The 72089-nt window shown below is 43.6% G+C and overlaps 2 non-coding genes across 2 annotated transcripts; one reads left to right on the top strand and one right to left on the bottom strand.

The window, feature by feature from the left end:
* The first annotated feature begins 35709 nt into the window (after positions 1 to 35709).
* Positions 35710 to 35783, top strand: Trnat-ugu (transfer RNA threonine (anticodon UGU)). The gene has a single exon. It is a non-coding gene; the product is annotated as a tRNA-Thr (tRNA).
* Positions 35784 to 47076: 11293 nt separating this feature from the next.
* On the bottom strand, positions 47077 to 47151 carry Trnas-cga (transfer RNA serine (anticodon CGA)). Its single transcript has one exon. It is a non-coding gene; the product is annotated as a tRNA-Ser (tRNA).
* Positions 47152 to 72089: the final 24938 nt, after the last annotated feature.

The raw sequence follows: 72089 nt of genomic DNA, 5'->3' as shown, positions 1-72089 counted from the left end.
GTTTTAGAGACATGGTTGCACGAAAAATGGAACATCCAGTACAGTCATTTGCGAAAAGTGATGCCAAGTTTTCACGTCCAGACTTGAAACTGGAACATAGAACCATCAAACCAATCACTGTCTCAATTTCAGTTTTGTCTGTATTTTTATAACTGGAAGACGAAGGATTTTGCCTGGCCGAGGTGGCCTTGCGTTCTAGGCGCTACAGTCTGGCACCGTGCTGCTGCTACGGTCGCAGGTTCTAATCCTGCCTCTGGCATGGATGTGTGTGATGTCCTTAGGTTAGTTAGTTTTAAGTAGTTCTAAGTCTAGGGGACTGATGACTACAGGTGTTAAGTCCCATAGTGCTCAGAGCCATTTGAACCATTTTTCGAAGGATTTTGTAATTCATTCCTTATCACTTGTAGTTTTGAGTTGGTATGTACAACTATCTTGTCCAAAATCCCAGTGTTAAAAAATAAACGCCATATTTCTTCTGGGTCTGGATCGTTACCTAACTTTTTGGCAGACCTAACCACGATGACAATCTAATTTTTATTACATTTTAGTTTGATGTCATCGTACCGCAATTGGGCACTCTGGAACTCCAACTGAAACAGTTCATCTTGCCATGTTAAATTGTGTCAGTTTCGGTGCCGTCAATTTTCCTCATTCTGAAGAGAGTCAACACCACCTTTTTCATTCTCGGACGTGCGAAGAATGTCATTCTATTTCAGAATTACTGTCATGGTCTGAATATGATACCTGATCTTCCTCAGGTACGTGAGAATCGTCTGAATGATCATCATTGTCGCTTTCTTCAAACTGCTCTAAATCAATTGCACTGTTCTTTTGCTTCTTTCAGACACACAATGTATTTCTCCACTAGTAGCCATCGACAAGAAATGAGATATTTGTAAAGTAAGGAGTATAACACAAAAAAGTTTGCTCGCTTAAAGTAATATCCGTCTGTAAGACGGAGTAAAAATATTACCTGTACAAAAATATCGGCCTGCGAGACGATGTGACTCACGCTTTTTGCGCCCAAGTAAAACAATGCTATCGTGGAAATGAAACAATGACGTCCCCACAGTAGCAAGTTCAACCCACGAATGAAGCATAGCTGAAATAGGTACACGTGGTCTAGGGGTAGCGTCTTTGATTCATAATTAAAACGTCTTCAGTCCCGAGTTCGATCCCCGCCACTGCCTAGATTTTGATAAATAATCAGCATTGGCGGCCGAAGACTTCCGGCATAAGAAGTCAGCCTCATCTTGTCAAAGAAGGCGGAGGAGCGGATAGAGGTTCAGGGCACTCTCTTGTCCTAGGGGTGGCAAATTGCTCCTAAAGGCTGAAGAATCAGCAATGATCAACGACATGAGGATGCAGAAGGCCATGGAAACCACTGCATTAAAGACACGTAACGTGTATCCACAGGACATGTGGCCTGTAATTGAGGAAGTGCCATGATGATCTCTCCATTGGCAAAACATTCCGGAATAGTCCCCCATTCGGATCTCCGGGAGGGGACTGCCAAGGGGGAGGTTGCCATGAGTAAAAGATTGAATAATCTACGAAAGGATAACGTTCTACGAGTCGGGGCATGGAATGTCAGAAGCTTGAACGTGGTAGGGAAAGTAGAAAATCTGAAAAGGGAAATGCAAAGGCTCAATCTAGATATAGTAGGGGTCAGTGAAGTGAAGTGGAAGGAAGACAAGGTTTTCTGGTCAGATGAGTATCGGGTAATATCAACAGCAGCAGAAAATGGTATAACAGGTGTAGGATTCGTTATGAATAGGATGGTAGGGCAGAGGGTGTGTTACTGTGAGCAGTTCAGTGACCGGGTTGTTGTAATCAGAATCGACAGCAGACCACCACCGACAACGATAGTTCAGGTATACATGCCGACGTCGCAAGCTGAAGATGAACAGATAGAGAAAGTGTATGAGGATTTGAAAGGGTAATGCAGTATGTAAAGGGGGACGAAAATCTAATAGTCATGGGCGACTGGAATGCAGTTGTAGGGGAAGGAGTAGAAGAAAAGGTTACCTGAGAATATGGGCTTGGGACAAGGAATGAAAGAGGAGAAAGACTAATTGAGTTCTGTAACAAGTTTCAGCTAGTAATAGCGAATACCCTGTTCAAGAATCACAAGAGGAGGTGGTATACTTGGAAAAGGCCGGGAGATACGGGAAGATTTCAATTAGATTACATCATGGTCTAACAGAAATTCCAAAATCAGATACTGGATTGTAAGGCGTACCCAGGAGCAGATATAGACTCAGATCACAATATAGTAGTGATGAAGAGTAGGCTGAAGTTCAAGACATTAGTCAGGAAGAATCAATACGCAAAGAAGTGGGATACGGAAGTACCAAGGAATGACGAGATACGTTTGAAGTTCTCTAACGCTATAGATGCAGCAATAAGGAATAGCGCAGTAGGCAGCACAGTTGAAGAGGAATGGACATCTCTAAAAAGGGCCATCACAGAAGTTGGGAAGGAAAACATAGGTACAAAGAAGGTAGCTGCGAAGAAAACATGGGTAACTGAAGAAATCCTTCAGTTGATTGATGAAAGGAGGAAATACAAACATGTTCCGGAAAAATCTGGAATAGAGAAATACAAGTCGCTGAGGAATGAAATAAACAGGAAGCGCCGGGAAGCTAAGACGAAATGGCTGCAGGAAAAATGTGAAGACATCGAAAAAGATATGATTGTCGGAAGGACAGCCTCAGCATACAGTCAAAACAACCTTTGGTGACATTAACAGAAACGGTGGTAACAATAAGAGTGCAAGTGCGAGAATTATCGCATAATCAGCTTAACAGCTCATGCATCGAAGCTGCTCACAAGAATAATATACAGAAGAATGGAAAAGGAAATGAGAATGCGCTAGTTGACGATTAGTTTGGCTTTAGGAAAAGTAAAGGGACGAGAGAGGCAATTCTGACGTTACGGCTAGTAATGGAAGCAAGGCTAAAGAAAAATCAAGACACTTTCATAGGATTTGTCGACCTGGAAAAATCGTTCGGCAACATAAAATGGTGCAAGCTGTTCGAGATTCTGAAAAAAGTATGGGTAAGCTATAGGGAGAGACGGGACATATACAATATGTACAACAACCAAGAGGGAATAATAAGAGTGGACGATCAAGAACGAAGTGCTCGTATTAAGAAGGGTGTAAGACAAGGCTGTGGCCTTTCGCCCCCTACTCTTCAATCTGTACATCGAGGAAGCAATGATGGAAATAAAAGAAAGGTTCAGGAGTGGAATTAAAATACAGGGTGAAAGGATATCAATGATACGATTCGCTGAGGACATTGCTATCCTGAGTGAAAGTGAAGAAGAATTAAATGATCTGCTGAACGGAATGAACAGTCTAATGAGTACACAGTATTGTTTGAGAGTAAATCGGAGAAAGAGGAAGGTAATGAGAAGTAGTAGAAATGAGAACAGCGAGAAATTTAACATCAGGATTGATAGTCACGAAGTCAATGAAGTTAAGGAATTCTGCTACCTAGGCAGTAAAATAACCAGTGACGGTCGGAGCAAGGAGGACATCAGAAGCAGACTCGCTATGGCAAAAAAGGCATTTCTGGCCAAGAGAAGTCTACTAATATCAAATACCGGCCTTAATTTGAGGAAGAAATTTCTGAGAATGTACGTCTGGAGTACAGCATTGTATGGTAGTGAAACATGGACTGTGGGAAAACCGGAACAGAAGAGAATCGAAGCATTTGAGATGTGGTGCTACAGACGATTGTTGAAAATTAGGTGGACTGATAAGGTAAGGAATGACGATGTTCTACTCAGAATAGAGGAAAGGAATATGTGGAAAACACTGATGAGGAGAAGGGACAGGATGATAGGACATCTGCTAAGATATGAGGGAATGACTTCCATGGTACTAGAGGGAGCTGTAGAGGGCAAAAACTGTAGAAGAAGACAGAGATTGGAATACGTCAAGCAAATAACTGAGGACGTAGGTTGCAAGTGCTACTCTGAGATGAAGAGGTTGGCACAGGAAAGGAATTCGTGGCGGGCCGCATCAAACCACTCAGTAGACTGATGACAAAAAAAAAAGACGGATGTTACTAACAGGGTTAAAGAACTTCCTGTTCGCCTACTCCTTCTACTTCATCGATGAATATCTTCACAAGGATTATAGCTCATAACTGCATTAGAATTGTACAATATGCATGTTTCTGAGAAAAAGAAAAAAAAAGCTTTTGACTCTTTCCACATCCTAGAGACTCCTCTCCAAGGGATCCATGGAAAACGATAAATGTAATGTGATGTAATGTACACAACGGCATTCCCGTCCAAGAGAATTCCACTAGTGTCAGACATAGGTCTTAATTTGAGGAAGAAATTTCTGAGACTGTACGTTTGGAGTACAGCATTGTATGGTAGTGAAACATGGACTGTGGGAAGGCCAGAATAGAAGAGAATCGTAGCGATTGAGATGTGGTGTTACAGACGAATGTTGAAAATCAGAGGGAAAGATAAGGTGAGAAATGAGGAGGTTCTGCACGGAGTAGGAGAGGAAATGAATATGTGAAAACGCTGACAAGGGACGAAGAGGATAATAGGACATCTGTTAAGACATGAGGGAATGACTTACGTGGTACAAGAGGGAGCTGTAGGGGACAAAAACTGTAGAGCATGACAGAGACTGGAATTCATCCAGCAAATAATTGAGGACTTAGGTTGCAAGTGCTTTCCTGAGATGAAGAGATTGGCACAGAAGAAGAATTCGTGGCGGGCTGCATCAAACCAGTCAGAATACTAATGACTCCAAAACTTAGCCGCGCGGGGTAGCAGCGTGGTCTAGGGCGTCTTGTCACGATTCGCGTGGCTCTCCCCATCGGAGGTTCGAGTCCTCCCTCGAGCATGGGTGTATCTGTTGTCCTTAGCGTAAGTTAGATGAAGTAGTGTGTAAACTTAGGGACCGACGACCTCAGCAGTTTGGTTACATAAGACCTTACCATAAATTTTCAACTTTTCCAAAAGTAACGAATATTGACCTACAGTGAGAAGCGAAAATTTCTGGCAGTCCCTGACTCCAACTCAGATCTTTTCCTAAACGATGAGGTTATGTGAGCACGCCTGCAGGCTTGACTCAGACATCCGTTGCCACTGATGTTTCCACTTAGGATTTCCGAACACTGCTGCCAGAGGAAGGCACATCTCTCCAGCTACTTCGTTTTGAAGTGGTGCTGTACCCACATTACATGGTGGAGATCATATGGTAATAGTGTCCAAAACCAGTAGTGGTAACATCATCGACAAAATTTGTGGTCACATTAGACGATTCCGAACTGGCAGAAATTTCATTTATCACAACAAGTTAATTACAGTGCAGATTCAGCATATCTGTACGACTTACCCTTATTTGATTTCATGACATTGTATCTTCACTGTTTTCTTCTGCATTGATCCATTATATTAATTCGAGTGGGTTAATTCATTTTATAAAATACGGTGTTTCTAAAATCAATGGGAAACAATTTGTGACGTTGTATGCTACAGGAAAATAGGTAATTAATAGACGGCATTTAGTGATATAAAAGAAAGGCATACAGTAAAATATTTTTCCTCCTTGCATCCTTCTAGCCTCTAGTTTGGTTGCACGTCGCTAAGAAACAAATTTCAAGTCGCAACTCCCCTGCAAGTCCCGTAGGTTTCCATATTGTTCTGACATTGTCTTACGTCTTACGCTTGCGAATAATAGGCCAGCGAAAGATATTTCGTCTGGTTCTCATCCATCTGTTCAAGGCTATAACGATTTGCGCGGTAACACCATTATTTTTATCCCCACGCCGATTTACGACAGCCGATTGATTTGGACGTGGTGTGGGTAGGGAGAACGGATATTCGATGTTTATGGGGTCACAATTTCTCCCGACGGCAGGATCTGAAACTGTGATAGCTCCCATTTGTGAATGGCTGGCGGGATACCTGTTAACACTGCAAATCACGAGCATGTTCCTAAGGGACTTGGACGAACGGATTAAACCTACATCTCTGCTCCACCACATATCATAAGATTTATTTATTGTATCTTGCTCCTTCCCTGGTCGACGCGCAACGACTAAATAGCTACTTAAAATATTCTGCAGTATTCGTTTCCTGTGAGGACAAATGTGACAATGAATTGCACATTGCACACTTTCGGTCTGTAAATAGGAAAAACAGCGTTAGAGTTACTGATACAATTGGCTAAGGTAATGGATACAATTCTCACTCGGAAGTAGTTTATTCTAGAGGGGAAATAACTTACCTACTCCCCTCCATGAACCGTGAACCTTTGTCACGGTTGGCCGGCCGGAGTGGCCGAGCGGTTCTAGGCGCTTCAGTCTGGAACCCCGCGACCGCTACGGTCGCAGGTTCGAATCCTGCCTCGGGAATGGATGTGTGTGCTGTCCTTAGTTAGGTTTAAGTAGTTCTAAGTTCTAGGGGACTGATGACCTCAGATGATAAATCCCATAGTGCTCAGAGCCATTTGAACCATTTGTCACGTTTGAGAGTTTTGCGTGCCTGAACCATAAAAGGTACGGCAGACGCTGTCAGTTCGGAGTTGTAGGTACTGAGACGCAGATTGATGTAGAAGGTCAGCAAATGGGCAACAGCCTTTCCGGTACTTCCTAGGGTGTCAAACTATGTGATTCTCTGTATCATTTGCCAACGTACGATAACAACATGATATTGCAGTGCATTATTCTGAATTACCAGGCAAAGTTCCTTCGGACAAGCAATAACGTATTTATCCGCTGACAGGGGGCAAGCGATTTTGAAGTAAAATGTCACACCTCTACTAAAATATATGTAATGGTCGTACGATTACAGGTCGTAGACGCATGCTCGACGACATATGAATGTTTGGTTATGGCCGTGAGTCGTGCACGGATACCTAGATGGTATGGCGACCGCTTGTGATAAGCGGTAAATCCATATTCGTGTCTCGGTCCTGTACAAATTTCATTGTCATCATTCTATTCTACAGCTGATGGTTGTCCGTATTCACAGTTGCGAATACATTTAATGTATAACGAACAGCGAAGGACAGTACAGCATTTGCGCCTCCCGAGGACACACTGGTCTACCGAATGACTAAATGATAGTGATGTATTGGGTAAAATTGTCCCCCATTCCGATCTCAGGGCGAGGATAACTTAGCAGTCTATTGTCATCGAGAGGAACCAGTTTTGACGTTCTACAGGTTGGATGGCGTCATGACACGCCTTCTTGGATAAGTGAGTTTGACTATGGTGCGTAATGGGATGATCTACAGATGGTACTTGGTACCGGAACCGTTTGTCAGTACAGAGCAAGACTTTTTTTTTCTGATTGAGTTCGTCATTGTTCCAACCGATAATGTTCCAGGAATATGCAACAGTTATCATCACAGTATCAAAAAATGCCTCTGAGCACTATGGGACTTAACTTCTGAGGTCATCAGTCACGTAGAACTTAGAACTACTTAAACCTAACTAACCTAAGGACATCACACACATCCATGCCCGAGGCAATTACAGCATCAAACAGGGAAAATGGACGAGTGGGTCTACTAATGATGGGTATAATAATGAACTAGAAAGTAGAAGTTTGGGTGAACAGTAATGACAGGACGTTTAATTAATCATCATAGTAAACACGCAAAGCCACTGCCTGCCCCTGTAGTTCAAGTATATATGCTTACTATCTCTGATGATGATGAAGAGATAGAATAAATATACAATAAAACCAAATAAATTATTGAGTACATTAGAGGACACAAAGTTTAACTGCAATGGGAGAAGTCAGTAATAGAAGAAAGAAAAGGAAGACAAGGATAACATTAGGAGAAGAATAGACGTGCAAGCCGCAGGGTAGTATTTTCAACAGGCACAATTCAGTCTTTGCTAACACTTGAATTAAGATTAATAATAAAAGAAATTCGTGTGCTTAGAACTGACCTAGAGACACCAGAAGATTTGATGTAGATTGGGGAAGGAACATACAAAAGGACTGAACAAAGAAAAAAATCCAAACGCGAATACAGTGCAAGAAGAAAAGAAAGTAAATGGTGATGTGATAGATCTATTACTGTGAGTAATATTTGAAAGAGAACTGAAATATCTCAATCTAAACAAGTCACCTGGAGTGTCCAACATACATACGAAATCGTTAACATGCTTAGGACAATCAACCATGATTGTTTGGGAACTGTAAAAGCAAATAATGTTGAAGGAGAGAAAATAAACATTTAATATTGGCTAAGGCATTGTAATTCCATAAGAGTAATATCATGTAGCCGATTTAAATAAGGCGATGGTGGGAGAAATAGATTAGGAAATGAGACACTAAAAGTATTACAAAAGTTTTGGTATCTGAGTACCAAATGACCGATGATGGCTGACGAAGAGAGGATATAAAATGCAGGCTGTCAGTAGCAACAAAAGAGTTTTTGAAAAAGAATGATATATTGACATCGAATTTAAGAGTTGGCAAATCATCTCAGAAGGCATTTGGAGAGCAGAATAGTGAACTTCACTCTTATACGACTAACTGAAGTGAGGTTTTGGTAAAAGTTGCAGATAAGTTTTTGCTGTCTGTATTTTACTCCCGCTACCTTCAGAATCAGAAGTACTTTTAAACTATTTTGTTTAATAAAGCCAGATTACCTCATTTGAAACCGGTTATCGGCATCCCCAGAAGAGGCAGGAGGAAGAAAACTTTAAAGTATTTATGTGACAACCACAGTATTCGTGAATTCGCTCATATTCTTATTTTCATTGACGGGGGCGCCAAAAGCTGCAGACTGTACGTACAATAAACATTTGATTCATCGCAGGTTGCCAAACAATGGCGTGTTTATTTAATTTCGTTGCCGGCCGCGGTGGCCAAGTGGTTCTAGTTGCTTCAGTCCGGAACAGCGCGACTGCTACGGTCACAGGTTCGAATCCTGCCTCGGACATAGATGTGTGTGATGTCCTTAGGTTAATTAGGTTTAAGTAGTTCTAAGTTTTAGGGGAGTGATGACCTCAGTTAAGTCCCATTTGAACCACTTGAACCATTTAATTTTGTTCATCGTCAATCAGATTCTTAACTTCGAAATAATATATTGGCGTTTAAGTATTGGCGCCGTAAGGATGTGCGAATAATGTGGATTATTTTGAGGTGTGTGGCTGGTGGATACTTCTACCAGCAGCGATGCAAGCGTCTAATTTGGCATTCCCTCGCTAGACCGTAAAGTCTAAATTGATTGATATATTAACTCTCCTTTGAAGAGTGTGATACCTCTTCTTTCTTGAAAATGAGGATGTACCGTCCAGCTCAGTGGTAAAGAATGCAAAAAAATACAGTTATTAATAATGTGCGCCGTGTTTACCGAAGATTGCAGATTAGGTGAATCCAGGTATCGTTTTCAGGATGAAACAGTTTAGAAATGAAGGAAACATACATCGTTGTCTGACATATACGCACTAAGTCCACTCAGAATAACGGACGGGAAGAGAGGGATAGTTGAAAAGTGACAAATTTGATGTCGGCATTAGAAAACATTAGATTACAGATATATGTTCATTTTTGTTCATACATTTCTGTCTTTGGCGCGGGCGTCGTTATATTGCAGCTTTGTCCCGCACAGTGTCTCTATCTCACTTAATGACATATACTGTATGGCTAAACCAAAATATCTGTCACATAAACCATTTCTGGGCTGATGTTCGAATGAATTATTTCCTATCACTTTAAATTGTATAGATTCCTCTGGCTCTTAATACTACGTCTGGTGATGCAGGATAAAACAAATGTCATTGTTTCATTTAACCAGGTTCTGATATCCGTCATATGGAAGCAGTCTCCGACTCCAGCCATTATCACCAACTTTCATCTAAAATAAGTAAAAGGAAAGGCATTAATTTTGGCCCTAGGGAATTAAAAAAACAATGTTATAGTTCCACGACAAATGTTGCCAGTTAATGTTAGCTCGGCTCTTTGCAGGCATGCTCCTCGAACAGCAGCCATTCACTGCAACACTTTTGGACACACAATTGAAACCAACTTCCGAAAACTCCCTGCTGCGCCGGTGCTATATCATTGTCTATACAAAACCCGGACCGCCCTTGTCAGCCATCTTCTAAGCCGCCGTTATTCACCCTGCCCTCAAGTGCGGGGACTACTTTTGAAGGAGAAGATTTATTCTTCTGGCGTAATTAAAACAGTAGAAAATAAAGCCTTTTCTTGTTAATTTTTTTACCAATAGCGAGAAGGGACATTGGAAAAAAGAGTCGTTTGCCTCAATTTTCTTTTTCAAAATAGGCTTTATCAAGTCGATTAAATTTCTACAAAGCGACTTTTCAAACAGTTATGAGCTCTTATCGGTGATTTCTAGGAAACGGGTTCTGTAGCTGTAACTGAAAGTTATTCTGTGCGCATTAGGCTCGTCCCGTGTTATATCCTTTACTTTTTTAATTGTGCATCTGGATTTCTGTTGCCGAACTTGCCTTTGGGCGACTGAACATCGTATTAAAATAAGGAGCGGAATCACGTCTACGTCCTCCATGTTTCTTTGCTATGTTTTAATTCTGTTTGTGTCTCAGTTGAAATAAAAACGCAAAAGTGGCAAACACAGAGTCTGGATAAGCAACAGATTATACAAACAACTAGGCAGTGCTTTATGACAGATCAACTGTCTAGTTCGTCTTATACAAGTATTTCGCTGCTAAAATTTATTTGTAGAACCTAGAAGAAACTTTGTTGCCTGACATGTGTGTAGATAAGACACGTTTCTGCAGCGGTGACGAAGGAGATACAAATCACGTCTCATTTAGATATAAAAACTTGTCAAATTCGTTAAACTTTTGTCACTTTGAAGACATTTTGAATTTACAGAGACGTAAAATTTTGCATTGCAGAAACGCTACCCCAGCAGGTAGGTGATCCATCACATAAACAGTCAACTAAAGTATTTAGTTTGAACGAGCATTTGAAAAATTTACTTGTTGGAGCTTTGTAGCAATAGCGAACAATCGTTTTTAGCTAACAACTGGCTATTTTTAATTCTATCTTGCGTGTTTAGAGGCCAAATGTGACGCCAAAACGTAGGTATTACGACGAGAACATGAGAAATTCTTAGAGGCATCTGAGATGTGGAACAGGCAAAGAATGGAACATTTGACATGGACATTTGGAATAAAGAATGAGACTGTCTCGTACAGAAAGGCAGAAGCTGGATTCAAGAGGAGGTAAAGAAATTGGCTAAGACGATTGATGAGAACAGACTGCAGACGATGGAATGGTGACTGGGTAGAGGACCAGAGGCAGAAGATGTCAGGCAGTTGACGACCATACTATAAATGCATGATACGTGGTTATGAAAAGGATGGCAGAAAACACGATGAGCGGAGAATGCTGAAAAGGCAGTGATGAATCTGCCTAAGGCAGAACTTGTCATCAAAATCAACAGTAGAATTCTACATACGTTACATATTTGAGAAGCGTCGGAATTCAGCACGCGAAAGCTGAGTTGTGTTCCGAACTCTAGCAATGTGAAAATAATTTAGTAATTAAATGTTGGCACGAAGCTAATTAACGTCACCTTGCTTGTTTTGCGTTAACATGAACGCTGTGTTTGCGCGAATATCGAGTGATATTAGTTTTAGGGCTCCTGGCAGCAATCAATTTTTCAGTTTTATAGCAGTCATCACACAGGAGATGTTTTCAGAGCAGATAACAGTTTCACTGCAGAGCTGTTTATGTTCTTTGGTAATGAATCAATTATTCAATCTACAGTGTATACTGCAAACGAGCGTTTGCGGAGTATACTTGATAGAACGTTGTACAGAAGGCTGAACAATCATTTTTATCTAACGACTGGCTGTTTATAATTTTATCTTAGGCGTTGAAAGGCCTGTTATCACTTTCAGTTCAGAGGTTACATTAGAGCCCATTTCTTGATATGTTATATCTATTAACACGGAATGTAATAAAATAATACTGTATAGCGCTGCTCGCTAGGATATAGTCAAAGTGTTTAATACAAAGGTGAAAATAAATTCAGATCGTTTGCTGTGACTACGACAAACATTGGAAAATGTAAAGAATGTACCAAAACTATCACAGTGAAATATCATTGCGACATAAAATTTCGGTTTATAGATTACTTCAGATTCCTGGCGAGCTCCATAGATTTGTCTCCTTTTAAAAAGTTGATGAGTTGAAAATAAGAAGGATGTATTCCCCTGAAAGTGAACAGTTTAATGAGGTTATATTTCCATATAAGTATGTAACTGACAAATCCATTTTGTCGGATGAACAGTTACCGTCAATTGAAGTAGTCAAACGTTTAATGACTAATGACACAACTGTGGAAGAATATAAATATCATAGAGCGTGCAAGGTGTGATGCTTATTTGAATGCGAGACATTGGGACATTACAGTGGCTTACATTTGCAAACTATCTTGGTATTGGCCGATGTCTTTGAAAATTTCCTTCCACTCTGTATCAAAACGTGCGAACTGGATCCAGCCCATTATTTGACTTCACTTGATTTAGAAACAGTGTTACAATTTTTCAGCGTGGTGCCAACGTGGTATTTTTGCTGTTCACACAAACAATACTCGTAGTTATGGTGTTGTAAGCAATGGATTCAAATCTGATTATAATGAACTTAACGATGACTCACATATCAAATGCTGCCTGACAAGAAAATGGCAGCCAAAAGGCATGGTCGTATGTGGAGGCAACTATGTGCACGTACAAACTATCGGCGGTTACGTGAATGTGAAACGTCCCCTTAGAACAAATTATACATGACTGTGCTTAAACTGACACACAATATTTTTAGCGCAACGCAATCTGACTTTTAAAAATCCCTACAATGGCCCTGACTAACATTAACCTATACCTTTCACAAATCACTTACCTCACCAAAAATCTTCGTTACTCGAACTACTGCAATACAGCGAGCGCCACTACTGCCAGCTAAATAAAAGATTCAAACTACGGAAGTCACTAACTACTGATAGGGATAGTTAGCAAATGAAAGATTTTAATAGAGAACAAACAATGTATTTACCTTAATAGTCATAATATATATAGCAGTTCATAATATCCAGTAATACAAATTTCAAAACTCCGCCATCTCTCTCCCCACATCCACCACTGCTGGCGGCTCACCTCCAACTGCGCAACGCTACGCGCTGTTCACATCCAGCTGCCGCTGCCCAACACTACAATGGCAGACAACAATGCAAACTAGCCACAGACTGCACACAGCACTGCCAGTGATTTTCATATAGAGCGCTACGTAACGTTGCCAATAAGAAAACATAAACAGCCTACTTACATAAAGAAAACATAAACAGCCTACGTACAAATGTTTAGAATTGCAATGATCCTTGACAGGTAGAACGGCCACCAGAGTGTGTTAGCCTTGTTCGTGTATAGTGTTCACGTTTAGTGTACGTGTTTAGTGTTGTTACCACGCCTGGTAGGTTGTAGAAGGAGCGTGCAAAGCGTCGGATGTTGAGTGATCACTGTGAAGGACACACATACGCGGCGTTATCGTGTGAGGTTTAGATTTTCAAACGGAATGCCTACTTTGAAAGCTTGTTTGTCACCCAATGTGCGCAGTTATCCACATTCCTGTTTTCCGTACATGTTAAGGTATTTCACTGCTGTAGCAGTTGTGGTGGTTCTCTTTAAGTTACCAAAGGGGATCAGCTCTGCCTTTTGTTAATTTATGTAGTACAAATATCTCAGTTTCTGTCGACACTATTTCTTTGAATTCAAGCCACATCTGGTCTACATATCCGTTTTGACGCTCGTTATTAGCTCAGGATTACTTGTTGCAAAGAGGTCTAGTGTGTTTCCACAAAGGTTTAGTACTCGCGTGGCCTCATGAACTAGCTGCTCGAGATAATTTTCAGAACAGGCGTTTAGCACAATTTCGGATGATGTTTTATGCGTACCTCCGCGATTCAACATCTATTTTAGCCAACATGTCGAGGTTAAATTAAAGTCAACACCAATTACAATAGCACGAGTTGCGTACGTGTTTGAAATAAAACTCAAGTTTTCTTTGAACATTTTATCAGTTGTGTCGTCAGTGTTGAGATGCCGGTAAAAGGATCCAGTTTTTATTTAATTCCGGTTGCTAAGAATGACTTCCGCCTCTATTAATTCACAGGAAGGTAAAATTACTTCTAACAGCAACAAACATGCCACCACGACCTGTATTTAGCTTACCCTTCCGGAACACCATTAGGTTCCTTGCAAAAATTTCGGCTGAACTTATCTCCGCCTTTAGCCAGCTTTCAGTGCCTATAACGATTTGAGCATCAGTGCTTTCCATTAGCGCTTGGAGCTCTGGTACTTACCCAGTACAGCAACGACAATTCACAACTCTTATACCGATGGTTCCTCTACCTACATTCTTCCTATGTTCGACCTGCTCCCTTTGTGACTGAATTCCTTATTGCATTTCCCAGAAACTCTGTAAGCGAAAAAACCGCCCATTCCAAGCCACACAGTCCCTGCTACCCGTGTAGCCGCCTCCTGCGTGTAGTGGACTCCGGTGCAAATCGAGGAATCTTCAGCCTACACGGCCACATAACCACCTGAGCTTCTGATTAACACCTTCTACTCGGCTCTGTACCAAAGGTACGCAATCGGTCCTGTCGACTATGCTGCAAATGGTGAACTCTGCTTACATCTCGCAAGCAAGATTGGCTGCATTTACCTCTTCTGTTGGCCGCTTGAAACAGGAGAGAATCTCTACTGATCGAAGTGACACACATCATTGGTACGGACGTGTGCCACCACCTGCAGTTGGTTGCACCCTTTGCTCTTCATGGCACCAGGAAGGACCCTTTCCAACTCTGGAACGACTCCACCCGGTATGCACACGGAGTGAACACTGACTTTCTTCCCTGCCTTGGCAGCCATGTCCCTAGGGGCCCCCATAACGCCCCTAACATTGGAGCCCCCAACTACCAATAATGCAACCCTCTGTGGCGGGCCGGATCTTGCTAGCTGGGAGGTTCCTTCTGAGACAGGACAAGCGACTGCATCTGGCTGAGGGTCCGTCAGCCACAGACAGCAGTTTGAACCTGTTCGCCAGACTAACTGGGGAGGCCTTATGTGTGACCCCTGGGAAGTATTTCGTCGCCTGCCAGACCCCGAGGCGACCTCCTACTCGACTACGGGTGAGTGGTCAACTTCAGTGCGAGCAGTAACTGGGGTTGTCACCGCTGAGGACCGATCGAAGGACTTTCCTACATAAAGATTCTTCAACTACACTCCTGGAAATTGAAATAAGAACACCGTTAATTCACTGTCCCAGGAAGAGGAAACTTTATTGACACATTCCTGGGGTCAGATACATCACATGATCACACTGACAGAACCACAGGCACATAGACACAGGCAACAGAGCATGCACAATGTCGGCACTAGTACAGTGTATATCCACCTTTCGCAGCAATGCAGGCTGCTATTCTCCCATGGAGACGATCGTAGAGATGCTGGATGTAGTCCTGTGGAACGGCTTGCCATGCCATTTCCACCTGGCGCCTCAGTTGGACCAGCGTTCGTGCTGGACGTGCAGACCGCGTGAGACGACGCTTCATCCAGTCCCAAACATACTCAATGGGGGACAGATCCGCAGATCTTGCTGGCCAGGGTAGTTGACTTACACCTTCTAGAGCACGTTGGGTGGCACGGGATACATGCGGACGTGCATTGTCCTGTTGGAACAGCAAGTTCCCTTGCCGGTCTAGGAATGGTAGAACGATGGGTTCGATGACGGTTTGGATATACCGTGCACTATTCAGTGTCCCCTCAACGATCACCAGTGGTGTACGGCCAGTGTAGGAGATCGCTCCCCACACCATGATGCCGGGTGTTGGCCCTGTGTGTCTCGGTCGTATGCAGTCCTGATTGTGGCGCTCACCTGCACGGCGCCAAACACGCATACGACCATCATTGGCACCAAGGCAGAAGCGACTCTCATCGCTGAAGACGACACGTCTCCATTCGTCCCTCCATTCACGCCTGTCGCGACACCACTGGAGGCGGGCTGCACGATGTTGGGGCGTGAGCGGAAGACGGCCTAACGGTGTGCGGGACCGTAGCCCAGCTTCATGGAGACGGTTGCGAATGGTCCTCGCCGATACCCCAGGAGCAACAGTGTCCCTAATTTGCTGGGAAGGCACTGCGTAGGATCCTACGGTGTTGGCGTGCATCCGTGCGTCGCTGCGGTCCGGTCCCAGGTCGACGGGCACGTGCACCTTCCGCCGACCACTGGCGACAACATCGATGTACTGTGGAGACCTCACGCCCCACGTGTTGAGCAATTCGGCGGTACGTCCACCCGGCCTCCCGCATGCCCACTATACGCCCTCGCTCAAAGTCCGTCAACTGCACATACGGTTCACGTCCACGCTGTCGCGGCATGCTACCAGTGTTAAAGACTGCGATGGAGCTCCGTATGCCACGGCAAACTGGCTGACACTGACGGCGGCGGTGCACAAATGCAGCGCAGTTAGCGCCATTCGACGGCCAACACCGCGGTTCCTGGTGTGTCCGCTGTGCCGTGCGTGTGATCATTGCTTGTACAGCCCTCTCGCAGTGTCCGGAGCAAGTATGGTGGGTCTGACACACCGGTGTCAATGTGTTCTTTTTTCCATTTCCAGGAGTGTATTTTGTGTTAATTCTGTGGGTTATAGCCGTTTAAAAATACTTTAGATATTCTTAAGAGACCATATGGATGACGTCATAACCCCGATTTCACAGCATGGAGCTTCGGAGACTGAACTAAGATATCAAACTAAGACTATAGCAGAACGTTTCATCTCTTCCCTATTTTTTCCTATTCATTGTATAAAGGTCCTGGACTATACCTCGATACTGAAAGCGTTCGACCGTTGCCCTGGTTAGCTCTAGCCAGCCGATACCATTGATAAAATGTGATATAGAGATGAAGCGGCATGGAATGTCGTCCCTGTATTTGACATCCAAGCTCAACTCCAGACGTTGGTGGTGTCAGAAAGTGACAGTTCCGTGTACTTCATTTCCCAACACGTATGCCAAGAAATCATATACAAATTTAATCTAGCATTTATCCTACGATACTGTAAATGCATAGTAAGAAAAATTTCATTATTTGGTATCCTTCACCTAGTAACGGCCGCTAGATCCGCACGGACGACCCACATCCCTGATGCCATCCACTGCAGCTTCAAGCTGTGTAATGTGTAACTGAAGCCATTACAGATTGCAGCTGAGAACAAAGTGTCACCAGCCGGCTTGCATCCGCACACAGCCATCACAGTCCATATCCATACTAAAGACCGTGGGAAAGTACACTACACAGACAAACAAAGAATCAACACGCAATATGGAATCCGACTGTTGACGCGGAGGAAAACGCAAGAACTGTGTTTAATAGATTAACACGCATGGGTTCAAATACAGAAGCTCCGAAGCACTCAGGTGAGACTAAATAATTCGCTCTTGATTAATATGTTACATAATCGGTTTACTTTCGGACGCAAACGAAAATGCGAGAACTGTGTCTATTAAATATTAAATTAACAAACCGAAACTCAAGAAACTAAACTACTCTACTAGCTGTAGATGTAGGAAGTATGCAGCAGACCTCAGCAGTTACGGTGGCTAGGACAGTTGCAAAGTCTAAGAGAAAGAAGCAGGTTCTGCTCTTAGGTAGTTCTCATGGTAGAGGTGTAGGCCAGCAGCTGCAGGAAGTGTTGGGGAGTGAGTACCAGGTCACCAGCATTGTGAAGCCTAATGCAGGATTGGCTCAGGTGACTGTTAACATAGGGGGGTTATGTAGGGATTTTACTTAAGAGGATCAGGTAGTGATTGTGGGTGGGGCTGGTAATAGTATTGATGGGGATGGGGAGTATGACACAGATGCTGACCTGGAAAAGATAGCCACTCAGACTGACAACACGAATGTGCATTTCGTGGAGCTGTTTCAGCGTCACAATCGGCCTCATCTTAATACAGCAGTTAGGCGTAATACCACGAGGGGGTGCGCTGATGACAGAAGACATGGGTCACATTTCAGTGGTGCCGGTGGAGTCTATCAGCAGGACGGGTTTCACTAGACATGGCCTGCACCTCAACAGGTTCAGAAAGGGGAGGTTGGCAACGCTTATGGTGACAGCATAGGTGTGGGTGGTGGGATCACTCATGGGAAAATTCCTGTAGTAGTGGGTGTTAGAGCTGTACCTTTTTTTAGATTGAAGTCAGCTGATAGGTATTCCTGCTTAAGGGAAGTCTCTCAAACAAAGGAAGCACTTTCGACAAAGCTTAGGTATCCGATTAATGAGGGAATTAGTATATTTCATCAAAATATACAAGATATTAGAGATAAAGTTAGTGAACTGCTTATAGATGTTGTCTCTGAAATTATTGGTATATCTGAACACTTCTTAAAGAAGGATATAATTCAGAGGCTTCCTTTACCATGATACATGTTGGCTGCCAGCTTTTCTAGGAGCTCTTTGTGGTGTGGGGGAGTAGCCATGTATGTGAAAAATGGTATCCCATTTGAGCCAATTGATGTTTCAAAGTACTGCACTGAAAAGGTGTTTGAATGTTGTGCAGGTGTGGTTAAATAGAGTGGAGTTAATCTTCTATCTGTTGTTATTTATAGATCCCCAGACTCCGATTTCACAACATTTTTCCTAAAGCAAGAGGCGGTTCTTGGTTCACTTTATAGGAAATACAAAAATTTAGTTATATGTGGTGACTTCAACATTAATTGTATAAGTGATTGTGCAAGGAAAAGGATGCTGGTAGACCTCCTTAATTCATATAATCTTATGCAAACCGTATTCTTTCCATCGAGAGTGCAAGGGAACAGTAGAACAACCATAGACAACATTTTTGTTCATTCCTCGTTACTAGAAGGGCATTCTGTTAGCAAAAAGGTGAATGGCCTTTCAGATCATGATGCACAAATTTTAACTCTAAAAGATTTTTGTGCTGCAACACATGTTAAATATAGTTATCAACTTCTTAGGAAAATTGATCCAGTTGCTGTAGAGACCTTTGTAAACCTTATCAAGGAACAAGAGTGGCAAGATGTTTATAGTGCTGATACAGCAAACGATAAACATAATGCTTTCCTCAAGACTTTTTTCGTGCTCTTTGAAAGTTGCTTTCCGTTAGAACGTTCAAAACAGGGTACTAGCACAAACAGGCAGCCTGGGTGGCTCACTAGAGCGATAACAATATCCTGTAGAACAAAGTGGCATTTATATCAAAACGTTAGAAACAGTCAAAATCTAAATGCAGTAGCTCATTACAATCATTATTGTAAGGTGCTTAAAATGTTATTAGGAAGGCAAAAAGTATGTGGTATGCGGATAGAATAGCTAAGTCTCAGGATAAAATTAAAACCATATGGTCAGTCGTAAAGGAAGTGGCTGGTCTGCAGACACAGGTCGAGGATATAGAATCAGTGCGTAGTAGGAATGTCCGTGTTACTGATAAGTCGCATATATGTACAGTATTTAGTAATCACTTTCTGAATATAGCAGGTGAACTAAATAGAAAAATAGTCCCAACAGGGAATCATATAGCGCTCGTAGAAAAAAGTGTTCCGAGACTGTTACCTGAAATGCTCCTCCATGATACCGACAAGAGGGAGAGTGAGTTAATAATTAAATCACTAAAGACCAAGATCTCTCATGGATATGACGGACTATCTAGCAGAATACTGAAGTATTGTTCTATGTATGTTAGCACAGTACTTAGCCAAATCTGTAACTTTTCCTTTAGGAGTGGTCGGTTTCCTGACCGATTAAAGTACTCGGTAGTGAAGCCACTTTATAAAAAGGGAGACAGGGATAATGTTGACAATTATAGACTTATTTCTATGCCATCGGTGTTTGCTAAAGTTATCGAGAGGGTGGTATATATAAGGTTACTGGAGCATTTAAATTCACATAATTTGCTGTCAAATGTACAGTTTGATTTCAGAAATGTTTTAACAACTGAAAATGCTATATTCTCTTTTCTCTGTGAGGTTTTGGACGGATTAAATAAAAGGTTGCGAACACAAGGTGTTTTCTTTGATTTAATGAAAGCTTTTGACTGTGTTCACCACAAAATATTACTGCAGAAGTTGGACCATTATGGAGTAAGGGGAGTAGCTTACAATTGGCTCGCCTCTTACTTTAAGAACAGAAAGCAGAAGGTAATTCTCCGCAATATTGAGAGTGGTAGTGATGTTCAGTCCCAATGGGGCACTGTTAAGTGGGGCATTCCCCAAGGGTCGGTGCTGGGGCCACTGCTGTTTCTTATTTATATAAATGATATGCCTTCTAGTATTACAGGTGATTCAAAAATATTTCTGTTTGCTGATGACACCAGCTTCGTAGTGAAAGATCTTGTGTGTAATACTGAAACAGTATCAAATAATGTAGTTCATGAAATAAGTTCGTGGCTTGTGGAAAATAATTTGATGCTAAATCACAGTAAGACTCAGTTTTTATAGTTTCTAACACACAATTCAACAAGAACCGATGTTTTGATCAGACAGAATGGGCATATTATCAGCGAGACGGAACAGTTCAAGTTCCTAGGCGTTCGGATAGATAGTAAGCTGTTGTGGAAAGCCCATGTTCAGGATCTTGTTCAGAAACTAAATGCTGGTTTATTTACCATTAGAACAATATCTGAAATAAGTGGCAGTAGTCTACTTCGAATATTTTCATACGCTTATGTCATATGGTATTATTTTTTGGGGTAATTCTTCTGATTCAAAAAGGGTATTTTTTGCTCAAAAACGGGCTATTCGAGCTATGTGTAGTGTAACATCGAGAACCTCTTGTCGACCCCTATTCAGTAGTCTGGGAATTCTGACATTGTCCTCACAGTATATATTTTCTTTAATGTCGTTTGTTGTTAGCAATATTAGCTTATTCCCAAGATTTAGCAGCTTTCACTCAGTTAATACTAGGCAGAAAGGAAATCTGCATGTGGAATGTACTTCCTTGACTCTTGTGCAGAAAGGAGTGCAGTATTCTGCTGTATCCAATTTCAGTAAGCTACCACAAGAACTCAAAAATCTTAGCAGTAGCCCAAACACTTTTAAGTCTAAACTTAAGAGTTTCCTCATGGCTCACTCCTTATATTTTGTCGAGGAGCTCCTGGAAGAGCTGAAAAATTAAGCAAATTCCAGTCCAGTGTTACACTGTTGATTTTCATTATTTAAACTTACGAATTGTCACCTGAATATATTTCTTATATTTCATTTTATCTATTTCTACTTTCGTGTTATAATTTTATGTATTGACTCGTTCCTTGACCATGGAGACTTCTCCTTAATTTGGTCCCACGGAACAATAAATAAATAAATAAATAAATAAAAACTAAATCACATAGATAAAATTTTACAGTTATCTACCGGTCGTGTTGTTGTGGTCTTCAGTCCAGATACTGGTTTGATGCAGCTCTCCATGCTACTCTATCCTGTGCAAGCTTCTTCATCTCCCAGTACCTACTGCAGCCTACATCCTTTTGAATCTGTTTAGTGTATACATCTCTTGGTCTACCTCTACGATTTTTACCCTTCGTGCTGCCCTCCAACAGCGGTTATGAACTCGTAAAATGTTGCAAAATCCGTTACTGCGCTGTGGCCGTTAGTGTCTCGGCCCGCCTCTGCTGCTCTCGTCAGTAATAGCGGTAAATTATCCTAGATCACTTGAGCAACGAGAGGTACCTAACGACTGCAAAAAAGCGCAGCTCATTCCCGTTTTTAAGAAAGGCCGTAAGACCCACGCAATTAAAGACCTATACCGTTGACGTCAATGTGTTGTAGAATTACGGAACATGTTTTATGCTCAAGAATTATGGCGCTTTTGGAATTTGAACATCTCCTTTATAAAAATCGACATGGATTCCGCAAACAGAAATCACGCGGAACTCAGTTCGCACTGTTCCATGAGATCTACAGCGCTGTAGCAAACGGCGCTCAGGTTGATGCCGTGCTCCATGATTTCAGTAGGGCATCTGACACCGTCCCACATTGCCATTTAATGAAAAATATACGGGCTTACGGAGTATCTTAGCGGACTTGCAGATAGAACTCAACACGTCGCTCTTAACGGAACTAAATCGACAGATGTAAAGATAATATCCGGAGTACCACAGAGAAGTGTGATTGGACCGTTGCTGTTTACAGTATATATACGTAGTGTTGGCAGAAGAGCCAAAACCGTGTTGCTAGAGGAGGCCGAAATGCACGCTATAAGCTCACGCAGGATCGCGTGAGGTCTGGAACAGTTAAAGGATATGAGTCTACTAAATAAAGTGCGTAGTTGATGTAGTACTTAACTTTAATCCATAATTGGAGAACATCGGTCTGACGGTACAGGAATCCATAGATAAATAACAAATGTGAATGGCGCCTTGCTAGGTCGTAGCAAATGACGTAGCTGAACGCTATGCTAACTATCGTCTCGGCAAATGAGAGCGTATTTGTCAGTGTAGCTTCGCTAGCAAAGTCGTCCGTACAACTGGAGCGAGTGCTAGGAAGTCTCTCTAGACCTGCCGCGTGGCGGCGCTCGGTCTGCAATCACCGACAGTGGCGACACGCGGGTCCGACGTATACTAGCGGACCGCGGCCGATTTAAAGGCTACCACCTAGCAAGTGTGGTGTCTGGCGGTGACACCACATATACATGATTTTTGTAGAATGCGTCGGAAGCTCTTTAAGACTATTCGTGGATGATGTCGTGGTCTATACCAAAATAGCAATGCGAGAAGATAGTGAGAATTTGCAGAACGACCTGCAGAGATTGATGAATGGTGCAGGCGCTGGCAGTCGACCCTGAAAGTAAATAAATGTAACATATTGCACATACATAGGAAAAGAGATCCACTACTTCACAGATACACTATTGATGACAAACAGGTGGAGACAGGGCTTCCCGTAAAATATCTAGGCGTAACTACACAGAGCGACCGTAAGTGGAATGACCACATAAAACAGATGGAGGGAAAAAACAGGTATCTGACTCAGATTCATCAGGAGAATCTTAAGGAAATGCAACTCACCCACGAAAGAAGTGGCTTATAAGGCGCTTGTTCGCCCGATTCTTGAGTATTGTTCATCTATCTGGGATCCCTATCAGGTAGGACTGACAGTGGGCATAGAAAGATCCGACGAAGAGCAGCGCGTTTCATCACGGGATCGTTTAGCTGGCGAGAGAGCGTTACGGAGATACAAAGCAAACTCCACTTGCAGACGTTACAAGAGAGAGGTTGTGCATCAGTGAGAGATTAACTATTGAAATTTCGGGACAGCACTTCTCAGGAAGAGTCGGACAACACATTACTTCCCCCCACATATATCTCGCGTATTGACCACGAGCAGAAAATTCGAGAAATTAGAACCAATACAGAGGCTTACCGACAGTCATTCTCCCCACGTACTATTCGCGAGTGGTACAGGGTTGGAGCAATCAGGTAGTGGTACCGAAAGTACCCTCCGCCACACATCACTAGCTTGCTTGTGGAGTGTGCTGTAGCTTTAGCTGTAGATGTGTGTGAAGTGTCCGTGTGATGTTGACGTACTAAAAAAAAAATGTTCAAATGTGTGTGAATTCTTATGGCACTTAACTCCTAAGGTCATCAGTCCCTAAGCTTACACACTACTTAACCTAAATTATCCTAAGGACAAACACACACACACCCATGCCCGAGGGAGGACTCGAACCTCCGCCAGGACCAGCCGCACAGGCCATGACTGCTGTTGACGTACTCGTCTGGCCGATAGGATACCCATATCAGTCCCTGATAGAACATGTTTGAATTAGCTCGAACGTCAGCTCTGTCGCAGTGCCAATATCCAAGATATCACAGACGAGTTAAAAGCGTTGGGGAGGGGGTACAACACGTGTTTGACATCCTATCCAATTGAATCCGTACGAGGACCCAGGTCAGAGAGAATGCGACATCATGCCGTCAGCTGCAGGTAACAGCGGGTCGTGGAATAAATACTTCACGCCTGTTCGCACGAATGCTTCCACGCCCTGGCTTTTTCACCCCGTGAGCCGAGGACTTGAACTAACTGCCTGCGCCCATTTTCTACAAACACCAAAACCTCACACCAGTACAAAGCTGATGGAGCATCCGCGCACCACCATGTAGGAAGAAAGTTGGAAGTTACAACCAAGTGTGATGATAGAGCGCTTAACGGAGAAGTGGGCCCTCGAATCCGCTGCCGATTGTTAATTGTAATTTCTGCGCTATTCTGTTTCTGGGGATAGCACGGACTACTCCTGGTAAACTGACGGAAAAAAAAATCACACCACCAGGAAGGAGTGGTGCTACATAAATGAAAGTTTGGAAACCTGATTCTACATGTGAAAGATGGTGTCTATCAACGTTTCGCGCTAGTGGCATAAGAGTGGCGATAGTACAGTAGTTTACTGTACATACACGCTGTGACGGCCGTTAGCGTTACTAATCTTTGAAAATGGTCTCAACTAACTTTTCCCAGAACCTTTCCAACAAATCTAAATCTTGCGTTCCATTCCATTCATACCACATGTTAATATTATCACTAAGTATACTACTGGCCGTTACTAGATGAATGATATGAAATAATGAAATTTTGCTTACTATGCATATACAGTATGGTATGATGAATGCTAGATTAAATTTGTATATGATTTCATGGCATGCGTGACGGGAAATAAAGTACACAGAGCTGTCACTTCCTGACACCACCAATGGCTGGTAATCGTCTGGAGTTGAGCCTGGATGTCAAATATAGGTACGAAATTCCATGCCGCTTCATTTCTATACCACATTTTATCCATGATATCGGCTGTCTAGAGCTAACCAGGGCAACGGTCGAACGCTCTCAGTATCGAGGTATAGTCCAGGACCTTTATACAATGAATAGTAAAAAAAAGGAGAGAGATGAAATGTTTTCCTGTAGTCTTAGTTTGATACCTTGGTTAAGTCTCCGAAGCTCCATGCTGTTAAAATGGGGGTTATGACGTCATCAATGTGGCCTATCAAGAATGTCTAGAGAAATTTTTCATCGGCTATGAACTCCATCAGAATTAACGAAAAGGGTCGTCTCTGCACAAAATTTCAGACGAATAGTTGAAAAATCGTTATGTTGCAAATTCTTACATTGTTGTTGTTGTTGTTGTGGTCTTCAGTCCTGAGACTGGTTCGACGCAGCTCTCCATGCTACTCTATCCTGTGCAAGCTTCTTCATCTCCCAGTACCTACTGCAACCTACATCCTTCTGAATCTGCTTAGTGTATTCATCTCTTGGTCTCCCCCTACGATTTTTACCCTCCACGCTGCCCTCCAATACTAAATTGGTGATCCCTTGATGCCTCAGAACATGTCCTACCAAACGATCCCTTCTTCTGGTCAAGTTGTGCCACAAACTCCTCTTCTCCCCAATCCTATTCAGTACCTCCTCATTAATTATGTGATCTACCCATCTAATCTTCAGCATTCTTCTGTAGCACCACATTTCGAAAGCTTCTATTCTCTTCTTGTCCAAACTATTTATCGTCCATGTTTCACTTTCATATATGGCTACACTCCATACAAATACTTTCAGAAATGACTTCCTGACACTTAAATCTATACTCGATGTTAACAAATTTCTCTTCTTCAGAAACGCTTCCCTTTCCATTGCCAGTCTACATTTTATATCCTCTCTACTTCGACCATCATCAGTTATTTTGCTCCCCAAATAGCAAAACTCCTTTACTACTGTAAGTGTCTCATTTCCTAATCTAATACCCTCACCAATCCCCCGACTTAATTCGACTACATTCCATTATCCTCGTTTTGCTTTTGTTGATGTTCATCTTATATCCTCCCTTCAAGACACCATCCATTCCGTTCAACTGCTCTTCCAAGTCCTTTGCTGTCTCTGACAGAATTACAATGTCATCGGCGACCCTCAAAGTTTTTATTTCTTCTCCGTGGATTTTAATACCTACTCCGAATTTTTCTTTTGTTTCCTTTACTGCTTGCTCAATATACAGATTGAATAACATCGGGGAGAGGCTACAACCCTGTCTTACTCCCTTCCAAACCACTGCTTGCCTTTCATGTCCCTCGACTCTTATAACTGCCATCTGCTTTCTGTACAAATTGTAAATAGCCTTTCGTTCCCTGTATTTTACCCCTGCCATCTTTAGAATTTTAAAGAGAGTATTCCAGTCAACATTGTCAAAAGCTCTCTCAAAGTCTACAAATGCTAGAAACGTAGGTTTGCCTTTCGTTAATCTTTCTTTTAAGATAAGTCGTAAGGTCAGTATTGCCTCACGTGTTCCAGTATTTCTACGGAATCCAAACTGATCTTCCCCGAGGTCGGCTTCTACTAGTTTTTCCATTCTTACATATATCCTACATATCTTCTGACTTACATTAACCAAAAGTGAAAAATCATTCTTTTCGATCTATTTTTGAAGTTTCTCAGTGAATAATTGCGTAGTTAAGCGACACAATGGGATGTTTTCTCATTGTTTATGTAACACATTCTTAGATCTGTAAAACAATACCAGTATGTTCCCCCTATCATTAACATTAAGGGAATAATTTGAATTTTTTAAAACCTTGCTCTAGAATTGCAAGTACATATGATACTCTCAAAGTATAGGTAAAAATCTATTGTTCTAAACATGGCATTCATCTCCACGTTTATTTTTACACAAATAAACCAAATATATCTGGATAAAATAAAACGCCGATCTGGATTAAAAGTTACGTGAATGACTGGGATGCATTCTTTTGATTATGCATATATATTTTTGTCTTACCATCTTTTCTGTCTGATTAAAGGTGAGACGTAAATTATGTTGACGAAAAGTAACCATTATTGACAAAATTATTTTCTCATTGAACAGCCTAATAATGATCCACTGTAAACAGCAATAGCAAATAAAATACTCAAAAAAATGAAGAAAGAGCACACTGAACGCCAATATAGAGTGCTACAAACAATTACGCTTGTTACACTATGAACAGCTGAATGTCCTCACAAGTTTGCTATTAAAATTATGGATCACATCTTAATCATCTTTCTCACTAATAGATAACGGAGAATCCTGCACAAGATGGTCACAATCATCCTCATCATCAATGAAATCGGTGTGGTGATGTAGGTTGTGGTGGTGGTGGTGGTGGTAGTAAGTTCCTATGGGACCAATCGAGATTGAGCGGCACTCAAAAGAGACTGCTTGCTCTTCATGGATCGCACTTCGTAAACATTTACGCCGTCCAGAGGCAAATAGTTATCAAAGCTTTTTCGCATGTCTCTCCACAGAAGACACAATGTCGTTTGAAGCCAAAGGTAGAGACACGGGATCTCAGTTTTGGAATTTTTGAAGGAGAGTGTTGAACGAAAGTCGCAATACTGCTAGGAAGTGTGTAGTTTCTACGACAACTCACACGTAACCCGATTGCTGCGACACTTCCCAGTTTTTCGTGTAACCAATCATTACGTTGAAGACTGGTTTTCATTGGAGTATCGATACCACGAGTAACAGTTATTGTCTACTCTCGCGATAGTAATGTAGTTTATTCACAGCTTATCAACTTACTTACCTTAATATAAAATTCACAATAATAAAATACTGTGGACCTTTTGTACGTACAAGTTTTGATTCTCTAGTAAATACACACAACGACTAGCAAAATCCCAAGTGGTAATCTCAATATCTTTTTTCCAGTTCTAACAACAAAGTCTCCAGACTCTTAAGGGGGGACATCAGTGAAAAATTTCAAAAATACACCAAATGCACAGTTTTGGAGATATGCAATGAAATTTTGTCCACACATTTACATATAAAATCCTTTGATTATAAATACTCAGCTTTTTTTAATGAAATTTGAAGTTTTATTTTCAAAGAATAATATATGTTCCTTTTTCTCAGAAAGTATTCAAGAGATTTCTACAAAAATTTCTCTGTTTCATCTCTTTATATGTTGTAAACGTCTCTAATGAGGTTTTCTGAATAGATCAACCAGGAGAATTTCCAGAGTTTTTTAATTATAATTCCACAAGTACAATTTTAAATTCATGTAAAAGGCCAAGCAGTTTGCCCCATATCTCAGCTTTCGATCACAATTTCAAAATTTACTCATAAGACAACGTTTATTAGGTTTACAGAAATATGTGTACAAAATTTCATAATTCTAGCGTTCACAGAATCGGAGGAAAAGATACATAAATTTTAAAAAGCATGCTTTTCAGGAAACGCAATTTAAAGTTAAACCTAAATTTTCCTGATGCCACTTCTTCAGAAGGCACCACATTTGTACTCTGGGTCGTCTTTCCCTTCAAGGCTTCTCTTCTGGTTTCTTGTTGTCTGTCTTCTTTCCTTTAGCAGGTCTTCAACCGACTTTTCAGCTGCAGAGACGCGCTGTAAATCTATTTTTCTCAGGAGTCTTGAGTAAAATTTACCATCTTAAAACGCATTCTTTCTAACACCTTCATCCTCCCGACGTTACCACCATGAAATAGAATTACAATTTCATTGCCATATCTCCAAAACTGTGGATTTGGTGCATTTTTGAAATAGTGTGTGTGTTTCATCATAAACGATGAAGCTAGTTTGTTATTGTTTATAAGATACGGAACAGAGTCAAAGATGATCAATAAAACCAAAGAGTTTGTATCACGGCCTTCTAGATGTATCCCGCACACGTTGGGTTGAAAGTAATACGCAGAATCTTTGTTCACTGAGCTGGTATTGAAGTGCTGCTTCAAAACGTGGGTGTGGCAGGGAGGCAGCGTCACATTTTTAATTAACTTTCTGGCACTTCGGATGCGATTTCAACATTGAACCTTTGGGAACTTATTGCCCACGAGTTGTACTAACAAGTAAAAAATAAATCAAAAATTGACATTTTTGGTCAATTTCATCAACATCTCCACTTAAATGTGAAAGCTATGAAAGTCTTTCAACTTTAATTTCATTAATACCGTTCTGCCTGTTGTTTACGGCATTCATATGGCTTCTTGCTGAGATGCGGACAATACATAGTTTGAAAATCACTCCTGCAAGGAAGTAAACATAAGTTTCACTATACCGGGAAAGTATTCATGTACACTGGAAATCAAAAGGTATGATTAACAAAAACCTTGGACTCCAGCCACTAGAATCGCTTTTTGCTCAGAAGTATATTCGGAAAAGGTTATGCTTCGCTGGTCTTAAATAGTGTGGAAAGGTTTGAAGATGTTAGAAATTTGTGAGCAACATAAAAATTTGGTTAAAGAAATATAAAAAAATTTTTTTAAAAATCTGTGCAGACCATTCAGTCAGCATGAACGAATCAGTGTGCACTAAGCTACTGTTATGTATACTAGGTGCGTAACTACTTTAGAATACCAACATGTGAGAAATGTACCGAGTTTATTTGCCTTTCTGTGATGAATAGCCGTCCGCTGTGGCCGAGCAGTTCTAAGCGCTTCAGTCCGAAACCGTGCGGCTGCTACGCTCGCAGGTTCTAATCTTGCCTCGGGCATGACTGTGTGTGATGTCCTTAGGTTAGTTTGGTATAAGTAGTTCTACGTCTAGGGGACTGATGACCTCAGATGTTAAGTCCCATAGTGCTTAGAGCCATCTGCGATGAATAGAAGGCGTCCCAAGCACGGGTAATATATAAAAGTCTGTTGGTCGTCAAGCTGAGGGGTATTAAGAAATCATGTTTTCCTTTCTGTGTCTTTGGATGTAAAGAGGAAGGCTGTGAAAAGAAGTTAATGGATGAATATCCTTAGCCGAAAGCGGGTCGGCCAGCACATGTGTGCGAGGCGTTTGGTAATTACATGACCTCCTCGTGAGCTCGGCGTGTAATTAATCGGGGGCCTTGCCCATCTCGCAGCCAATCCGGCTGAGAGGTGGCGCCGTCAATCCGGGGCTCTTGTATCGACTCCCGGCGCACCCGATCCCCTCAAAGCGAGCCGCCAAGTTCGCCTCCGCCTCCGCTTCCGCCTGCGGCCCAATCGCTTTATTACTTGTCTTGTCTTGTCTGGTGCACACCCACGTCCCCTTGTCGGCAGCCGGTAAAGGATTTGGCGAGCGCAGCCGGAACGCTTTCACCAGCTTGGACAGTTACCTCCCCTCAGAGGACCGCCAACTCAATGCAGTAGTGAATCGTGATGGTCGAAGGAGCCGCGCGAGGTTAAGACTTCTAAGGTTGTAGTACATCATTTTGTGTATCATGTTAATGAATTCTTCCGTCGCTTCCTTTGATAGAACATTTTCATGTTTTAGGGCGAGAATTAAACAAAGCGCGTTTTGTTCCACTACTATTTTATCCTTACAGGTGGAGCCGGCTCAGGTGCATAAATGTTAGGTAATGATTTCGACGCTTTCTACACCCCTGGAAATGGAAAAAAGAACACATTGACACCGGTGTGTCAGACCCACCATACTTGCTCCGGACACTGCGAGAGGGCTGTACAAGCAATGATCACACGCACGGCACAGCGGACACACCAGGAACCGCGGTGTTGGCCGTCGAATGGCGCTAGCTGCGCAGCATTTGTGCACCGCCGCCGTCAGTGTCAGCCAGTTTGCCGTGGCATACGGAGCTCCATCGCAGTCTTTAACACTGGTAGCATGCCGCGACAGCGTGGACGTGAACCGTATGTGCAGTTGACGGACTTTGAGCGAGGGCGTATAGTGGGCATGCGGGAGGCCGGGTGGACGTACCGCCGAATTGCTCAACACGTGGGGCGTGAGGTCTCCACAGTACATCGATGTTGTCGCCAGTGGTCGGCGGAAGGTGCACGTGCCCGTCGACCTGGGACCGGACCGCAGCGACGCACGGATGCACGCCAAGACCGTAGGATCCTACGCAGTGCCGTAGGGGACCGCACCGCCACTTCCCAGCAAATTAGGGACACTGTTGCTCCTGGGGTATCGGCGAGGACCATTCGCAACCGTCTCCATGAGGCTGGACTACGGTCCCGCACACCGTTAGGCCGTCTTCCGCTCACGCCCCAACATCGTGCAGCCCGCCTCCAGTGGTGTCGCGACAGGCGTGAATGGAGGGACGAATGGAGACGTGTCGTCTTCAGCGATGAGAGTCGCTTCTGCCTTGGTGCCAATGATGGTCGTATGCGTGTTTGGCGCCGTGCAGGTGAGCGCCACAATCAGGACTGCATACGACCGAGGCACACAGGGCCAACACCCGGCATCATGGTGTGGGGAGCGATCTCCTACACTGGCCGTACACCACTGGTGATCGTCGAGGGGACACTGAATAGTGCACGGTACATCCAAACCGTCATCGAACCCATCGTTCTACCATTCCTAGACCGGCAAGGGAACTTGCTGTTCCAACAGGACAATGCACGTCCGCATGTATCCCGTGCCACCCAACGTGCTCTAGAAGGTGTAAGTCAACTACCCTGGCCAGCAAGATCTCCGGATCTGTCCCCCATTGAGCATGTTTGGGACTGGATGAAGCGTCGTCTCACGCGGTCTGCACGTCCAGCACGAACGCTGGTCCAACTGAGGCGCCAGGTGGAAATGGCATGGCAAGCCGTTCCACAGGACTACATCCAGCATCTCTACGATCGTCTCCATGGGAGAATAGCAGCCTGCATTGCTGCGAAAGGTGGATATACACTGTACTAGTGCCGACATTGTGCATGCTCTGTTGCCTGTGTCTATGTGCCTGTGGTTCTGTCAGTGTGATCATGTGAAGAATCTGACCCCAGGAATGTGTCAATAAAGTTTCCCCTTCCTGGGACAATGGATTCACGGTGTTCTTATTTCAATTTCCAGGAGTGTATATTCACAGACCTTATTCATTACTACGTACGATTTTATTTCTCAACGTACGTGTGACTTGTTTATCTGGTATTCAACAGAATATCTGTTAGAACAGCGAAGGTAAGTAATTTCTGTGGACTACCCTTGCGATGTCTCCTCATCTTGTAGCTGTTCGAGCCGGCGATCGCTACGGTCCCAGGTTCGAATCCTACTTCGGGCATGGATGTGTGTGATGTCCTTAGGTTAGTTAGGAGACTGGTGACCTCAGAAGTGAAGTCACACAGTGCTCAGAGCCATTTGAAACATTTGTAGGTGTTCGACTTCCGCTTTTGTACAACAAATTTGCGACGGCCGATGTCTTATGTTACTTTATCTTTGTTTCCTTCCTTATTGCGTCCCAAATTAGTTCTGTGTTTCCAGACATTTGAAAAACGTTATATCGGTGTGTGGATTGCATGACACTGGTGTTATCCCACCAGAATTTGGGAAAAACATCATCGAAACAGTTCCCAAGATTGCAAGAGCCGGCAAGTGCGAGAATTATCCCTAAATCCGCTTACCAGCTCATGCATCCGAGATGCTGACAAGAATAAATTATGGAAGTATGGAAATGAAAATTGAGGGTATGCTAGATGATGAAGAGTTTGACTTTAGGGAAGGTAAAGGCACCAAAACGGACGCAGGAGTGAAAAAAAATCGAGACACGCTCGTAGGATTTGTCGACCTGGAAAAAGCTTTCGACAATATAAAATAGTGAAACATGATCGAATATCTGAGAAAAATAAGAGTAAGCTGTAGGGAAAGAGGGGTGATGCATAACATGTCCAACAATCAAGAAGAAACAATAAGACAGGAGGACCAAGGTCGAAGTGCTCAGACCAAAATCGATGTAAGAAAGGGATATAGTCTTTCGTCCCTACAGTCTGTACAACAGAGGAATCAATTATGGGAATAATAGAAATATTAAAGAATGGGATTAAAATTCAAGGTGAAAGAATATCAATGATGAGATTCTCTGTTGACATTGCTATCCGCAGTGAAAGTGAAGAAAAATTACAGGATCTGCCGAACAGAATGACCAGACTAATGAGTACGGACTGAGAGTAAACCGAAGAAAGACGGATGTAATGAGCAGTAGCACGAATGAGAGCTGAGAGAAACTGAACATCAGGTGTGGTGATAACAAAGTAGATGAAGTTAAGGAACTCCGCTACCTAGGCAGAGCGGCAAGGGGAATATAAAATACAGACCAACACAGACAAGAAGGGCATACCTGACCAACAGAAATCTACTAGTGGCAAACATAGGCATTAGTTTAAGGAAGAAAATTCTGAGAATGTACGGTTGGACCACAGCATTTTGTGGTACAGTATGGTAGTGAAACGTGGACTGTGGTAAACGGAAGAGAATCGAAGCATTTAAGACGTGGTGCTACAGAACAATGTTGAAAATTATGCAGACTGATGACGTAAGGAATGAGGAGGTTCTCCGCAGCGCCGGCCGGGGTGGCCGAGCGCTTCTAGGCGCTACAGTCTGGAACTGCGCAACCGCTACGGTCACAGGTTCGACTCCTGCCTCGGGCATGGGTGTGTGAGATGTCCTTAGGTTAGTTAGGTTTAAGTAGTTCTAAGTTCTAGGGGACTGATGACCTCAGACGTTAAGTCCCATAGTGCTCAGAGCCATTTGAACCATTTCTCTGCAGAATCGGCGAAGATGGGATTATATAGAAAACACAGGCAAGAAGAAGAGCACGATAAAAGGACATCAGGAAATAACGTCCATGATACTGGACTAAACGTAACGACTTAGGTCCGTCTCTGGTATCTTTCTCACTCGTAAAAGCAAACTCATCTTAAACTTAACCTGTCCTCAGTTCTCTCTTCAGTTCTTTTGTATGTTATCTTGCTTAATAACTTGGATATCGTGACTGTCAAACTGACTTAATTATATCTCTTCATCTACGTTACCTTTTTGTATTCGGTATTATAAGGATGATTTTCTTCCGAAAATTCGATTGTGCATCTCATAGAATCTATAGACTAACTTAATACGTTTTCCACTGTCACTTCCAATAGTTTAAAATATACTGCAAAATGTTGTCCAACCCGTTTACCCTTTTTCATCGTAGTTCTTTGAAAGGTGTGTAACTCACAACTACTGGATGATCTATGTCCCCTAAATCGACTTCTTTTGAACGTTGACAGCCACTTCAAAGGCAAATAGGCTCATTGCAATATTTCCATGAATTGTGGTTTTCCATGAATTGTGGTACCGCACGATGCCGTAACTTCAGTGTTGTTACATTAATATACTTGTCTGTTTACTGCTAATGGTTGTTTCCTTCCATTACATGTCATGGTATGTCACGGCTGTTAGGTAAGGTAAAGTAAGTTGAAAGGTTTCATCTTAAGGTCTTGTGGTGAAGCTTACTTACTAAGCGTCTATTACTAAGCAGCTGTAACAGAACAAAGGTTTAACAGTCCAGCGACAGAAGTGTACGTGTCTGTGAGAGGAACGTTGTGAAGCTTACGCTGACTGTTTAATGTGTTTTGATATCCTGTCAATGTACAAAATAGCTAGAGGAGTTACATCAGTAGAATGTCTATAAGTATCTATAAAGCGTTATTTAAAATGGAACGACCACATGAAGCTAATGACAGGAAATCCAGATGCCCGACTGTGAGATGTGAGTTAGGAAGTCGGGATTAGCATGGATGGACAAGGCCCCTATAATGTCACTCCTTAAACACAACAGCTAGTAGGTCAATAAATTAACAATTTATTCAAGACCACATTTATATAATAGCTAACATACAATTAACATGTGGCCGTCTTAAAAACAATCCAAAATGACCTATAGCTTCCTTCTCAAGCTCGCAGCAAATTAGAATTGCTTAATGAACAATAAATCTGAAGTAATTTAAAAGATGGCTCAGATATTTTTTTTTTAGAAATAACACAACCAGCACAATACGTTACACTTAATATAATTCATTGCTGCTTAGGAAGTGGGTATGAGGGGTACACTTTAGGATGGAAGGTCAAGGCCCCTGTAATGTCACTCCTTAAACGACAACTACCAAATTCATTGTTTATTCAAAACAGGTAAGAGAATCAACGTGGGCTTCTTTTTATAAAACATTACAGATATCTTGCTTCTCAGACAAGACAGCAGATAACAATTACCAACAGACTTAAAGAGATGACCCACAGAGATTTCAAATAAATTACAGTATGAAGCTGATTTTTAAAAATGGCACAATTTTTAAAAAATTTACAACATAATGGTAATTTACCAAAAACATCAGTTCGTTTAGAACCCCCCCAAAAAACCAACCAGCACAACACGCGACTTCAACTACAATTCATATTCAACGAATTTAAAACCCTATTTTTTAAAATAAAAAAAAAGAATGAAATGAACACCCTTAGCTGCTCACAGGCGTTGACATACGTCAACGGGGACAGATGAAAATGTGCACCCCGACCGGGACTCGAACCCGGGGTCTCCTGCTTACATGGCAGACAATCTATCCATCTGAGCCACCGAGGACACGGAGGACAGCGCGACCGCAGGGATTTATCTCTGGCACGCCTCCCGCGAAACCCACATTATCAACGTATTGTCCCGCACTACATTCGTAGTGCCCCTCTCTTTATACTCATTGCTCGCGGTGCGTTGCCGATTCCCGTAAGAGTTCGGGCACTGTTTGTGCATTTGCACAGAAGAAGAAGATGGTCAAGTGGCCGGTGAGCCTTAACTACATATATATATACTAAGATGGTATCTTACGGGTATCGGCAACGCGACGCGATTAATGAGTATAATGGGCGAGGGCACTACGAATGTGCGGGACAATACGTTGAGAATGTGGGTTTCGCGGGAGGCGTGCCAGAGATAAATCCCTGCAGTCGCGCTGTCCTCTGTGTCCTCGGTGGCTCAGATGGGTAGAGTGTCTGCCATGTAAGCAGGAGACCCCGGGTTCGAGTCCCGGTCGGGGTACACATTTCCATCTGTCCCCGTTGACGTATGTCAACGCCTGTAAGCAGCTGAGGGTGTTCATTTCACTGTAATTTCATTCTAACAAGCTGCATGTTCACCGATGGTATCTGTTCTTTCGGACATGTCCGAAAGAACAGATACCATATTAGTATATACACATAAAAAACAACCCATGGAATAGATTATATTTACCAAACGGGCAGTGACCCCAGGCTGTCCTGGACAAGTGTGACTTAAATGCCGGAAGCAGCAGACCAGCCATCCAACACAAAACCTAAACGCCGGGACCCAACTGGCAGTCACTTCCCATTAGACGGCACGTCACAGCTTGTGCACCGAAGCGGAACGTGGCGCCGCACCCACGCAGCCCATCTCGCAGGATATGGAACACAAACAGACCGTAGAAGACGCGGCAAACATCAACGAAACATCAATCAATATACGTTAAGAAATTGAGAAACAAAATACACAAACCAATTACTTTTAAGTGAATGTGTTCAGTAAGTGCATGTACGAGATGGTTCAAAAATGGTTCAAATGGCTCTTCAGCACTGTGGGTCTTAACATCTATGGTCATCAGTCCCCTAGAACTACTTAAACCTAACTAACCTAAGGACAGCACACAACACCCAGCCATCACGAGGCAGAGAAAATCCCTGTCCCCGCCGGGAATCGAACCCGGGAACCCGGGCGTGGAAAGCGAGAACGCTACCGCACGACCACGAGATGCGGGCTGTACGAGATGCATTCAAGTTCTAAGGCCTCCGATTTTTTTTTCCAATTAACTACTCACCCGAAATCGATGAAACTGGTGTTACTTCTCGACGTAATAGCCCTGCAGACGTACACATTTTTCACAACGCTGACGCCATGATTCCATGGCAGCGGCGTAGGCTTCTTTAGGAGTCTGTTTTGACCACTGGAAAATCGCTGAGGCAATAGCAGCACGGCTGGTGAAAGTGCGGCCACGGAGAGTGTCTTTCATTGTTGGAAAAAACCAAAAGTCACTAGGAGCCAGGTCAGGTGAGTAGGAAGCATGAGGAATCACTTCAAAGTTGTTATCACGAAGAAACTGTTGCGTAACGTTAGCTCGATGTGCGGGTGCGTTGTCTGGGTGAAACAGCACACGCGCAGCCCTTCCCGCACGTTTTTGTTGCAGTGCAGGAAGGAATTTGTTCTTCAAAACATTTTCGTAGGATGCACCTGTTACCGTAGTGCCCTTTGGAACGCAATGGGTAAGGATTACGCCCTCGCTGTCCCAGAACATGGACACCATCATTTTTTCAGCACTGGCGGTTACCCGAAATCTTTTTGGTGGCGGTGAATCTGTGTGCTTCCATTGAGCTGACTGGCGCTTTGTTTCTGGATTGAAAAATGGCTTCCACGTCTCATGTATTGTCACAATCGACGAAAAGAAAGTCCCATTCATGCTGTCGTTACGCGTCAACACTGCTTGGCAACATATCACACGGGCAGCCATTTGGTCGTCCGTCAGCATTCGTGGCACCCACGTGGATGACACTTTTCGCATTTTCAGGTCGTCATGCAGGATTATGTGCACAGAACCCATAGAAATGCCAACTCTGGAGGCGATCTGTTCAACAGTCATTCGGCGATCCCCCAAAACAATTCTCTCCACTTTCTCGATCATGTCGTCAGACCGGCTTGTGAGAGCCCGTGGTTGTTTCGGTTTGTTCTCACACGATGTTCTGCCTTCATTTAACTGTCGCACCCACGAACGCACTTTCGACACATCCATAACTCCATCACCACATGTCTCCTTCAACTGTCGATGAATTTCAATTGGTTTCACACCACGCAAATTTGAATACGAATGATTGCACGCTGTTGGAGTAAGGAAAACGTCGCCATTCTAAGTATTTAAAACAGTTCTCATTCTCGCCGCTGGCGGTAAAATTCCATCTGCCGTAAGGTGCTGCCATCTCTGGGACATATTGACAATGAACGCGGCCTCATTTTAAAACAATGCGCATGTTTGTATCTCTTTCCAGTCCGGAGAAAAAAATCGGAGGCCTTAGAACTTGAATGCACCTCGTACTTTTTGCGGCAATGTACCAGGGACGTCGCTTGATGGCAATAACCCTAAATCATACGCACGCCTTCGTGGTGCTGGTCTGCCTTTTAATAGTCATCCAACCAGCAGATTTTAAAGCAAATAGTAACTGCTGGTTTGCATACTGTCACACAGACTCTGCCGGCTGCTCTTACTTCGGCAACACGTACATTAGAACCAACCTACCAACAAATACACTCGCTGCAACCAAATCGCTTGACGAAACGAAGGCACCATAACCAGTTTCACGTACGATGGATAGCGTGATCGAGATTGTCTCGGGGGATGGGTCTCTCCGAGGAAACAGGCCCCAACACAATGCGACGAACAGGGGAGATCCGAAGAAAACCAGTACGTTTCGTTACAGATTCATGTAATAAGCATCCTGACGGGATACCAATTCGATTCTACACAGAGTACGCGAAAGAACTTGCCCCCCTTCTAACAGCCGTGTACCGCAAGTCTCTAGAGGAACGGAAGGTTCCAAATGATTGGAAAAGAGCACAGGTAGTCCCAGTCTTCAAGAAGGGTCGTCGAGCAGATGCGCAAAACTATAGGCCTATATCTCCGACGTCGATCTGTTGTAGAATTTTAGAACATGTTTTTAGCTCGAGTATCATGTCGTTTATGGAAACCCAGAATCTACTCTGTAGGAATCAACATGGATTCCGGAAACAGCGATCCTGTGAGATCCAACTCGCTTTATTTGTTCATGAGACCCAGAAAATATTAGATACAGGCTCCCAGGTAGATGCTATTTTCCTTGACTTCCGGAAGGCGTTCGATACAGTTCCGCACTGTCGCCTGATAAACAAAGTAACAGCCTACGGAATATCAGACCAGCTGTGTGGCTGGATTGAAGATTTTTAGCCAACAGAACACAGCATGTTGTTATCAACGGAGAGACGTCTACAGACGTTAAAGTAACTTCTGGCGTGCCACAGGGGAGTGTTATGGGACCATTGCTTTTCACAATATATACTCCTGGAAATGGAAAAAAGAACACATTGACACCGGTGTGTCAGACCCACCATACTTGCTCCGGACACTGCGAGAGGGCTGTAGAAGCAATGATCACACCAGGAACCGCGGTGTTGGCCGTCGAATGGCGCTAGCTGCGCAGCATTTGTGCACCGCCGCCGTCAGTGTCAGCCAGTTTGCCGTGGCATACGGAGCTCCATCGCAGTCTTTAACACTGGTAGCATGCCGCGACAGCGTGGACGTGAACCGTATGTGCAGTTGACGGAATTTGAGCGAGGGCGTATAGTGGGCATGCGGGAGGCCGGCTGGACGTACCGCCGAATTGCTCAACACGTGGGGCGTGAGGTCTCCACAGTACATCGATGTTGTCGCCAGTGGTCGGCGGAAGGTGCACGTGCCCGTCGACCTGGGACCGGACCGCAGCGACGCACGGATTCACGCCAAGATCGTAGGATCCTACGCAGTGCCGTAGGGGACCGCACCGCCACTTCCCAGCAAATTAAGGACACTGTTGCTCCTGGGGTATCGGCGAGGACCATTCGCAACCGTCTCCATGAAGCTGGGCTACGGTCCCGCACACCGTTAGGCCGTCTTCCGCTCACGCCCCAACATCGTGCAGCCCGCCTCCAGTGGTGTCGCGACAGGCGTGAATGGAGGGACGAATGGAGACGTGTCGTCTTCAGCGATGAGAGTCGCTTCTGCCTTGGTGCCAATGATGGTCGTATGCGTGTTTGGCGCCGTGCAGGTGAGCGCCACAATCAGGACTGCATACGACCGAGGCACACTGGGCCAACACCCGGCATTATGGTGTGGGGAGCGATCTCCTACACTGGCCGTACACCACTGGTGATCGTCGAGGGGACACTGAATAGTGCACGATACATCCAAACCGTCATCGAACCCATCGTTCTACCATTCCTAGACCGGCAAGGGAACTTGCTGTTCCAACAGGACAATGCACGTCCGCATGTATCCCGTGCCACCCAACGTGCTCTAGAAGGTGTAAGTCAACTACCCTGGCCAGCAAGATCTCCGGATCTGTCCCCCATTGAGCATGTTTGGGACTGGATGAAGCGTCGTCTCACGCGGTCTGCACGTCCAGCACGAACGCTAGTCCAACTGAGGCGCCAGGTGGAAATGGCATGGCAAGCCGTTCCACAGGACTACATCCAGCATCTCTACGATCGTCTCCATGGGAGAATAGCAGCCTGCATTGCTGCGAAAGGTGGATATACACTGTACTAGTGCCGACATTGTGCATGCTCTGTTGCCTGTGTCTATGTGCCTGTGGTTCTGTCAGCGTGATCATGTGATGTATCTGACCCCAGGAATGTGTCAATAAAATGTCCCCTTCCTGGGACAATGAATTCACGGTGTTCTTATTTCAATTTCCAGGAGTGTATATAAATGACCTAGTAGATAGTGTCGGAAGTTCCATGCGGCTTTTCGCGGATGATGCTGTAATATACAGAGAAGTTGCAGCATAAGAAAATTGTAGCGAAATGCAGGAACATCTGCAGCGGATAGGCACTTGGTGCAGGGAGTGGCAACTGACCCTTAACATATATAAATGTACTGTATTGCGAATACATAGAAAGAAGGATCCTTTATTGTATGATTATATGATAGCGGAACAAACACTGGTAGCAGTTACTTCTGTAAAATATCTGGGAGTATGCGTGCGGAACGATTTGAAGTGGAATGATCACATAAAATTAATTCTTGGTAAGGCGGGTACCAGGTTGAGATTCATTGGGAGAGTCCTTAGAAAATGTAGTCCATCAACAAAAGAGGTGGCTTACAAAACACTCGTTCGACCTATACTTGAGTATTGCGTATCAGTGTGCGATCCGTACCAGATCGGGTTGACGGAGGAGATAGAGAAGATCCAAAGAAGAGCGTCGATTTCGACACAGGGTTATTTGGTAACCGTGATAGCGTTACGGAGATGTTTAACAAACTCAAGTGGCAGACTCTGCCAGAGAGGCGCTCTGCATCGCGGTGTAGCTTGCTCGCCAGGTTTCGAGAGGGTGCGTTTCTGGATGAGGTATCGAATATATTGCTTCCCCCTACTTATACCTCCCGAGGAGATCACGAATGTAAAATTAGAGACATTCGAGCGCGCACGGAGGCTTTCAGACAGTCGTTCTTCCCGCGAACCATACGCGACTGGAACAGGAAAGGGAGGTAATGACAATGGCACGTAAAGTGCCCTCCGCCACACACCTTTGGGTGGCTTGCGGATTATAAATGTAGATGTAGATGTAGATCCTGGATATCATTCACCCAACTCCAGTGGCACACTCTGCAAGAGAGCCGTTTTGCATCACCGTGCGCTTTACTGTTACAGTCCCGACAACGTAGATTCCTAGACAAGTCATTAGATATATTGGTTGCTTCTACATACATCTCGCGAGAAAAGCATGAAGATGGAATTAGGAAATCCGAATCCACATGGAGGTTTTCCAGAAAGTCCCTAAGATAAGTAGATGAACATCAGATTACAGTGCTGGTCATGTCATGCAACAAACGTCAGAGTGCCTTTTACTGTACTACATGCTCCAATATGAAAATTATTACCGTTTGAACGCACCTGTACAAAGCAGGTGAGAGTAGCATTATCTGTATTCTGTGTATAAGGAACGACTAACCAGCAAGTTCCTCATTCAGATATATCATTTGAAACTTGGACGTATCTGATGTTTCATGCTTCGCTGTCTGGGCGAGAAACATCCGACGCTAGGTGTCGGAATTCTACAGGGACAGATTCGTGGTCTATTCAGACACTTTTCTAAATAAATTACTGGCCGATATTGTGGATTCTGGGGTACTGAATCACTATCTAACAGTTTTTCCCCTTAATCTATACAGTTTTGTCACAATGTGTCATTGTTATACTCTAGAAAATTAGCAACACAAATGTAAATTTAAAATTTGGTGCATAGCTGGAGCAGCAACCGTAGAATAAAATCTTGTAGAAGTGGTAAACAGCCAGTCAGGTGCAGAATGAAAGGTTTATTAAAACCTCTTTACCATGTTTTCAACGGTTATAAAAACGTCTTCATCAGAAGTTGCTAGACCACTAGCTGTACATACGTGAAAATACCAAATAACAAGAACTATGTTGCACATGTTTTAATTTACTATGGAGGAGAAATTTTTATGTAAGACCGAAGCCTTTTGGCTATATTTTGACGTACCTCTGCCGCAACCTGTAATCCAGTTCTCAATATTTCCTTCTGCAGAAGACGTTTTTACAAACGTTGAAACTATGGTAAAGGGTTTAAATAAACACACTTTGCAACTGGTGGCTGTTAACTATTTCTACAAGAGCACATGAAACTGGGATGTACAATATTATATTTTTTCATTATGAACAGATATGTTATTTGAGTATAAATGTCAACACAACGTAATTATGTGTCCATTGACTTATATTTCTCTCCTTTCCTTTGACCATTTCGGTGAAATACCTCTAGTACTCCTTCTGAAGTGATTATCATTAGTCAGTCTTCGTATTGGTATTCCTGTGACCGTAGTATCTCTTTTCCATCACTTTTATGTTTTGGTAAGAGCGGTCCGTAGTTATTTACTCATACTAGCCAGTTTTTCAGTGGAAATAGCAAGGCTACAGTCGGAAAATCTTGAGGTTGATCAAATAGCCAAACTTCCTGAAATTTTCCAGCCTGTCACATACGGCATAAGAATTATTTGACAAAAGATATTTCATTTTCCTAGAACCTACAAATAATAAATGAAAGCGGAGACTACTTCTCGCTCCCAATGATCTTTTATTCAAACTCAGAACCGGACATTATTGTTCTTCGATTTTTGATACACGAGGCGACTTGTCGCCAATATAATTGAAGAATTCGATATCTTTGTGTGGAGAATTTATAAACTGTGACCTGGATATTTGTCCACGTCAACAAAGAAAGTATTTAGTCCTGCTTTTGGAACAGAAACTTTAGTGAAAATGAGATATTTGTCTAAAATACGTGCGTACAATAAAAGTGGTACGTTTGAGTCAGCTACATTAGAATAATACGTGCTGTAATACGTGCTGTAATTGTTATCTTCAGTCGGAAGGCTAGTTTGATGCAGCTTTCTATGCTAGTTTAACCGGTGTAAGCCTCTTCGTCTCTGAATAAGTACTGCAACCAACATCAATTTGAACATTCCTAGTATATTTATGCCTACAATTTTACCCCCACACACATTTCCATCCGTTGCGAAATTGACCATTTCTTGATGTCTCAGGGTATGTCCTATAAACCAATCCATTCTATTAATCAATTTGTGCCATGAATTTCTTTTCTGCGCAGTTTGATTGCGCACACTGTCATTAGTTATTAGCTCTACCCATGTAATCGTCCTCATTCATCTGTAGCACTGCATTGCAAGAACTCCAATTTTCTTCTTGTCTGAACTGATTATAGCACAGATCTCACTTCCATACAAGCCTACATTCCAGACAAATATCCTACGAAAAAGACATCTTAAGACTCAAATATCAGTCACACGTAGCAAGATCCTCTTTCGTAGAAATGGATTGTTTTTTCTGTTTGAATCCTTCACTTTATACTATTTCTGTCTTGGCTATATCAGTTATTTTGCTGCCCAAATAACTAAACTCATCCACTGCTTTTAGTGTTTCCTTTCCTACTCTGATTCTCTACGATTCGCCTGATTTCATTCGACTACATTTCATTACTCTTGTTTTACTTTTGTTGATATTCACCTTATAAGCTCTTCCCAAGACACCATCCAGTCCATCCAACTGTTGTCTCAAGTAATTTGCTGTATCTTAAAGAATTGCGATGTGACCGGTAAACCTCAAACATTTAATCTCACCTCTCAGAATTTTAATTCCGTGTCCAAATTTCTCTTCTGTTTCGTTTATCGCTTGATCAATGTAGAAATTGGGTAACAATGGGAATAGGCTACAACCCTCATGCCTCCTCAACTACTTTTCCCTTCATAACCCGTGACAACATTGCAGTCTGGTTTCTGTTCAATTTGTAGATAACCTTTCGCTCTCTGTAATTACCCAGCTACCTTCAAAATTTGAAAAAGAATGGTACCGTCAACATTGTCAAAATCTTCGTTGAAATCTACAAATGCTACAAACATAGCTTTTATTTAACCTATCTACTTCTAAATTTTACGTAAAATTAAGCTGAAACTACAAATTTTAAACACTATCTATAACTTAAGAAAGGAATGTTTCAGAACCGACATCAGTTTCATAGAACTAACTAACGTGGTGCACATCGTTAGAAACACTTATAGTCATACGAAAACAGTAGTGACAGCTTAGAAATAAATAGCGATTTTCTGTTCAAATGGCTCTGAGCACTATGGGACTTAACTGCTGTGGTCATCAGTCCCCTAGAACTTAGAACTACCTAAACCTAACTAACCTAAGGACATCACACAGATCCATGCCCGAGGCAGAATTCGAACCTGCGACCTAGAATCGTTCGCCTACTCCGGCCGGAGATTTTCTGTAACTGACACCAAGTAATAATTACTTGACTAGTTTACAGCATAACAAATTAAATCGTTGAGTAGCTTACAATACGACAAATTAAAACCCAGATCACGTAAGGGCCCGGCTCCAAATAACAGAGGACAGGTACAAGACATATTGACAAATGGCTGCTTCCTGGGTTTTTAACAAAACATCCGTCATGGCCTTCACTATGCGTTAGCAAAGAAGGACGTTTGGGGAGATATACCTGAAATACAAGTTCGTTACCACAAGCAACAAACTTAATTGAAACATAAGGAATGGCAGTTATGCAGTTGTACCTTTCGATTTGAATGTTAACAAATCACAACCAACTTGAGGCACAGCATTGTTCAAACGTAGACATGAGAATAAACATAACTAGGTTTCAGATATAACTAGGGCGCGGGAACAGAATAAGCAGTACAAAAATTCTCACCTCTTTCTGGACGACTCGGTGCAAGAAAACCGGAAGCACATAGCTTACCTGTCTAGACAGCTAGATTAAATACAATGACGACAAGATATCAGAGTAAGAATAATTCAAAAATGGCCCTAAGCACTATGGGACTTAACATCTGAGGTCATCAGTCCCCTAGACTTAGAAGTACTTAAAGCTAACTAACCTAAGGACATCACACACATCCATGCCCGAGGCAGGAGTCGAACCTGCGAGTGTAGCATCAGCGCGGTTCCGGACTGAAGCTCCTAGAACCGCTCAACCACAGCGGTCAGCTAAGAATAATTGCCAAGACACCAACAATAGTCTGCCACAACGTCAAAAATTCGGCCAAGAGCCCGCTCCACAGAATTCCAAAAGAACACAATTTGATCTTCAGGATGCCAACAGAGCCATTAGAGACACACGTGCCTCTCTAGCAATGGCAAGCCGGGCCTCGCTTCTACTCTACTACTCAAGTAACAGCCATCGTAGCCACACTACAGCCACTGCTCCGGAGCCTGTCGTCACAAACCACGCGACCTGTGGCACATCATGGCGACCCAATACACAACCCACGGCTCTACACTCGAAGCCCAAAACCACGACAACGCGCGAGACCCGCAATAACCTCTTGCTCGCCGCACAAGAAACCCTGCACAAGAAACCCTGCGACGGAAATATTTCGAAAGAACAATCGAATCACCGAAGAAGTTATAAGGCACGGCAAAACCATCGCAGTCCGCAGCTCGTGGTCTCGCGGTCGCGTTCTCGCTTCTCGAGTACGGGGTCCCTGGTTCGATTCCCGCCGGGGTAGTAAGGGATATTCCCTTGCCTCGAGATGACTGAGTGTTCGTGTTGTCCTCATCATTTCATCATCATTGCCAGCCGGTGTGGTCGAGCGGTTCTAGGCGCTTCAGTCCGGAACCACGCGGTTGCTATGGTCGCAGGTTCGAATCCTGCCTCGGACTTGGATGTGTGTGATGTCAAGTAGGTTAGTTAGATTCAAGTAGTTCTAGGTCTAGGGGACTGATGACCTCAGATGTTAAGTCCCATAGTGCTTAGAGCCATTTGAACCATTTTTTCATCTTCATTCACTAAAGTGGCGAGATTGTACTGAGTAAAGTTTGGGAATTTGTACGGGCGCTGATAACTGTGCAGTTTAGCGCCCCACAAACCAAACATCATCATCATTATTATCATCATCATCATCAAAACCATCGCAAAAGAAACTGGCAAAAGCGAACTGGACGACTCAGTCGTCATCAGCTTCATACAACAGAAAAATGACGTCACACTACACACACATCCTTAACGCCCATCCATGCTCAGCAGACACACTTAAGACGCAAATGTCACACACTGTGAGGAAAGGAGTCGACGAGTGCAGAGGAGGAAAATACTTTCCTATTACGTGACTCAACCCCTCCCTCAAGGAACCCTTAGGGTATCTCACCCGACATTGCCACATGTTCCTTTCTTCTGTCTTCGGTCTTTGCTGAAATGAACCCGTCTGAGGCGACGTCCGCCACTGTCAACATCGGCCTAGACGGATGGCATTGGCGTCATTTGGTAGGCATGCGTTGTACAGATGCCACAAACGCCTCGGCGCGCATCGGGCATGCTAACGCCGTAGGTAGAGTACTGAGAGACACGGAGGTGTGTCCTCCTGCGTCCTTGCTTCGACTTCCTTTATTGTGGATGGTCCATGCTATTAATTACAAGTAAGAGGTTAGGTCTTTAAAGTTGCAACAAGGTAGTGAGTTCTGGAAACCTGATAATTATTTAACAGGTTCACACAAGCCGCAAAGTAAGCTGAAACCAGCCAGTTAGCCCGCAATTACTGAAGTAGTATTATTGTAACTATTTTAAGTCATAAAGAAAATCATTTTCAATTTTGAATTTTTTAACATTCTATGCAGTGCGTTCGTGCTTCCTTCAATAAATCAGAGTTCACATTAAAAACGGAATCTCTTCTAGATACAAAAATGAATTTAAAATTGCTATCTTCATGTTTTTGAGTGACACGAGCTATTTTCCGCCTTACCAACAGACCCAATATATGACCTTTATTCAGTCTTGAGTTACTCTCGTTGTTACTGAATGAGCCTCAGCTTCATGTTTACGAATTCGCTTTGCTAGATGTGCAAAAGTTTAATGAATATACTTTTAAATGTGTTTCCGTGTCTCAATTTGAGTGACATTTGAGTAGTGTTATTCATGAATGAGATTTTCACTCTGCAGCGGAGTGTGCGCTGATATGAAACTTCCTGGCAGATTAAAACTGTGTGCCGGACCGAGGCTCGAACTCGGGACCTTTGCCTTTCGCGGGCAAGTGCTCTACCAACTGAGCTACCCGAACACCCGTCCTCACAGCTTTACTTCTGCCAATTCCTCGTCTCCTACCTTCCAAACTTTACAGAAGCTCTCCTGCGTACCTTGCAGAACTAGCACTCCTGACAGAAAGGATATTGCGGAGGTACTGGCGGAAGTAAAGCTGTGAGGACGGGGCGTGACTCGTGCTCGGATAGCTCAGTTGGTAGAGCACTTGCCTGCGAAAGACAAAGGTCCCGAGTTCGAGTCTGGGTCCGGCACACAGTTTTAATCTGCCAGGAAGTTTCAGTATTATTCATTATTTCGTAGCAAGGTGATTGTTTATGACCGGAACCTTGAGTAATAATAAATAAATATAGGTCTTTGTCAAGCATTTTTCAAAACGTATTACTGCTGATGGAAGCCGCCTGAAGAAAAATATATATTTAGTCGAGGGGAGCACTTTGACATTTTGGTGTAGATTTTCAAATGAGTGTCGTGTATGTGTCTGGCTGTCGCTAATGTTGTGTGTCTCTAATCACTAATGTGGTGTGCATACCTAGGGTGAAAATGACCAACTTGTCGGAAGAACAGCTTGAGCATTCTCGATATGTTTTTCTTTTTTCTTTACTCAGCTTAGGGGATCACGGTATTTGCGTTTTTACTATGCTGTTATTGTCCGCCACGTCTGGTGTTCTTGGCCAAGTTTAATAGCTGTTTGCTTGTTAGTGTCTTCAGACATTTTTTTAAAACCTACAACTCTTTCGTTATCCATCGTGAACAGGATCTTACGTCTCTCGAGCCATTTCCTGGTTTTCTTTTGGTTAACTTCTCTTAACTTCTATGAGGGATGTAGGAAGGGTATGGCTTCAGTAGGTAAATCGTTGTCGCCAGTGTTAGGTATTATATCCTGCCTAATATGAAGTTCTGGAAGGTCTTTCTCTCTTTTCTGGATGCAGAGGGATCCAGTCGTTTTACCCTTGTTAGCTATTTTGCAGCTTTTATAGGGTAACCAGTTGAGGTGCCTTCTGTGAGGGTGACTACGGAAAGATGGTCTTCTTCTTTTAATGGTAGTGCCAACCGGAGTGGCCGTGCGGTTCTAGGCGCTACAGTCTGGAGCCGAGCGACCGCTACGGTCGCAGGTTTGAATCCTGCCTCGGGCATGGATGTGTGTGATGTCCTTAAGTTAGTTAGGTTTAATTAGTTCTAAGTTCTAGTCGACTGATGACCTCAGAAGTTAAGTCGCATAGTGCTCAGAGCCATTTAATGGCAGCGGTGACGTCTACTTAGTGTTGCAAGAGTTGTCAATTATTTTTACACCATCGTGCCCCATCTAATTTGACCCTTGATACATGACCTTTTGTAGGAATTTCTTTTCTTGTAATTCGAGGACTCTTATTGCTTAGGGATAGTCATTCGGCTGCATAGAGAAATCACGGTCTGACTTCAGCATTGTAGTGTCTTAGTTTTATATTCATCGACAGATGTTTCCAGATGTACATTTTCCCGCTAGTATAGTATGCCATACCTCGCTTTGTCTTACTTGTTTCAAGAGCAACAGCTCCACTGACTCTCAGATATATCCTCTAATGTTTTACGCTTCTGTCTCTCTTGATATGCTCAATAGCATTGATTGTTGTCGTTCTAGGTGTGTCTTAAATGTTGAAACTGAATTCAGTACCTCCGATATTTTCACTAGGTCTGCTTTGTCTGCTATTAAATGCAGTGCCAGTAGTTGCATAGAGGCCCCTTTCTTGTCTTTTGCCAGTGGAGTTCGGACATCAGCAAGAGCCAGTTATGAGGGACCCACCCTTCATATTGTGTAACCAAGTCTACTATCTGTTCATTTTTTTCCAGGATACCTTTTCTTACTTCAGCCCCCTAATGATCAGGAAACTGTCTCAACGTGTTCCTCTAAACTTTACTCTGTATTTGGTGGTGTACACGGTGGCCTGCTCGAACCTACTGCGTCAAACGCTCGTAGAAACTATTGTGGCTTCTCGACCAATCCATAACTTATTAAACAATTGTGCATAATTAGTGTTGTACGACGATTAGAAACTATGATATGATGATAACCTATATTGTGTAGAACACCTTTGTTGCCTTTCGCTGTGCGTAATGTTGCTCGTATTAAGAAGGTTGTAAAGCAAGGCTGTAGCCTTTCGTCCCTACTCTTCAACCTGTACATCGAGGAAGCAATGATGGAAATAAAAGAAAGGTTCAGGAGTGGAATTAAAATACAAGGTGAAAGGATATCAATGATACGATTCGCTGATGACATTGCTATCCTGAGTGAAAGTGAAGAAGAATTAAATGATCTGCTGAACGGAATGAACAGTCTAATGAGTACACAGTATGGTTTGAGAGTAAATCGGAGAAAGGCGAAGGTAATGAGAAGTAGTAGAAATGAGAACAGCGAGAAACTTAACATCAGGATTAATGGTCACGAAGTCAATGAAGTTAAGGAATTCTACTACCTATTTTAAACCAATGACGGACGGAGCAAGGAGGACATCGAAAGCAGACTCACTATGGCAAAAAAGGCATTACTGGCCAAGAGAAGTCTACTAATATCAAATACCGGTCTTAATTTGGGGAATAAATTTCTGAGGATGTACGTCTGGAGTACAGCATTGTATGGTAGTGAAACATGGACTGTGGGAAAACCGGAACAGAAGAGAATCGAAGCATTTGAGATGTGGTGCTATAGACGAATGTTGAAAATTAGGTGGACTGATAAGGTAAGGAATGAGGAGGGAGGAAAGGAATATGTGGAAAACACTGGTAAGGAGAAGGGACAGGATGATAGGATATCTGCTAAGAAATGAGGGAATGACTTCCATGGTACTAGAGGGAGCTGTAGAGGGCAAAAACTGTAGAGGAAGACAGAGATTGGAATACGTCAAGCAAATAATTGAGGACGTAGGTTGCAAGTACTACTCTGAGATGAAGAGGTTAGCACAGGAAAGGAATTCGTGGCGTGCCGCATCAAACCAGTCAGTAGATTGATGACAAAAAAAAAAATGTTCTCCAATAGAGCGGGTAATTTTTCACGAAGGTACTTGTTATGAACAAGACCTGTTAATGTGTCCAGCACTATGTATGACCTGTCTTCCACAATTACTGCCCTCACACTGATAGACCTACTAAGGAACTTTATACTGTGAAATACCGAGGCATTTGATTCTAATCCAATGCTGGATGCGAATACTAATTACGACGTCCCTTTATGAGGAATGCTTGGGAAATGCACTACTCTATTTAGAGCTGTGTGTCTGTACAGTGATAGAGTCTGCTTTCATGCCCAGCAGCTACACTCGTTGCAAGAAGTAATATTACGGGAAAGCTGGCGAGAATTCGGCTACTTTACAATTTAAGATGCTGAAGGTAATATTTAGCTGCACTGAGCTTCGCCTATGTAAACAGCTACGAAAGTGGGGTCTTCAATTACGGTCCTGCGTGTGTAAATTCCCAAAGGACCAAACTGCTGAGGTCATCGGTCCTTAGACGTACACACTACTTAAACAAACGTAAACTAACTTATGCTAGGAACAATGCACACATCCATGCCCGAGGGAGAACTCGAACTTCCGGCAGGAGGGGTGGCACGATCCGTGACATGGCACCTCCAAATGCGCGGCCACTCCGCGTTGCGACAGAAGAAGAGAGTCGATAATTTGCAACCTAATCAAGCGATCCACCATTTAGAGGCTTCCGGCACGGGTATCAGTTATTCCGGACATTTGTTATCTGACGATAAGAGCTCTGTGCTTGCCAAGGGTGGAAAGTTTGCCATCAAACAGCGAGCTGCGCGCACGGAGGAAATAGTAGGAACAGGTTTGGAAATTTGCAGATACAAGAGTGGTTGCTTATTTTGCTTGGAGGCACATGTCTGGAGGCCACACGAAGCAAGACAACGGTAAGTGGACAGCTGAAGACTCCACCCAATGGTTACTCACAAGCAGAGTTGTCAACCCTTCCACCAGTGATTTCGTATCCTTCTGTAGAGGACAGCAGTCTTCCATTCCGCCATTCTTCGTCTGAGGCGGCTCAGCCAGAAAGATAATCCCTGAAAGGCTCGATTGACTGCCTATGCGGTATACTAGCGTAGGAGCTGCCTTCTGTGTGACCTGCAGCTCTTCAAAAGCGTATAAAATCTCCCCTTGCTTTTCATCTGAGCGAAAACGAGTACCCCTGCTCAATACCAGATGCATTTAAACAGAAAAAAAACTACTACAAGAATGAAATGCTAGGTTAGGTACAGGGAGGTGGGTATCCCCGTGGCTACAAGCTACCCCTAACCATTCATGTAATCAGCGCGCAATGTCGGTGAAGAGTTGACAAGTAAACGACGAATCAGAAAGTAAATGAAACAAGAAAGTCTCATATGCCAATTCAGTATGCAGATGGGATAAAATGTGAGTTGAAAGACGTGGAACAGGACGCCGCCTCGCACGACCCCGTACTCTGATTCAGAAATGTTGACAGGCGAGATTTCACTGAGAAACATGGTGAGACCTTCCCCGAAACAATTTCTCTCGACCCAGCCATCAGTGAGGAAAGAAACAAATCGTGAAAAGTATAAAAAACAATACGAAAAAACAAAAGAATACAGAGAGATCGTCTGTTGTCTCTCCTCGAAATTTCCCATTCACTTAAATTTAAATTTTGAAGTCTTATGTGAAAACGATCGAAACAAAACATATAAACTGCTTCATATTGACACACATTCATCCCAAGGACTGTAAACTAACTCAAAATTTGAGCATTTTGCATAAAAATGTTTGTCAAGTGAGACATGAACACATAACAAAAATGAAATATTTAAATATACACCAAAATCTTGCAATGTGTCAAAGGTGTAACCGTGTGAACGGATGTTTGTAGGTAAATGTGTACATTCCAGAATGAGATTTTTCACTCTGCAGCAGAGTGTGCGTTGATATGAAACTTCCTGGCAGGTTAAAACTGTGTGCCGGATCGAGACTCGAACTCGAGACCTTTGCCTTTCGCGGGCAAGTGCCCTACCGACTGAGCTACCCAAGCACAACTCACGCCCCGATCTCACAGCTTTACGAGGTACTGGCAGAAGTAAAGCTGTGAGGACGGGGCATGACTCGTCCTTGGGTAGCTCAGTTGGTAGAACACCTGCCCACGAAAGACAAAGGTCCCGAGTTAGAGTCTCGGTCCGCCACACAGTTTTCATCTACGAGGAAGTTTTATAATAAAGGTTTATGAACACATTCGTAGAAGAGAATAAAATCCTGTGGAAAGACAAAGTAATACTATCGATAAAAACAGTACATACTTTTGTCCATCCTTACTAGAATATCTACTAATTGTGACGAAATTGTGACGATAAGCGGAAGCAAAAACACAGAACGCAACAAATTTACCGATGTAAAAATGATGAAGTAAAGTACTATAGTGCAATAGTTAACAGACAAAAAATATAGCACATGACCGATTTGAAAATAATTCGTGAGACATCACGAAAACATTTGAAAGGAACAATATACTGTAAAGGCTTGCAGAGAGGTCAAAATTAAAGTACACGTTTAGTTTGAAGAAACAGCGTGGAACAGCACGAAAAGAATTAACAAGAACAGAAATTTGAAATGCCTCGTAATGATCTTTAAAAGCGACGTAGCTGTGTTTGAAGATAGGCACACGATTGGTGAGAGTGAGCACAAACATACGTCACAGATTTCGATGTTTCATTGAATGTTCTGGTCACAGTTAGTGGGATTGTGCAAACGGCTGAGGATATCTGATGAGAAACATCTGGTGACGTCAGCTGAAACACCCAGACATCTCATCTTCTTTGGCAGATATGAGTGTGGGCCTCGGGCATGAGAACAGTTGTATGGTCTAGTAATAGTGTGACATGGGACAGAAATACCATGTCTGACATCAGGCTGTTTACTGTCAACCTAGCGCGTGATATCTCGCTAAGAGATAACGTGTGGTGAGTTACTGATGGCTCTTGTGGCAAACCAGTCGTTGAATAGAATTCTGTTGTGAGAACAAACAATCTAACTTTGTTACGCGCTTCGCCATTGTCCGTGACGAATGACACTGGAAGTATTTCTCAATTAGTGAGAAGGGAATTATTCTATGGTGTTGCCTACTACTTCAGATAATTTATCTGTGGTGTCACCGCCAGACACCACACTTGCTAGGTGGTAGCCTTTAAATCGGCCGCGGTCCGTCAGTATACGTCGGACCCGCGTGTCGCCACTATCAGTGATTGCAGACCGAGCGCCGCCACACGGCAGGTCTAGTCTAGATACACTCCCTAGCACTCGCCCCAGTTGTACAGCAGACTTTGCCAGCGATGGTTCACTGACTATATACGCTCTCATTTGCAGAGACGACAGTTTAGCATAGCCTTCAGCTACGTCATTTGCTACGACCTAGCAAGGCGTCATATTTTTCTAGAATGTATTCTGAACAGATAATATTGTGAATCATGTACCGTCAAGAGCGACGTTCATCATTAATGGATTCAAGTTAAGTATGAAACTAATTACGTCCGCTTTCTGAATTTTAATTCCTTGACATGTTCCAGACTTCATGTCAGTATATTCCTACCCTCCTCACGCCAGCCTGCGTGAGCTAAACGCGTGCATTTCGGCCTCCTCAAGTAACACGATGTTGGCTCTTCAGCCGACACAACATTATTGATGGTGACATTGGACACCTGTTGCTGAACAATTGCTGTTTGAGTGTCCTACATCTACATCTACATTTATACTCCGCAAGCCACCCAACGGTGTGTGGCGGAGGGCACTTTACGTGCCACTGTCATTACCTCCCTTTTCTGTTCCAGTCGCGTATGGTTCGCGGGAAGAACGACTGTCTGAATGCCTCCGTGCGCACTAGAATCTCTCTGATTTTACATTCGTGATCTCCTCGGAAGGTATAAGTAGGAGGAAGCAATATATTCGATACCTCATCCAGAAACGCACCCTCTCGAAACATGGCGAGCAAGCTACACTCGTGATGCACAGCGCCTCTCTTGCAGAGTCTGCCACTTGAGTTTGTTAAACATCTCCGTAACGCTACCACGGTTACCAAATAACCCTGTGACGAAACGCGCCGCTCTTCTTTGGATCTTCTCTATCTCCTCCGTCAACCCGATCTGGTACGGATCCCACACTGATGAGCAATACTCAAGTATAGGTCGAACGAATGTTTTCTAAGCCACCTCCTTTGTTGATGGACTACATTTTCTAAGGACTCTCCCAATGAATCTCAACCTGGTACCCGCCTTACCAACAATTAATTTTATATGATAATTCCACTTCAAATCGTTCCGCACGCATACTCCCAGATATTTTACAGAAGTAACTGCTACCAGTGTTTGTTCCGCTATCATATAGTCATACAATAAAGGATCCTTCTTTCTATGTATTCGCAATACATTACTTTTATCTATGTTAAGGGTCAGTTACCACTCCCTGCACCAAGTGCCTATCCGCTGCAGATCTTCCTGCATTTCGTTACAATTTTCTAATGCTGCAACTCCTCTGTACACTACAGCATCATCCGCGAAAAGCCGCATGGAACTTCCGACACTATCTACTAGGTCATTTATATATATTGTGAAAAGCAATGGTCCCATAACACTCCCCTGTGGCACGCCAGAGGTTACCTTAACGTCTGTAGACGTCTCTCCATTGATAACAACATGCTGTGTTCTCTTTGCTAAAAACACTTCAATCCAGCCACACAGCTGTTCTAATATTCCGTAGGCTCTTACTTTGTTTATCAGGCGACGATGCGGAACTGTATCGAATGCCTTCCGGAAGTCAAGGAAAATGGCATCTACCTGGGAGCCTGTATCTAATATTTTCTGGGTCTCATGAACAAATAAAGCGAGTTGGGTCTCACACGATTGCTGTTTCCGGAATCCATGTTGATTCCTACAGATATTTTGTGTTCAGACATCATGACCTTTCTAAGACACTGAGAAGCTCATCTGCAGAAACCAGCACGGTTTTACGAAACAGCGGACATGCGAGACACAGCTGGCCCTTTGTGTGCATGATATACAACACGCTCTAGATACCGGCTCCCAGGTTAATGACATATTGCTCGAATTTCTAAAGGCGTTCGACGCAGTTTCGCACTGTCGCTCCAAAAAGTGCGTCCCTACGGTCTGTCCGATGACATATATGGTTGGAAAGAAAGTTTTCTAACAGACAGAGAGCAGTATGTCATCCTCAAAGGGGTGACTTCAACAGAAACAAGCGTAACTTTAGGGTGTGCCCAAGGAGAGCGTAATAGGTCCGCTGCTTTTTACGATTTACATAAACAATCTGGTTGATGATATTGACAGTGGTATTAGGCAGTTTGCCGATGATTCTGTAGCCTACAGGAAAGTAGTATCACACGAAAGTTGTGAACAAATCAGTGAGGATTTGCAGAAAGTAAATGCGTCGTGTAATGACTGGCAGTTATCTCTCAATGTTAGGAAGTGTAACCTACTGCGTATAATAAGGCGAAAATCCCCATTAATTTACGAGTAAAAAATAAATGCCCAGTCTTTGGTTAAATGGCTCTGAGCACTATGGGACTTAACATCTGAGGTCATCAGTCCCCTAGAACTTAGAACTACTTAAACCTAGCTAACCTAAGGACACCACACACACCCATGCCCGAGGCAGGATTCGAACCTGCGACTGTAGCGGTCGCGCGGTTCCAGACTGAAGCGCCTAGAACCAGTCTTTGGAAGCGGTAACATCCGTCAAGTATCTGGGTGTCACTATTCGAAATGATTTCAAATGAAATGATCAGATTACACAAGTAACGGTTAAGACGAATTCTAGATTGCGGTTTATTGGTATAATCCCGAAGCGATGCACACCTTCAACAACGGAAATTGCTTACAACACGTTAGTTCGTCCAGTTTTAGAGTACTGTTCGTCTGTATGGGACCCTTACCAGTTGGGTCTGATTCAAGAGATTGAGAAGGTCCAAAGAAGGGCATCAATATTCGTGACTGGTACATTTAGCCATCGCGAGAGCGTAACAAATCTCATAAAAAGTTGGAAGCAGGATAAACTTACAGATAGACGACGCTCTAAACGGAAAGGGCTGCTCACTAAATTCCGAAATCCGATCTTCGCCGAGGATGTAGAGCAAATATTATTACTACCAACTTTCAAATCGCGCGATGATCATCATTGAAAGGTAAGTGAAATTAGGGCTCTTGCTGAGGCTCTCAGACAGTCGTTTTTCCCTCGTGCGATTCGCGAGTGGAACAGAGGGGGAAGAGATATGACTTTGGCTCGGATAGTGCCCTCCGCGACGCACCGCTTGGCGGCTAGCGGAGTATATATGTAGATGTAGATACAGCTTCAGTAATAAGGCCCTGCTTCCTTTCTCCAGCACTGCGAATCGTCAGGCGTGTGGGACTATGAATCACGATGACTGATCACGGCACGTGGTGGCCATAGTTAGAGCTGAACTATGGAGCTCTGACGCATCAAAATTATACACCCCATAGTCTCGACATTAATGCTACCAAGTTTGGTATTCGTACGGTATTTAGTTTATGTGTTATAATCTGTTAAACGGGGAAAGTTTTATTATAACCGCTCGGTACTATTCGCAAATGGCAAACGGGAGAACGATTTGTCTTCACTTCTCCCTATGAGCCAGAATTTCTCTAATCTTAGTATTCTCATTCGTACGAAATGTCTACGTGAGAGAGACCAGTATTTCTTGTAACGTTTCTTGAGCATTCATTCAACCACCGAGTGAGGTGGCGCAGTGGCTTGCACACTAGATTTCGCATTCGGTTCAATCCCGCGTCCGGCCATCCTGATTTAGGTTTTCCGTGTTTTCCCTAAATCGCTCCAGGCAAATGCCGGGATGGTTCCTTTGAAATGGCACGGCCGACTTTCTTCGCCTTCCTTCCCTAATCCTATGAGACCGGTGACCTCCCTGTCTGGTCTCCCCCCCCTCTCCCAACAAACAACCCAACCCCCAACACCATTCATTCAACCCTTACACTGACCAAACACAGGTCTTTCTTGAATCCTTACTTTCCCTTGAGTACTATTGACAAGGTATTTCAAATTGGTTCCACATTTCTAGATTTCCAGAAGGCTTTGACACTGTATAAGCAGCTTGTAGTGAAACTGCGTGCTTATGGAATATCGTCTGAGTTATGTAACTGGATTCGTGATTTCCTGTCAGAGAGGTCACAGTTAGTAGTAACTGACATAAAGTCATCGAGTAAAACAGAAGTGATTTCTGCCATTCCCCAAAGTAGTTTTATGTGCCCTGTGCTATTCCTTATCTATATAAACGATTTACGAGACGATCTGAGCAGCCGTCCTAGGTTGTTTGCAGATGAAGTTGTCGTTTATCGTCTATTCAAGTCATCAGAAGATCAAAACAAACTGCCAAATGATTTAGAAAAGATGTCTCTATGGTGCGAAAATTGGCAGTTGACCCTAAACAGTGAAAAGTGTGAGGTCATCCACAATAGTGCTAAAAAGAACCCGTTAATCTTCGGTTACACGTTAAATCAGTCAACTATAAAGGCCGTAAATTGAACTAAACATCTAGAAATTACAAATTCGAACAACTTAAATTGGAAAGAACGTACAGAAAATGTTGTGGGGAAGGCAAACGAAAGTCTGCGGTTTAGGTATTTTTCCACAATGTGTCGTTGCCATCGGCGATCCAGATTCTCTACGTCACGTGTAGGTTTAAGGGGTCAACTTCACTCTCGGTCCGTAAGGTTCCTTTTAAGTTTTGTTCACTTGATTCGTATGTGAGTACTAGAAATCGTGGTAAGCGGTACCTATACCATTGTACCTGCCAAATGTCGGGATGGTTCCCTTAAAAGGGCACGGCCGACTCCCTCCCCCGCCCTTGCCTAATCTGATGAGACCGGTGACCTAGCTGTCTGGTCTCCTTCCCCAAACAACTACCAACTTTAAAAGAGGAAGATTTGATTCGCAGAATCATTTGGGATAAGGGGGCGGAATTTCGGTCGGGTAAGTTTAAGGTTACCTAGAAGTGTCACAGGATGAAACCTGTACGCACGGGTCAGCCAGAACATTATGATCACCGACCTAGTACTGATAGATACCCGTCCATATGACAGAAGCGTCGCCTTACGAGGAATGACTGGAGGAAACTACAGGACTTCTTGAGTGTTCGAGGAGTGCTGTGGTGAGTGTCTTCAACACGTGGCGAAACCAAGGTGAAACTACATCCAGACATCGTGGGGTTGAGCGACCCCCCACCCCCCCATTACAGATTCAGACATCATATGATGGGCAGGCTCGTAAATCAGGATAGACGGCGATCTGTGGAACATTTGGAATCAGACTTTTTACTCTGGGCAGAGAACAAGTGTGTCTGAGCACACAGTGCATCGAACACACCTAACGATGGGACTCTGCAGCCGATGACCGATGCATGTGCCAATTTTACTACCACGCCAGCAGCAGCTATGACTAAAAGGGCATAGGGATCATCAGCACTGGGCGTTGGCGCAGTGGCAGAGTGTTGCATGGTGTGGTGGTGAATCCTTCTTAATCATGCAGAGGGGACGGCGCGAATCTGTCTTCTCGCAGGGGAACAGCCCCTTGACATACTGCGGGATGGAGAGAGGCTGGTGGAGGCTCCATTAAGCTCTGAGAAATATTCACGTCGGCATCCATGGGTCCAGTGGACCTCGTACAGCGGTTGTAGGCCACGTACACCCCTTTATGATGATCATGTTTCCCGACTGCAGTGGCATTTTTCAGCAAGATAATGCGCCATCTCACATGGCCAGGAATGTGATGGGGTGTTTCGAGGAACACAGTGGCGAGTTCTCATTGGCGTGCTGATCCTCCAACTCGCCAGATATGAACCTGACCGAGCACATCTGGGATTTGACTGAACGTGGCGTCAGAGCTCATCAAACCCTGTCCGGCATTAGGTGGCTTGTGTGTACAGATGTGGTGCCAACTCCCTCCTGCGTCCTACCAAAGCCTCATTGCTTCCATACCAGTATGCGTCGCAGCTGTTATCCACGCCAAAGGTGGACGTAACGGCTGTTGGGTAGGTGGTCGTAAGCTCTGGCTTATTACTGTACTGAACGTGTGATGCGGAATTTTGATAGCTTATGCAGACTACACTGCTCCAAACAACACGCAGCCGGGGATGTGTTCTTAGACCACTCCCAGAAGGTCATCAATGAACTCTCGTACTCCGCCATTTCGCTGCCGCCAATCACGGCAATCTGAGAAACCAAAACGCCTCCGGATAAGGTCAGAGAAGTGACTGATTTCCCGCCGCAACGTAAGTTACGGCACCAGGAAATCGTGCAGCAAGCGATCCATCACATGACGCTGTCCACATACAAATGTAAAGAGAAGGCTGATGGCTGAGCACATCCCACGGCGCGCCATGTGGTTCTGTAATAATGAATTATTTTCGACAAAATCTTTCACCCTCTATTTCACTCCCATAGGGGGTAAATTTCCAAAATTTCTGAGTCACGTATTTTTTATTACTGACCGATAAACGAAATACCTGTTTTCATAGTTCCAGCTTTAGAACTGCCGTATGGCGACATACTTTCAAGGGGTTTCGAGGAGTATAATTACGAACAGTCCTTTACTAAAGGATGCCTCTGGTATAAGGTAAACATCGCTTCCAAATTTCAAGTTACGATTTGGGCTCAGCGATGATGAGACAGTGAATCAATCAGATCCTATTTCACCACACGTATTTTTTTTTCCAACCAAAGACTCAAATACAAATTTTCATAGATTTAGCATTAAAAATGCTTTTGTTGTCCGTTAATGACGATTTATTTTCGAAAGAAGACTTCACCCACTATTTCAACTCTATAGAGGTAAAATTACCAAAAATGTTGAAACACGCGTTTCTTTATTTCTGAGCGAGAAGCTAAATAGCCATTTTCGTAATTACAGCTTCAAAATTGCCATAATAGCGACACACGTTAGAAAAAACCTTGAATTCCTTATTTCTCCCTTTTAAGTCCTGGATTTTCGAGAAACCTCTTCTTATAAAATTCCTAAAGTACACTATGAACACAGTCTGCAAATTTCGAACTCCTCTACTTAACGGATTGTGCTGAAAAATGTTGAGTTCTATCTATAGAGATTTATGAAACTACAAATTAAATGCAAAAAGGTTGGTGTCGATGGGGGAAAAGGTATCGTGTAGGAGTAAAAGGGATCCAACGTAAAATAAGACTAGGACGTGTAGGGTACTACAGAAGCGGTTCGCAGATGATGTAGGTGGCATAATTAGACATTTATTTTGAAATACGAGGTCAATTTCAGATGATCAATGCCGAGAGCAAAAAAGACAGGTCAACCTAATTAAAAATTGTATTAATGCAATGTACATAAATAGATTAAAAGCTCCGACATCATTTGATGTCACGATCAGTGAAGAGTCAGTCGTAATTAGCACAGGATTATCTGTCCAGAGGGTGGCAGGCAATTACGAGAATACGATTTATGGAAAGAATTACAAGAATTAACTTCCAGGCCGGGAGGCAGCGTTCCGTACATAAAATTATTCCCCGGCGCTTCATCTCCGAACGCGGGAGACATCTTCGAACATAATACGTCGTCTCCACAGATGCCTCCCGCAGTCGAACACGAAGTGCCTGGGAACAATTTTATGTATCTACCACTGGCTCTTAGTCTAATGATATTCCCGCAACAAGAGGGTACCATAGGACAAAGTTCTCGTCGATACAGCTTTTATAGCTATCGGCAGCCGTACAAAAGCCAATATCCGAAAACAGCAACACGTAGACATAACTAGCCACCTGAACAAGGCTAACAGAATTAAGTTAAATTCAGCTAATACGACAGCGATTTACTTCGTCAGAAAGTCTACACAACTACCTGCAACTCTTCAACTCAAATCCCCCTCGAGCTCAAGAGCGACTTTCATCGATATCAAATTGGACAAATAGCTATTTATTCACGAACACATCCAGAACCTCAGAAGTAAGACACTCGGCATGGCACACGAACTTAGGCTCTTTTTATTAGCACAGACGAAAGCACAACGACAAAATTCTGACTCTACAAGGTAACAGCGCTATCCAAATTATTTATACAAACAGCCAAAGTTTCAAGCTTCGGCTTTTATTTAATGGAAGAATAAATTTCGTTTAAAATCATTCCGCTCCCTGACTACAACAGTGACGCTGGTGGAGCAACAGTAGTAGATCATTAGGAGACAAAAAAGTGTTGATTGCACAAGATAGTTTTATTTAATCTTCACATTTGGCGGTTTCGCCTGGTCTGTGCATCACCTGTTCTGTGCATCACCAATTATAAACTGCTATAAGTAAATATTGCTGTTAAAGGCAATAATAAATGACTGAATTAAAAATCACAAGAGGTGGACATACAACGAATGGACTATGGAGCTACCTGAGTGCACTTTCATATGATGCAGACAGACATGGCGATATTTTCCGTAATAGCACACTGCTACGTTTGTATTGGTATTGTTCATTAAAATCTTAACTTTGATATACGTCTATGTACAGTCTTTACATGGTCTGCATGGTATTACTGAAATACTGGCTTGTCGGTCTTGATTATTGGACATGTGGATTTCGGTAACCCGAAACTAATCATTAATTAAATAAAAAAAGAATTTTATAAGTTGGGCTGTTTCTATACCAAACTTGTTAAAATAAGCTGCTGTCCCACTATTAATCCAAAATGCTGGAAATACATTCTATCCAAATACTTTACGGCAGCTCAATTTGATGCCTAACGTGCAAGACGCAAACGGCACGGATACAGATTTTTCAAAACAATGTACTCAGATGGATCCATCGAGCAAATAGATACGTGTCCATTGCAGACATGCACGCAAAATTACGAAGACACTCTTTCTAGAAAGTTATTGGTAACTGAACTACGAAATTACATAGGAAAACTGATAACACCTGATGCACTTTTCGACACACGCAAACCCGAGGCAGAGTGGCCGTGCGGTTCTGGGCGCTACAGTCTGGAACCGAGCGACCGCTACGGTCTCAGGTTCGAATCCTGCCTCGGGCATGGATGTGTGTGATGTCCTTAGGTTAGTTAGGTTTAATTAGTTCTAAGTTCTGGGCGACTAATGACCTCAGAGGTTGAGTGGCATAGTGCTCAGAGCCATTTGAACCATCCCGACATTTGCCTGGAGCGATTTAGTGAAATCACGGAAAACCTAAATCAGGGTGGCCGGACGCGGGATTGGACCGTCGTCGTCCCGTATGCGAGTCCAGTGTGCTAGCCACTGCTCCACCTCGCTCGGTCCTCTTTGCGGGAATCCGTTCCGAATGCGTCCGAGTCGATCTTCCCCATCACTCTTTTCAGAGATGTGAGCACCGTTTACTTGGAGGTCAGTCCAGTCTTTACGAGCACATAGCAACAGCCCTTATTTGTCCTTGGGGGTGGGTCGATGTCAGCTGGGGCCGTGTCCCGGTATTTTAATAGGACAGTTGGGAAAACGACCGGCTGATTCGACGTTGATGACGGTTCTGCCTTCTGGCAGTCCTTGCACGTCGCAAGGGTCTGTACGACTGCCTCGCCCCTACGTTCACTGTGGAAACGATGTGGTCTCGAACGTATTGTTCGTTTCTGTGAATCGATTTCTCATTCCCGTTTTTTCACTGTGTATGTGTTAACGCCCTTGTGAAATGGTTCTGAATATCTTTTCGTTGTCTCCACAACTACCTCATTTGATAAGAGTGCGTCAGTTTTTGATAGAAGAACCATATAAAATCAGTTGGTGCAAAAGTCGTGTCTAGAAACCCGTTCATGTAACACATTTTGTCCAAAAATTTGACAGTGCTGAGCATATCCTATTTGCAAAACTTTTTCCCTACAGCCGGCCGCTGTGACTGAGCGGTTCTAGGAGCTTCAGTCCGGAACCGCACTGCTGCTACGGTCGCAGGTTCGACACCTGCCTTAGGCATGGATGAGTGTGACATCCTTATGTTAGTTAGGTATAGTAATTCTAACTGTAGGGGACTGATGACCTCAGATGTTAAGTCCCATAGTGCTCAGAGCCATTTGAATCATCTTCCCAACATGACTTCGTCTTCAATTCGTGCCTGAACCTCTTGCGAGCAACAAGTCACGAGGAACTTCTCCCGAAGGTCTCGGTAAGAGTTCCAAATTTGTGCTGCTATTCACATCTTTGTCGCAGCTTCGCGTTCGAGAAGGCTGACAACAAAGTCTAGTTGAAAGCGACCATTCGACGATGGTCGGATTGAATAATCCAACTGCTCGGCTCAAGCTCTGGGATGGTGGTTCAAATAACACTACTGGCCACTAAAACTGCTACACCAAGAAGAAATGTAGATGATAAACGGGTATTCATTGGACAAATATATTATACTAGAACTGACATGTAATTACATTTTCACGCAATTTGGGTGCATAGATCCTGAGAAATCTGTACCCAGAACAACCACCTCTGGCCGTAGTAACGCCTTTGATACGCCTGGCCATTGAGTCACAGCTTGGATGGCGTGTACCGGTACAGCTGCCCATGCAGCTTCAACACGATACCACAGTTCATCAAGAGTAGTGGCTGGCGTATCGTGACGAGCCAGTTGCTCGGCCACCATTGACCAGATGCTTTCAATTGGTGAGAGATCTGGAGAATATGCTGGCTAGGGCAGTAGTCGAACATTTTCTGTATCCAGAAAGGCCAGTACAGGACCTGCAACATGCGGTCGTGCATTATCCTGCTGAAATGTAGGGTTTCGCAGGGATCGAATGAAGGGTAGAGCCACGGGTCCTAACATATCTGAAATCTGCAAGTGGTGACCGAGAAGTGTAACCAATGGCACCCCATACCATCACGCCGGGTGTTACGCCAGTATGGCGACGACGAATACACGCATCCAAAGTGCGTTCACCGCGATGTCGCCAAACACGGATGCGACCATCATGATGCTATAAACAGAACCTGGATTCATCCGAAAAAATTACGTTTTGCCATTCGTGCACCCAGGTCCGTCGTTGAGTACACCATCGCAGGCGCTCCTGTCTGTGATGCAGCGTCAAGGGTAACCGCAGCCATGGTCTCCGAGCTGATAGTCCATACTGCTGCAAACGTCGCCGAACTGTTCGTGCAGATGGTTGTTGTCTTACAAACGTCCCCATCTGTTGACTCAGGGATCGAGACATGGCTGCACGATCCGTTACAACCATGCGGATAAGATGCCTGACATCTCGACTGCTAGGAGGCCGTTGGGATCCAGCACGGCATTCCGTATTAGCCTCCTGAACCGACCGATTCCATATTCTGCCAACAGTCATTGGATCTCGACCTACGCGAGCAGCAATGCCGCTATACGATAAACTGCAGTCGCGATAGGCTACAATCCGACCTTTGTCAAAGTCGGAAACGTGATGGTACGCATTTCTCCTCCATACACGAGGCATCACAACAACGTTTCACCAGGCAACGCCAGTCAACTGCTGTTTGTGTATGAGAAATCGGTTGGAAACTTTTCTCTTGCCAGCGCGTTGTAGGTGTCACCACCGGCGCCAACCTTGTGGGAATGCTCTGAAAAGCTAATCATTTGCATATCACAGCGTCTTGTTCCTGTCGGTTAAATTTCACGTCTGTAGCACGTCATCTTCGCAGTGTAGCAATTTTAACGGCCAGCAGTGTATGTTCCCTGAAATTCGTGAAGTTTCAGGTAGGAGTTAATGTCGAAGGCGTTCCCTTTCGTTGACCTCGCTGTTTCGCTGAACGCCGGACGCGGCTCACCAAGTGGCACTCGGTGTCCGTGTCGGCGCGCTCCTGTTGTCTGTGAACGATCGATTTTTGTCACTGCCTGTCGTCGTGTCAAGCGCAGTCGGGGCGCTGCACTCAGCTGCGACGACGCCTCTTACCGCGGTCAATGTTTGTGGCACTTCCAGCCGCATATGTCCGAGTATCATGGTGATTATTTCCTACTATAACCTGCGGAGTCGATACAAGGCCCCCGGACTAGACAACATTCCATTGGAACTACTGACGGCCTTGGGAGAGCCAGTCCTGACAAAACTCTACCATCTTGTGAGCAAGATGTATGAAACAGGCGAAATACCCTCAGACTTCAAGAAGAATATAATAATTCCAATCCCAAAGAAAGCAGGTGTTGACAAATCTGAAAATTACCGAACAATCAGTTTAATAAGCCACAGCTGCAAAATACTAACACGAATTCTTTACAGACGAATGGAAAAACTAGTAAAAGCCGACCTGGGGGAAAATCAGTTTGGATTCCGTAGAAATACTGGAACACGTGAGGCAAACTGACCTTACGACTTATCTTAGAAGAAAGATTAAGGAAAGGCAAACCTACGTTTCTAGCATTTGTAGACTTAGAGAAAGCTTTTGACAATGTTGACTGGAATACTCTCTTTCAAATTCTAAAGGTGGCAGGGGTAAAATACAGGGAACGAAAGGCTATTTACAATTTGGACAGAAACCAGAGTCGAGGGGCACGAAAGGGAAGCAGTGGTTGGGAAGGGAGTGAGACAGGGTTGTAGCCTCTCCCCGATGTTATTCAATCTGTATATTGAGCAAGCAGTAAAGGAAACAAAAGAAAAATTCGGAGTAGGTACTAAAATCCATGGAGAAGAAATAAAAACTTTGAGGTTCGCCGATGACATTGTAATTCTGTCAGAGACAGCAAAGGACTTGGAAGAGCAGTTGAATGGAATGGATGGTGCCTTGAAAGGAGGATATAAGATGAACATCAACAAAAGCAAAACGAGGATAATGGAATGTAGTCGAATTAAATCGGGTGTTGCTGAGGGAATTAGAGTATGAAGTGAGACACTTCAAGTAGTAAAGGAGTTTTGCTATTTGGGGAGCAAAATAACAAATGATGGTCGAAGTAGAGAGGATATAAAATGTAGACTGGCAATGGCAAGGAAAGCGTTTCTCAAGAAGAGAAATTTGTTAACATCGAGAATAGATTTAAGTGTCAGGAAGTCATTTCTGAAAGTATTTGTATGGAGTGTAGCATTTTATGGAAGTGAAACATAGACGGTAAATAGTTTGGACAAGAAGAGAACAGAAGCTTTTGAAATGTGGTGCTACAGAAGAATGCTGAAGATTAGATGGGTAGATCACATAACTAATGAGGAAGTATTGAATAGGATTGGGGAGAAGAGAAGTTTGTGGCACAACTTGACCAGAAGAAGGATCGGTTGGTAGGACATGTCCTGAGGCATCAAGGGATCACCAATTTAGTATTGGAGGGCAGCGTGGAGGGTAAAAATCGTAGGGGGAGACCAAGAGATGAATACACTAAGCAGATTCAGAAGGATGTAGGTTGCAGTAGGTACTGGGAGATGAAGAAGCTTGCACAGTATAGAGTAGCATGGAGAGCTGCATCAAACCAGTCTCAGGACTGAATACCACAACAACAACAACAACCTGCGGACTCTGTTGATGTGTTCTTGAGTTTCCTTAAACTTCAACAGTCCTCACACTACTGCTGTGTCGGAAATCGGTGCATCTGACGTCTTCTTGGGCCCTCTTTCTGCAATCTTCTCCACTTGTTTTTGTCATTGCTTTCTATTTCATTAACTTACTGTTCTACTTGAAGCAGTTCCTTTATCTCTTCAGACACTTTAGTAATTGTTTGTTCGTGTGTCCCAAAGCACCTGAAACTTTGTTATCAATTTCTGCCTGTTTCGTGCGGTGAGCCTCGTTGGTTTTCTAGAGTTCCTATATGTCTGCAGTATTCTGACCGACTTGTTTCCGCATCGCCTCAGTAAACACCTGTAACTTTGCCTCTATCTTCTTAGAAAGTCACTCCTCTGACTTTTTGTGCTTCCTATCTAGTTCCTTCTCTACATCTACATTTACATCCATACTCTGCAAGCCACCTGACGGTGTGTATCGGAGAGTACCTTGAGTACCTCTATAGGTTCTCCCTTCTATTCCAGTATCGTATTGTTCGTGGAAAGAAGGATTGTCGGTATGCTTCTGTGTGGGCACTACTCTCTCTGATTTTATCCTCATGGTCTCTTCGCGAGATATACGTGGGAGGGAGAAATATACTGCTTGACTCTTCGGTGAAGGTATGTTTTCGAAACTTTAACAAGAGCCCGTGCCGAGCTACTGAGCGCCTCTCCTGCAGAGTCTTCCACTGGAGTTTACCATCACCGTAACGTTTTCGCGATTACTAAATGATCCTGTAACGAAGCGCGCTGCTCTTCGTTGGATCTTCTCTATCTCTTCTATCAACCCTATCTGGTACGGATCCCACACTGCTGAGCAGTACTCAAGCAGTGGGCGAACAAGCGTACTGTAACCTACTTCCTTTGTTTTCGGATTGCAATTCCTTAGGATTCTTCCAATGAATCTCAGTCTGGCATCTGCTTCACCAACGATCAAATGTATATGATCATTCCATTTTAAATCACTCATAATACGTACTCCCAGATAATTTATGGAATTAACTGCTTCCAGTTGCTGACCTGCTTTTTTGTAGCTAAAGGATAAAGGATCTATCTTTCTATGTATTCGCAGCACATTACACTTGTCTACATTGAGATTCAGTTGCCATTCCCTGCACCATGCATCCATTCACTGGAGATCCTCCTGCATTACAGTACAATTTTCCATTGTTACAACCTCTCGATACACCACAGCATCATCTACAAAAAGCCTCAGTGAACTTCCGATGTCATCCACAAGGTCATTTATGTATGTTGTGAAAAGCAACGGTCCTATAACACTCCCCTGCGGCACACCTGAAATCACTCTTACTTCGGAAGACTTCTCTCCATTGAGAATGACATGCTACGTTCTGTTATCTAGGAACTCTTCAATCCAATCACACAATTGATCTGATAGTCCATATGCTCTTACTTTGTTCATTAAACGACTGTGGGGAACTGTATCGATCTCCTTGCGGAAGTCAAGAAACACGGCATCTACCTGGGAACCCGTGGCTCTGTCTCTGAGCACTATGCAACTTAACTGCTGAGGTCATCAGTCGCCTAGAACTTAGAACTACTTAAACCTAACGAACCTAAGGACATCACACACATCCATGCCCGAGGCAGGATTCGAACCTGCGACCGTAGCGGTCACACGTTTCCAAACCGAAGTGCTAGAACCGCAAGGCCACACCAGCGGGCTGGGAACCCGTGTCTATGGCCCTCTGAGTCTCGTTGACGAATAGCGCGAGCTGGGTTTCACACGACCGTCTTTTTCAAAACCCATGCTGATTCCTATAGAGTAGATTTCTAGTCTCCAGATAAGTCATTATACTTGAACATAATACGTGTTCCAAAATTCTACAACTGATAGACGTTAGAGATAAAGGTCTATAGTTCTGCACATCTGTTCGACGTCCCTTCTTGAAAACGGGGATGACCTGTGCCGTTTTAGAATCCTTGGGAACGCCACCCTCTTCTAGATACCTACGGTACACCGCTGCAAGAAGGGGGGCAAGTTCCTTCGCGTACTCTGTGTAAAATAGAACTGGTATCCCATCAGGTCCAGCGGCCTTTCCTCTTTTGAGCGATTTTAATTGTTTCTCTATCCCTCTGTCGTCTATTTCTATATCTACCATTTTGTCATATGTACGACAATATAGAGAAGGAACTACAGTGCAGTCTTCCTCTGTGAAACAGCTCTGGAAAAAGATATTTAGTATTTCGGCCCTTAGTCTGACGTCCTCTGTTTCAGTACCATTTTGGTCACAGAGTGTCTGGACATTTTGTTTTCATTCACCTACCGCTTTTTCATAAGACCAATATTTCTAAGGATTTTCTGCCAAGTTAGTACATAGAACTTTACTTCCGAATTTATTTGTAAGTAGGTTGTTTAGGTTTTCTTATTGGTAACACCAGTTGGTGCTGTGCTGTGCTGTGTGCAGTCTGTGTCTAGTTTGCCTTGTTGTCTGTCATTTTAGTGTTGGGCTGCTGGATGTGAACAGCGCGTAGCGTTGCGCAGTTGGAGGTGAGCCGCCAGCAGTGGTGGATGTGGGGAGAGAGATGGCGGATTATTGAGAGCGGATGATCTGGACGTGTGTCCATCAGAAACAGTACATTTGTAAGAATGGATGTCATGAACTGCTATATATATTATGACTTTTGAACAGTATTAAAGTAAATACATTGTTTGTTCTCTATCAAAATCTTTCATTTGCTAACTATGCCTATCAGTAGTTAGTACCTTCAGTAGCTTGAATCTTTTATTTAGCTGGCAGTAGTGGCGCTTGCTGTACTGCAGTAGTTCGAGTAACGAAGATATTTGTGAGGTAAGTGATTTGTGAAAGGTATAGTTTAATGTTAGTCAGGGCCATTCTTTTGTAGGGATTATTAAAAGTCGGATTGCGTTGCGCTAAAAATATTGCGTGTCAGTTTATACACAGTCATGTATAATTTTTCTAAGGGGACGTTTCACATAGAACGCCTCTCGTATAGCCCTCACCACACTACATTTCGCTTCGCGTAATTTTTGTTTGTCTGCAAGGCTTTGGCTAGGTTTATGTTTCCTGTGAAGTTCCCTTTGCTTCCGCAGCAGTTTTCTAACTCGATTGTAGTACCACGGTGGCTCTTTTCAATTTCTTACGATCTTGCTTGGCACATACTCCTCTAACGCATATTGTACGATGGTTTTGAACTTTGTCCACTCATCCTCAACACTATCTGTACTTGAGACAAAACTTTTGTGTTGAGCCGTCAGGTACTCTGTAATCTGCTTTTTGTCACTTTTGCTAAACAGAAAAATCTTCCTACCTTTTTTAATATTTCTATTTACGGCTGAAATCATCGATGCAGTAACCGCTTTATGATCGCTGATTCCCTGTTCTGCCTTAACTGTTTCAAATAGTTCGGGTCTGTTTGTCACCAGAAGGTCTAATATGTTATCGCCACGAGTCGGTTCTCTGTTTAACTGCTCAAGGTAGTTTTCAGATAAAGCACTTAAAAAAATTTCACTGGACTCTTTGTCCCTGCCACCCGTTATGAACGTTTGAGTCTCCCAGTCTATATGCGGCAAATTAAAATCTCCACCCACAACTATAACATGGTGGGGAAATCTACTCGAAATATTTTCCAAATTATCCCTCAGGTGCTCTGCCACAGCAGCTGCTGAACGAGGAGGCCTATAGAGACATCCAATTACCATGTCTGAGCCTGCTTTAACCATGATCTTCACCCAAATTGTTTCGCATTTCGGATCTCCGTCAATTTCCTTCGATACTATTGCACTTTTTATCCTTATAAACACGCCTCCCCGCTTGACTGACCAGCCTACCTCTGCGGTATACATTCCCATCTGAGTTCAGGATTTCATTACTGTTTACGTCTGGTTTCAGCCATCTTTCTGTCCCTAGTACTATATGGGCATTGTGACCGTTTATTAATGAGAGCAGTTCTGGGACCTTTCTATAGAAGCTTCTGCAGTTTACTATTAGCACATTAATATTGTTATTCCCTGTTGCATTTTGCCTACTCCTACCTTGCCGCGTCTCAGGAGGCGTCTTGTCTGGCCTAGGGAGGGAATTCTGTAACCTACAAAACCCACATGTGCACTCCACAAGTACTCCTCTACCCTTGTAGCCGTTTCCTGCGTGTAGTGCACGCCTGACCTATTCAGGGGGACCCTACATTTCTCCACCCGATAGCGGAGGTCGAGAAATTTGCACCCCGGATCTCCGCAGAATCGTCTGAACATCTGGTTTAAGCCTTCTACTCGGCTCCAAATCAAAGGACCGCGATCGGTTCTGCGAACGATACTACAAATAGTTAACTCAGACTCCACCCCGCGAGCGAGGCTTTCCGCCTTCACCAATTCCGCCAACCGCCTGTACGAACTGAGGATGACCTGTGAACCCAGACGGCAGGAGTCATTGGTGCCGCCATGAGCAACAATTTGCAGTCGGGTGCACCCAGTGCTCTCTATCGCCGCCGGCAGGGCCTCCTCCACATCTCGGATGAGACCCCCCGGCAAGCAGGCAGAGTGAACACTGGCCTTCTTCCCCGACATTTCAGCTATTTCCCTAAGGGGCACCATCACCTGCCTAACGTTGGAGCCCCCAATAACTAATATACCCCTCCCCCCGTGTGCCTGCTCGGACCTTGCTGAAGGAGCGGCCACATGTCCACTCACAGGCAGAGCGGGCGATGCCACATGGCCAGCCTCCACATTTACCCTCCGCCTCGTGCGCCGCGAACGCCGCTGAACCCGCCACTTCCCTTGGGGAGAGGGTGGCCCAAACGCGCCCGGTACCCGCGAAGATGTCTCGACAGCAGGGACAGTGGGTGAAGCATGTAACACCTGGGATGTACCTTGCGACGCACCAGACTCCTCACTGCCGCTACACTCCGAGGCAGCAGCCTGAAGACGGCCGACCGCGGCCATCAACACGCTCAGCTGTTCGCGAACAGTGGCCAGCTCCTCCTGGGTCCGTACACAGCAGTCACACATCCTATCCATTCTAAGGATCAATTTACTGTAGAGAGTTAATAAACTTTTAACTAGACTGCTAATTCACTAAAGGCGGCTGATTGTTGACTAAACTGTGGTTCTAGACACTTCTTGTAGAAAACAATGAAAATAGCACTACCTGTCTCTGGACTGTATTGAAAACAAACACTAGCACCACTGGCACTATGGTTGACAAAGGGACAAAGGGACTAACCGCTTATTCTGCTCGCCATCAGCCATGATTTTCCGCAAGATGTCCATTATGCTCTCACCTCCGCATGCTGCTCCCTGAAATGATAAAATCATCACCCCTGGCTGGGACAATTGCTTTTCCGTGACCTACGTGTTTCTATTCTACTGCGTATCTCGTCACTGTCATCACTCACTGTAGCTGCCTGATCCTTATTTGTGTCCGCATCATCCACATTACTACTATATTCCCCTTAAAACTGTTCCCCATTTATTTTCGTAACTACGGCATCGTCAGATTCCACCCGCCAGAGTAGCCGA

The sequence above is a fragment of the Schistocerca cancellata genome, chromosome 3 (assembly GCF_023864275.1).
Source record: "Schistocerca cancellata isolate TAMUIC-IGC-003103 chromosome 3, iqSchCanc2.1, whole genome shotgun sequence".
In the NCBI taxonomy this organism is placed as follows: Eukaryota; Metazoa; Arthropoda; class Insecta; order Orthoptera; family Acrididae; genus Schistocerca; species Schistocerca cancellata.
The sequence above is the reverse complement of the archived record's forward strand: the minus strand, read 5'-3'. Positions and strand labels throughout refer to the sequence as shown.